The 72089-nt window shown below is 36.7% G+C and overlaps 3 protein-coding genes across 7 annotated transcripts; all 3 read right to left on the bottom strand.

Moving 5' to 3' along the window:
• Positions 1–18867: 18867 nt before the first annotated feature.
• LOC104228734 (uncharacterized) lies at positions 18868–27962 on the bottom strand. 3 transcript variants are annotated; one of them, XR_711393.2, is made up of 7 exons: positions 27416–27962; positions 24896–25073; positions 22213–22310; positions 19867–20095; positions 19637–19764; positions 19378–19463; positions 19240–19283 (listed from the first exon to the last, which is right to left on the bottom strand). XR_711393.2 is itself a non-coding variant. In XM_009781260.2 (6 exons), exons 1-6 carry the CDS (start codon positions 27605–27607, stop codon positions 19230–19232), a joined length of 705 nt encoding a protein of 234 aa, XP_009779562.1. In that variant the 5' UTR covers positions 27608–27962; the 3' UTR covers positions 18868–19229. The 3 variants fall into 3 exon arrangements, 1 of the variants encoding a protein (XP_009779562.1); XR_011407528.1 differs by having other exon boundaries at positions 19999–20095; XM_009781260.2 differs by lacking the exon at positions 19637–19764 and having other exon boundaries at positions 18868–19283; positions 19999–20095.
• A 27446-nt stretch (positions 27963–55408) lies between these two features.
• LOC104239275 (zeatin O-glucosyltransferase-like) lies at positions 55409–56910 on the bottom strand. Its single transcript, XM_009793870.2, has one exon. It carries the CDS (start codon positions 56908–56910, stop codon positions 55456–55458), a length of 1455 nt encoding a protein of 484 aa, XP_009792172.1. The 3' UTR covers positions 55409–55455.
• Positions 56911–58003: 1093 nt separating this feature from the next.
• On the bottom strand, positions 58004–67063 carry LOC104239276 (probable polygalacturonase). 3 transcript variants are annotated; one of them, XM_009793874.2, is made up of 9 exons: positions 66857–67063; positions 66695–66741; positions 66489–66582; positions 64798–64899; positions 63099–64042; positions 61795–61915; positions 59876–60050; positions 59373–59443; positions 58004–58932 (listed from the first exon to the last, which is right to left on the bottom strand). In XM_009793874.2, the coding sequence occupies exons 5-9, from the start codon at positions 63573–63575 to the stop codon at positions 58301–58303; spliced, it is 1476 nt and encodes a 491-aa protein (XP_009792176.1). In that variant the 5' UTR covers positions 63576–64042; positions 64798–64899; positions 66489–66582; positions 66695–66741; positions 66857–67063; the 3' UTR covers positions 58004–58300. The 3 variants fall into 3 exon arrangements, with proteins under 3 accessions (XP_009792176.1, XP_009792175.1, XP_009792174.1); XM_009793873.2 differs by having other exon boundaries at positions 66517–66582; XM_009793872.2 differs by lacking the exon at positions 66489–66582.
• Between the last annotated feature and the right edge of the window lie 5026 nt (positions 67064–72089).

Raw genomic sequence — 72089 nt, 5'->3', positions numbered from 1 at the left:
ATTTATTAAGGTGATTTTAACAAAAATGACTGACTCAAAAATATTTTTACAGAGGGGATCAAGTTTTGAACACGGCCTTTAAACACTTCGGGGATGAAGATTTTAAGGCTGTGTGGGTCTACTGGGTAAAAATGCTAAATAAGACCCAAAGGTGGCTATTTAGACAAAGTCAGCCTTCCGGCGTTCCTTTCGGGAACATTCGGCTATTTATGACAAAACAACGTCACCCGATTTATTTACGATTCTTTAAAATTTGACACATTTTTTATTTATTTATTGATTTTGGCTATTTTAGCAAAAATGGGGTTGAACCCGACGAGGGTTGCCTACGTATCTCACACCCGGTGAGAATCAAACCGGCGTAGTTCGGGATATCATGAATAGAGAAAATCAAATAAACCTAGAAATCAAGAATAAGTATTTTTATTATTTTTTGAAAAAAGATAAAGACTAAAGAAAAAATATATTTTTTTTGGCAATATTTGGACTATTAGTCTGAATTTATAAAAGGGGTACTACAAAAGAAACAACACATTTTTTGAATTATGAATTTTCCATTTTTTTTACTTTTAAAATAAATACCTTTTCTTTTTTTGATTTTGAAAGTGATAAAAGAAAATTTTTATATTTTTTTTTTAATAACTCTCAATAAACAAGACAGTTTTTTTTTTTTAGAAAAATTCCGGCGAGGTTTTGACACTACTTGGACATTGGTTTTATTTTTCAAAAATAAGTAATTATTTCCCCTACGCTGCTATTTTCCCCTCTTTTTTTAAGAACCGGTCGACATGCGGAACCGAAGCAAATAAATGCACCACACAGATAGGAATGCAGCATGATGGTCTTTTTCATTTCAGGTTGCCTGTCCTAGACGGACCCAACCCCTGTGTTGAGTCCCCTAAGTCAAATGCAATATGATGCAAATAAGCGTTCCTACTAGGGATCCGGCATGAAGTCAAGTTATTCTAGGTTCGTAACCTGGGTATTTGTTCTAGACTGTGTACCCGAGCGGACAACTCGAGTCGAGGAGGGGGCTACGTACCGGGGACCCGCGAGATCGTCCGGCTTTGTAACTTGTCCGACCTCTTTCTTATTTCAGGTATTGACACTAACAGAATAGGGAGTCTCGACCAGCGAGCTTCTCCCCGGAGGTAAGAAAAGAAGGGTTTCGGCACAGTTTATATACAGTTCAGATAATATCAAAAGCGGTAAAAGACAACATTTAGCACTTTTATGCAAAACATGTAATAAAGATCAGATAATAAAGCCAAATATAACAATTATTCTAAGCTCGAATTCTTGGACCCTGAACCAGTGGTTCTGGGTTCGTTCCCCAGCAGAGTCGCCAGAGCTGTCACACCTCCTTTTTGCGCGCCCGGCCCCGAAGGGTTAAATGCGCGGGTGGAGTTTTTCCAATTTAAGTGACAATATTCGAAATGGGATTATTTATTTAATTCAGAGTCGCCACTTGGGAAAGGTTTGGCTTTTGGTGTCCCAAGTCACCGGTTTATCTTGAATCCCAAATCGAGGAAATTTTAGACTTTTCCAAATGAAGTCTGCGAACCAGAAATTCTAAGTAAGGAATTCTGTTGACCCGAGGGAAGGTGTTAGGCACCCTCGAATCCCGTGGTTCTAGCACGGTCGCTTAAATTGTTATAATGGCTAAATATCTGATTTAAATACATGTTATGACTTCCGTGCTTTTATTAAGTTTAAACCGCTTTTATCATTGTCACTTATTTTTTATAGAATTGCAACGTCGTGAAAATGGCATCTCGAACCACGTCACAATCAATGCACCCGTGATCGTCGACACATTTGGACTTCGTTGAGATTTGGATTTGGGTCACATCAATGTGCACCCGAATTTAAGAATATGATTTAATTAAGCCGCGCCTAAAGAGTCTAACGCGTTATTATTTTGTAGAAGGCCATGAAATTTATTAAATGGCCTATCCTGAATTCTAAATAATTATCATGGTTATTTATTGAGGGCCCCGCAATTTTGCATCTTTATTTGGCGAGGCTCATCTCTATTTTAGAAAGGATGTCCTAAAGTGGCTACATTTCTAATGCATTTGTCTCTAAAACTAGAAGAAAAGGTACATGCTAATTTAACTATATGCTTTTGCCTAATCCGGATTCTTACCAATTCCTGATTAATTATTTACAAAGTAGAGAAAACACTACTCTTCAATGGAAAATTGCTTTAGTTTGACAGAGGAAATCCGCTTATTCTAATGAAATACGACACTTAATCCGAACAAACATCTTTAGGTCAAAATTAGATTAACTTGCTTAAACAGGGTTAATAGAATTCCTTATTGAAGAATACTACCGATAACATTCAAAACTAATCATGTAAAGGCCTAAAGAAATCGAAAACCGGGCAGTTCAAAACCACATTATTTTAATAGCCATTTGCCCTTACTTATTCAATACATGCTGGAGGAGTGAATTTAATTTTTAACAATCACATTAAATAATTTCACATTCCAAGAGTTCCATTTACATTCTGTATGCCACTAAACGAATCGAGCACCACAGTTCAAATCAACAAGTACAAGCTTAATAATGTATTCTCTATCAGCTATAAACTACAATTTACATAGACTTAACAACATTTATGAAAAGGCAGTCAGTAAACGGGTGATTATAACTCCTTCAAATCTTTCTATTCATGCTTTTTCAATGTTACATTCAGCTACACCAATGTGAGACTTGAGATGTGTACCTGGAAACAAACTGAAAACGCCAAAGAGAAGAGGAAGAAGATAGGGAAATTAGCAACAGCAGGAAACAGAATAGCAGTAGCAGCAGGACAGAAATGCAGCAGCAATAGTGAGCAAAATAGCAGCAGCAAGAACAGGCTCGAGTGCAGAAATGCAACTATGGCCGATAGAAAAACAGTAGCCAAATGACAGCAACACCCAGTGGAGTAGAATCAGAACTCCAGACAGACCAAACCAGTAGTAAACCAATGAAAAACACTCGACTAGTAGACACAACTGGAAACTTCAAAGAATCAGAATTGATTTGGACAAGTTGAACAACTGAAACCCAAATAATAATAAGAGGAAACAGTTTCTGGTTGTTGATTGTACACCTTCTATCTCTTAACCTCTCTCTATCTGTGTTTTCCTAAAATCAGTTCTATCTTTTCTCTTCTATCCTCACAGTGTATGTCCTCTCCTTAATACCAGGTGGTATCCTTTTCTCTTTTGCTCTCTTCTCTGTGTGTGTGTTTTTCTTTTTCAGCTCTCAAGGTCCAGTTTGTATATCTCTCTCTTCTAACCTCTAACTCTCTGGGTCTCCTTTTTTCTCGGATCTCCCCTGTTCTGTATGTCTATATCCCCCTTTATAAGCCTCCAAACTATCTCTTTTAACAGCCTGTTTTTCAGAATATCACAGTACCCCTCCCATGTGCCTTTAACCTTTTCAGATTCCAATTAGTTGTTTAAGTATTAACAAAGCCCATGATATTCCCTGGCAGACTCTCCTTAAGTAATGTTTATTATTTTTGAGGTTAAAGTAGAGTATGGGCAGCAGAATGTAGCTGACAGCATATGCTGTCAAATTATTTAAAACTTAACAAAGACCTTTATGCAGGCCACAGGTCATGCACAAAGCACATGAGGTGCACCAATGCACATGCTGTGCACAAGTGCACATGCCCTCCAATTCAGAACTTAAACCAAACATCCCTTTTACATTACTGATCCAAATCAACAGCTATAAGTAAACAAAACTGGTTCTTAATTGATTCAACAAATGCTTAGCAGAAGTAAGTCGATTTGTTATTGTTCGGACAGTTGAAACTAATTGACGACACATGTCGACTCGACTATATTAGCATTAACATACACAATCGTAGCCAAAAATCAAACATTTAAACAGTATCGATACATGGTTCGAATTATACTGACTAATCAGAAATGCACTAGAGGAGTCAACTAGTCAGTCCAAACTCGGAAATCAGCTACTTGCACAAACAAATACATAATGCCTTATCAGAATAGGAGGGGGGGATTTAGACAAACAACAGAGGTTCAGGCAAAGTGGTTGAAGCACAGTTGATAGAAGTCAAGGCCATAAACAGAAAACGAACAGACCCTTACAACAATCAAACGAACCAAAACAGCTAAGAAAAGAAAGAAACTCACCTTAAACCGCAACAGATCAAAACCTTAACTCGGACTTGGTCAGGCCTTTCTTAAGGCTGAACGGACTTTAAACGAAGTGTTTCTCAGATGAGAAACACTTTGATTAAAGTCCATTAGACCTTAATCTCTTCGGTTGAACCAGTGACGGAGGAACACAAAATTTCCAAAACTCAGATCTGGGATTCATGCTTCCCTGATCAGATTCGGACCAAACCAAGTATGGTTTGGTCACGAGGGGGTCTGGGGAGTGTCTGGTATGAATTTAAGGCAGATCGGTGTAGATTAGGTTCCGACTCGAATCTTCAAATGAAGATTCGAGAAGGTGGGATAGGATTCGAAGTGTGTCGTTGGTAGATTTGGGTTCAGGATGGCATGGGGGTTCAATGGTGTTCAGGTGGAGGTCACCGGCGTTCATGCCGCCGGGTTTCTGGTGAAGGTGTGCAGGGGCGGCTAGGGTTTGAAGGGAAGGGTTTGTGGAGACGAAGGCTGGGGTTCGGATAGGGGGGGCAGGGTAGGATTATGGGCTTATATAGTTAGTGGGTGGATGGATCTCGACCGTTAGATCAATTTAGATCTACGGTCTGGATCTGATGGTAAAGTGGGACGGTGTCGTTTCAAGTGTTGAGGGTTTGGGTTCGGTCCAGGTGTAAACGGGTCGGGTTCCTCAGTGGGTTGTGGGGAAGTGATCTTGGCCGTTGATCAATCTGAGATCAACGGCCCAGATCACACTGGACTAAAACGTCGTCGTTTGGACGTCCTGGGTATCAGGTGGTGTTGGACCGGGCAGGCCTGGGTTTTGGGCTGTTTGTTTGGGCCAATTTTAACAAATTGGCCCAAATCCGGAAGGGAAGGGACCTTTTCTTATTATTTTTTTTTCTTTTTCTTTTATTATAAAAATACAAAAATAAGTAAAATCAAATTAAAAATAAACACCTAGTACAATTATTTGCACACACATTAAAATAATTCAAAACAGGTAAAATTAAACAAAACAAAATCACGGACAAAAATGCTTGTTTATGCTTTTCTATTTAAACCGTGTTACGGTTCAGATTATGCATGACACGTACACACATTTTTTTTGAATTTTGTTTTAATAAAGTAAATAAATAAAAACGGGCCAAAGTCACAAATAAATCAATAAAGTGCCGCACAGAAATCCAAAAATTGTACAGCAGGACCAATTTTATTCTTTTGGAGCGACTGTCGCGCAAAAACAAAAATCACGTGCTCACAGTGGAGAGTCTTTCTTTCTTCTTGATTTGTCGCTTTGTCCAATTTCCAGAAATGATAACATGTGTAACTTACAGGATAACATGTTTGAGAGAGAAAAGAAGAAGAAGAGGAAAAGAAGAGGAGGAAGAAAGGAGCGCATAGGTCGCAGAATTTGAAGTTGTCAATACTAGGGTATAGGTTAAATAATTTTAAAAATATGGTTATAGGTTAGATGAGGGCGACTAAATAGGGCGTCCCATGTAATTTTTACCACAAAACTGGTTAACTGGCCAGCCACTCTAATACTTTAGTGGCTGATGGGTTGGACGAGTTTGGGCCATAAATTGTCAAAATTCTGAGGCCCTTTTGGTATTGGCAAAACTAGCTGGGTTAGCTACTTTTTGGACTGGCAACTAGAAGTTAGCCAGCTTCTCAAATGTATTACCAAAATAGCTACTGATCCGACTAAATTAATGTTTTTATCCCTAACTAACGCACTGAACAACTTCACACTAACACACGAAACAACTATTAAATTTGTACAAAAATTTGAAGTTTTTACAAGTAAAACTCCAATAAAATATGTTGGAGTTCGAATTTCAAAAACAATTCTTGGTATTTAAACCTTTATTAGTTAAAACTCCAAAAATAATTCCTAATGTTTAAACCCTCACAAGTTAAAACTCCAGAAAAGATTAGAGAAGTTTAAACCATTTTCAGTTCAAACTCTAGAAATAATTTTTGGAGTTTGATTTTACTGTCCTAAAATTTTTATAACACCTGATGAGAGCATATCAATCAATGCGGCAAAGCAGTTGATTGTTTCAATCTTGCATTTGTGCTGTCCAAGTCGTTTCTCATGTGCAACTTCAAAACCATTGAACTTGCTTCCCAATTTTCAGAGTAAATTTCATCTTACCCCTCAATATTCTATGGTAGGAAAACAGTACCTCCTCAACTTTTGAAAGGGAAAATCCTCTTTGATCCAAAAGCCAACAAAAAAATGGAATAGCCAGGAATTTATAAAATGTCATTTTTATCCATTGTTGGGAGAAAACTTTAAGAATTAAGACAATACTGTATTGGTCAAAATCTGACTGTCACGGCCGAATTGATCAACGTCTCGCCTAAGTGACCAGATAGTAAGAGATAACGTAGCCCATTCTACTTCCCATTCCCGACACCCGTTGAGTCAGAAGGAGCAATTTTTAAAAGGACGACCAGAGCACACTAGATGCGAAAAAGCGTCGGACCCAGTAAATGGCAAGGGGGACTTGACTATATATAGTAGGGGAAAACCTTCGATTAGGAGAGGCTCCTCCCCCCTTTCTCTCTCCCAAGCTATCTTTTTGTAATCTTGATAGGAAAGAATTAATCTACAGAAGAACACATAAAGCTATCTCCCCCATCGATTGATGGGAGTCACAATGTTGAACTTCAATAAGATCAATTTTATTTCTTTCATCCTATGTATTATCTACATTATCAACTCTTTGATCTGGAATTTATTATGTCTGACTGAGATTTACCCCTTTATTTTCTTTGATTAATTTGTTCAAAAAGGTTCCAATATTTTTTGAGTCAAACAATTTGGCGCCGTCTGTGGGGATTTCTTAGTGAAGTTTCCTAGTCTCTCCCAGATCAAAGACAAGAAATACGATCACCCACCGAAAAGAGCGCGAAGGAAAAATCCAACCCATGCAGGTCAAAAGCGCAGCACGGTAGGGGGAGGAGAGCCGAGTAGAATCACCAAATTTAGAAATCTTCACCCCATCAACCATCGAATTGCCAAACATGACGAACAACGTTACCAACCTGTTCTCCCTCATCGGACCACCGGGTGGGGGCAAGGAAAGTATCATTTTAACTCACCTTCTACTCTTTGCTCAAGAAGGAACACAAAGGCCACGCTAACGAGCGAGTAAAGAAACATCTCAATTAAAGAACGAAAAACTACTGCAAAACAACCGAAATACCGCCCGCCGGTAACACCTCCAAGCCAGAAGGCAGAAGTCACACAAAGGAAACTACAATGTGTGCGCAGAACAAACCTAAGCGAAATAGCAACGTTCATATTCTCCAATGTCGCACCCTCTGATGCAAGAAATGACAAACGAACTAGGACTCTCCCAGAAAATGTCTGGCTCTCCAAAAACTAGAACGACGACGGATTATAATTTCGATAAGTTCGAAATAACACCCTTTAAGGCCAAGGGCCTTCGCCAAGAAGAAGAGTTCGATCTCGATCGAACGACGACGGGTTACTATTTCGATAAGTTCGAAATAACACCCTTTAAGGCAAAGGGCCTTCGCCAAGAAGAAGAGTTCGACCTCGATAGAACGATGACGGGTTACTATTTCGATAAGTTCGAAATAACACCCTTTAAGGCCAAGGGTCTTCGCCAATAAGAAGAGTTCGACCTCGAATGAATGACGACGGGTTACTATTTTGATAAGTTCGAAATAACACCCTTTAAGGCCAAGGGCCTTCGCCAAGAAGAAGAGTTCGAAATTGATCGAACGACGACGGGTTACTATTTCGATAAGTTAGAAATAACACCCTTTAAGGCCAAGGGCCTTCGCCAAGAAGAAGAGTTCGACCTCGATCGAACGACGACGGGTTACTATTTAGATAAGTTCGAAATAACACCATTTAAGGCCAAGGGCCTTCGCCAAGAAGAAGAGTTCAACCTCGATCAAACGACGACGGGTTACTATTTCGATAAGTTCGAAATAACACCCTTTAAGGCCAACGGCCTTCGCCAAGAAGAAAAGTTCGACCTCGATCGAACGACAACAAGTTACTATTTCGATAAGTTCGAAATAACACCCTTTAAGGCCAAAGGCCTTCGCCAAGAAGAAGAGTTCGACCTCGATCGAACAATGATGGGTTACTATTTTGATAAGTTTGAAATAACACCCTTTAAGTCCAAGGGCCTTCACCAAGAAGAAGAGTTCGACCTCGATCAAACAACGACGGGTTACAATTTCGATAAGTACGAAATAACACCCTTTAAGGCCAAGGGCCTTCACCAAGAAGAAGAGTTCAACCTCGATCGAACGACGACGGGTTACTATTTCGATAAGTTCGAAATAACACCCTTTAAGGCCAAGGGCATTCTCCAAGAAGAAGAATTTGACCTTGATCGAACGATGACGGGTTACTATTTCGATAAGTACGAAATAACACCCTTTAAAGCCAAGGGCCTTCACCAAGAAGAAGAGTTCGACCTCGATCAAACGACGACGAGTTACAATTTCGATAAGTTTGAAATAACACCCTTTAAGGCCAAGGGCCTTCGCCAAGAAGAAGAGTTCGACCTCGATCGAACGACGACGGGTTACTATTTAGATAAGTTCGAAATAACACCATTTAAGGCCAAGGGCCTTCGCCAAGAAGAAGAGTTCAACCTCGATCGAACGACGACGGGTTACTATTTCGATAAGTTCGAAATAACACCCTTTAAGGCCAACGGCCTTCACCAAGAAGAAAAGTTCGACCTCGATCGAACGACAACAAGTTACTATTTCGATAAGTTCGAAATAACACCCTTTAAAGCCAAAGGCCTTCGCCAAGAAGAAGAGTTCGACCTCGATCGAACAATGATGGGTTACTATTTTGATAAGTTTAAAATAACACCCTTTAAGGCCAAGGGCCTTCACCAAGAAGAAGAGTTCGACCTCGATCAAACAACGACGGGTTACCATTTCGATAAGTACGAAATAACACCCTTTAAGGCCAAGGGCCTTCACCAAGAAGAAGTGTTCAACCTCGATCGAACGACGACGGGTTACTATTTCGATAAGTTCGAAATAACACCCTTTAAGGCCAAGGGCATTCTCCAAGAAGAAGAATTTGACCTCGATCGAACGATGACGGGTTACTATTTCGATAAGTACGAAATAACACCCTTTAAAGCCAAGGGCCTTCACCAAGAAGAAGAGTTCGACCTCGATCGAACGACGACGAGTTACAATTTCGATAAGTTTGAAATAACACCCTTTAAGGCCAAGGGCCTTCGCCAAGAAGAAGAGTTCGACCTCGATCGAACGACGACGGGTTACTATTTCGATAAGTTCGAAATAACACCCTTTAAGGACAAGGGCCTTCGCCAAGAAGAAGAGTTTGACCTCGATCGAACGACGATGGGTTACTATTTAGATAAGTTCAAAATAATACCCTTTAAGGCCAAGGGCCTTCACCAAGAAGAAGAGTCCGACCTCGATCGAACGATGACGGGTTACTATTTCGATAAGTTCGAAATAACACCCTTTAAGGCCAAGGGCCTTCGCCAAGAAGAAGAGTTCGGCCTCGATCGAACGACGTCAGGTTACTATTTTGATAAGTTCGAAATAATACCCTTTAAGGCTAAGGGCCTTCGCCAAGAAGAAGAGTTCGGCCTCGATCGAACGATGACGAGTTACTATTTCGATTAGTTTGAAATAACACCCTTTAAGGCCAAGGGCCTTCACCAAGAAGAAGAGTCTGACCTCGATCGAACGATGATGGGTTACTATTTTGATAAGTTCGAAATAACACCCTTTAAGGCCAAGGGCCTTCGCCAAGAAGAAGAGTTCGAAATTGATCGAACGACGACGGGTTACTATTTCGATAAGTTAGAAATAACACCCTTTAAGGCCAAGGGCCTTCGCCAAGAAGAAGAGTTCGACCTCGATCGAACGACGACGGGTTACTATTTAGATAAGTTCGAAATAACACCATTTAAGGCCAAGGGCCTTCGCCAAGAAGAAGAGTTCAACCTCGATCAAACGACGACGGGTTACTATTTCGATAAGTTCGAAATAACACCCTTTAAGGCCAACGGCCTTCGCCAAGAAGAAAAGTTCGACCTCGATCGAACGACAACAAGTTACTATTTCGATAAGTTCGAAATAACACCCTTTAAGGCCAAAGGCCTTCGCCAAGAAGAAGAGTTCGACCTCGATCGAACAATGATGGGTTACTATTTTGATAAGTTTGAAATAACACCCTTTAAGTCCAAGGGCCTTCACCAAGAAGAAGAGTTCGACCTCGATCAAACAACGACGGGTTACAATTTCGATAAGTACGAAATAACACCCTTTAAAGCCAAGGGCCTTCACCAAGAAGAAGAGTTCAACCTCGATCGAACGACGACGGGTTACTATTTCGATAAGTTCGAAATAACACCCTTTAAGGCCAAGGGCATTCTCCAAGAAGAAGAATTTGACCTTGATCGAACGATGACGGGTTACTATTTCGATAAGTACGAAATAACACCCTTTAAAGCCAAGGGCCTTCACCAAGAAGAAGAGTTCGACCTCGATCAAACGACGACGAGTTACAATTTCGATAAGTTTGAAATAACACCCTTTAAGGCCAAGGGCCTTCGCCAAGAAGAAGAGTTCGACCTCGATCGAACGACGACGGGTTACTATTTAGATAAGTTCGAAATAACACCATTTAAGGCCAAGGGCCTTCGCCAAGAAGAAGAGTTCAACCTCGATCGAACGACGACGGGTTACTATTTCGATAAGTTCGAAATAACACCCTTTAAGGCCAACGGCCTTCACCAAGAAGAAAAGTTCGACCTCGATCGAACGACAACAAGTTACTATTTCGATAAGTTCGAAATAACACCCTTTAAAGCCAAAGGCCTTCGCCAAGAAGAAGAGTTCGACCTCGATCGAACAATGATGGGTTACTATTTTGATAAGTTTAAAATAACACCCTTTAAGGCCAAGGGCCTTCACCAAGAAGAAGAGTTCGACCTCGATCAAACAACGACGGGTTACCATTTCGATAAGTACGAAATAACACCCTTTAAGGCCAAGGGCCTTCACCAAGAAGAAGTGTTCAACCTCGATCGAACGACGACGGGTTACTATTTCGATAAGTTCGAAATAACACCCTTTAAGGCCAAGGGCATTCTCCAAGAAGAAGAATTTGACCTCGATCGAACGATGACGGGTTACTATTTCGATAAGTACGAAATAACACCCTTTAAAGCCAAGGGCCTTCACCAAGAAGAAGAGTTCGACCTCGATCGAACGACGACGAGTTACAATTTCGATAAGTTTGAAATAACACCCTTTAAGGCCAAGGGCCTTCGCCAAGAAGAAGAGTTCGACCTCGATCGAACGACGACGGTTTACTATTTCGATAAGTTCGAAATAACACCCTTTAAGGACAAGGGCCTTCGCCAAGAAGAAGAGTTTGACCTCGATCGAACGACGATGGGTTACTATTTAGATAAGTTCAAAATAATACCCTTTAAGGCCAAGGGCCTTCACCAAGAAGAAGAGTCCGACCTCGATCGAACGATGACGGGTTACTATTTCGATAAGTTCGAAATAACACCCTTTAAGGCCAAGGGCCTTCGCCAAGAAGAAGAGTTCGGCCTCGATCGAACGACGTCAGGTTACTATTTTGATAAGTTCGAAATAATACCCTTTAATGCTAAGGGCCTTCGCCAAGAAGAAGAGTTCGGCCTCGATCGAACGATGACGAGTTACTATTTCGATTAGTTTGAAATAACACCCTTTAAGGCCAAGGGCCTTCACCAAGAAGAAGAGTCTGACCTCGATCGAACGATGATGGGTTACTATTTCGATAAGTTCGAAATAACACCCTATAAGGCCAAGGGCCTTCGCCAAGAAGAAGAGTTCAACCTCGATCGAACGATGATGGGTTACTACTTCGATAAGTTCGAAATAACACCCTTTAAGGCCAAGGGCCTTCGCCAAGAAGAAGAGTTCGACCTCGATCGAAAGACGACGAGTTACTATTTAGATAAGTTCAAAATAATACCCTTTAAGGCCAAGGGCCTTCTCCAAGAAGAAGAATTCGACCTTGATCGAACGACGATGGGTTACTATTTCGATAAGTATGAAATAACACCCTTTAAGGCCAAGGGCCTTTTCCAAAAAGAAAAGTTCGACCTCGATCGAACAACGACGGATTACTATTTCGATAAGTTTGAAATAACACCCTTTAAGGCCAAGGGCCTTCGCCAAAAAAAGAGTTTGACCTCGATCAAACGACGACGAGTTACTATTTTGATAGGTTTGAAATTACACCCTTTAAGGCCAAGGGCCTTCGCCAAAATGAAGAGTTCGACCTCGATCGAACGACGACGGGTTACTATTTCGATAAGTTCGAAATTACACCCTTTAAGGCTAAGGGACTTTGCCAAAAAGAAGAGTTCGACCTCGATCGAACGACGACGGGTTACTATTTCGATTAGTTTGAAATAACACCCTTTAAGGCCAAGGGCCTTTACCAAAGAGAAAGTGCAAAAGGACCGGGACTCGCCGTGTGGGAATATATCTCGCACCGAAATCACGTAAAACGAAAACAAAGGAAGAATACAAGACAAATAACAACGAAAAATCCTGCTTTATACAAAGCCTCCATGCAAACGGTCGCGGATTACATAACACCCAAGTCAACAATACAACAAAAAAACAACAAAAAAAAGATAGGAACAACAACAATCGACTACGAACGAAATATGGGAAAGAAAACAACAGATGGAAAACAGATCAATATCACTATCACTCTACTCTGCATCATCATCACCACCCTCTCCACTTCCATCTCCGGGAAGTTCTCCTTCGGCGTTCGTGCCCCCATTGGCTTCTGGCGTCGCCCCGTCATAACCGCAATTGATGCGAGCCTCCCGTGCTCTCACCCGGGCCTCTTTATATGCAAACTTAGTCACATTACCCGCCTCCCAAAAACTCTTGTATATATCCCACTGGGCTTCGGCGTAAACCCAAAGCTCGTGCATGCAGCAGGGAATGTCGGTAGAGGAAGATTCGATCTGAGCTAACAGTCGCTCATTTTCTGCCTCCAGTTCTGCGACTCGATCTCCCAGAACCAATGCCTCTTGGTCAATCTCACTAATGCGCTCCTCAAGACTTGCCTCCATAAGGGTGGTCGTCGCTCTCTCCGACTCCTACTCGGACTGGAGGATGCGGATGGTGTTCTCTAGGGCCGCCGCCCTCGCCGAAGCCGCGGACCAGGCACTCTCGATGCTCTCCAACCCAACAACCTTGTTCTTCAATCCAGTCAATTTCCCCATCTATTCTGCGCTCAGTGCCTCGACTCTGATCAAGTTCCGATCTATCTCTGACTTCATTGACCTCAATTTCTACTGCAGATGCTCACACTCTGCGGCAACTCCCTTGCCCAACTCGAGTTCCTCGTCCTTTATTCGAAGTTGCTCCTCAAGCACACTCTTGCTGCGGATAGCCTACATTAATTCCTGGTCCCTTTTCTCCAACTCCTCACCAAGAGCCCGACTACCGGGTTTTTCCTTCAACCGCTCATGCATCTCGCGATACTTATTGCGGTAGCGACGATATTTCTCCAACATCTTCAAGAAAATCTTGGCCCGAATGTTGGCCCTGCGAATGCTCTCCACTTCCACCATATACGTCTGAAAAATGAAAAGATAGGTTAGAATCATATCATCAAGAAAGACGGGGGAAAAGCGGATGTAAGCGTAACATACCCTTAAGCCCATAGTGGTCAACTCGTCCATCAAGTCAACATCGGGAACGGTCCGAAGGGCCGCATTCTCGGATGCGGAGCATAGCATATTGAACTGCGGCACTAGGTCCTCTGTGTCCCCTAAGAGATTGACATCCGAAGGGATCTCAAGAATACGGGTTAAGCCTCCTGCACGAACCACCGAGTGAGTAAGACCCTCCTCAAACATCCTGACATCATCAGGGTCGAGGTCCGATTCGGACTCATAGTCGTCGACCACCACGGCGTTTCCTCTTTCAGCAGCTGAAGAGGAAGCACGACCCAATGTGGAGGACGAGAGTACGTCCGAAACTACAACGACGATCCCAAAAATCTGACCTTCCACCACGATAGGTTGTTGACCACCGACAACGGTGGGAATCTCTGATTGAGTTGAGACGACGTCCGGTTCTGTCCCAATGGGGGAAGCCACAACAACCCCCCTCCAGATCCTGTCAAAGGAGAGTCGTCTAGATGAATCACTGTTGGGGGCATTGTCTCGAACTTCACTTGTCGTCTTTTTGATGGCCCCTCTTCTTACCCAATAGGCGACCGCCGGGCGAACGGCACGGGTCAGAACATTGGCCTGAGAAGCGGCCCTCGCAGGAGTAACCACGGCCGCAGACTCAACTGAAGCATCCCTCGACGAAGGTCGGGTAGTAGGTACCGCGATAGGGCGAGCAGATGAGGCTGGCTGCCAGAAAGCTAACGGAGGAGCCCTCACTGACACCAACGAACAACACGTGAGGAATTAAATACACAGAGGGAAAAGAGAAAAATTGTGAATAGAAACAACATCTTACTAGAAAGAGGCTTGCGCCCACACTTGTCATAGAAATCCGCCCACATGCGGACCCCCGCCGTATGAGGGAGAATAGAGCTCACCTACTCGCGGATATTTTCGACAGGTGGAGGGGCAATTTCTCATCTGCAAAAACATAACAAGGTTCAGTACTGTAACAAAAAACGGTCGGATATATCTCCGACTAAAATCATGAGACTTACGTGCAAAGTTCCACTTCTCAGGGAACCCTGTCGGATCCTCCACAATGTGTTCAGTCCGCACATAGAAATAATTCTCATAAAAATGATGGTTAGTCCTGTCGTCCATCTTCATCACCAAACTCTTTGACCCCCGAGGATGCATGTGAAGCGTCGTGCCGCGAATAAGCTGAGGGGCGAAGATACTAAGCAGGTGGTCCAAGGTGATCTCATGACCAGCGAGTTCCGAAAACTTTAGCAACATAAGGAACAACTTGTACAAGTACGACGAAAGTTGGGCAGGGCGTACCTCATAAAAACGGCAGAAGTCCACCACCAGGAGAGGGATAGGAAGTGTGTACCCAATAAAGAAGGGGTAAGCGTAAAATACACAGTACCCAGGACGGTCAAAATTAACTATGTCATTTCCCTCCGCCGGTTGCATGTTGACATAGCCGTGGATCCCCCACCTGGTTTTCAACTCTGCAATGTCTTCTTCTCTCATAACAGAAGGGACAGGCTCCAGCTTCGCCCGGCGCGACTGCTGAAGTCGGTCAATTCTCTCCCAGGGCGAGGTAAAATCTCAACTATCGACGGGACCTCCTTGTCTTCCACTGCATCTACCCCTCCAGTGGCCTGAGCAGCACTTTCCGATGCCGGAATCGTGATGGGGAGATCGGTGCGAGAGGAATCACCAGCCATTTTGTCCAGAAGATACGGCAAAAATACAACGGAGAGAAAGGATGAAAATTCTTAGTTAACAAAAGGGCAAATGAAAACTTGGAATGTCAGGAAGAAAGTATATCTGTAGAATTCTTTCGAGTAAAAGGTAAAGAAGTGTGTCAATCGAATGATAAGTTCTTTCTATTTATAAGATACATAGATCCCCCGAGCACGAAATCCAAGAGTTACCAATTGAACCTGATAGGGCACGAAACATTTCAGTTCCCTAGGAACGTGTGTCATAATGGCGATAACCACGAAATAACGCTTCGATGTTGAACTATGTTTCGGTTCTGAAACAGCCGCAATGGTTCACGGGTATCAAGAGAACGCCGCCACCATGCCTAAACCCCAAGTAATGTAACTAAGGAACGAGAAGTCAGATTTCGCTCGAATTCATAGCAATCATGATCCGTTTGCCGGCCCGACGGAGGACGATCCCGACAGACGGAGGAACTAACTGTATTGGTCAAAATCTGACCGTCACGGCCGAGTTGATCAACGTCTCTCCTAAGTGACCGGATAGTAAGAGATAACGTAGCTCATTCTACTTCCCATTCCCGACACCCGTCGAGTCAGAAAGAGCAATGTTTAAAACCAGAGCACACTAGATGCGAAAAAGCGTCGGACCCAGTAAATGGCAAGGGGGCCTTGACTATATATAGTAGGGGAAAACCTTCTATTAGAGGAGGCTCCTCCCCCCTTTCTCTCTCCCAAGTTTTCTTTTTGTAATCTTGATAGGAAAGAATTAATCTACAGAAGAACACATAAAGCTATCTCCCCCATCGATTGATGGGAGTCACAATATTGAACTTCAATAAGATCAATTTTATTTCTTTCATCCTATGTATTATCTAAATTATCAACTCTTTGATCTGGAATTTATTATGTCTGACTGAGATTTACCCCTTCATTTTCTCTGATTGATTTGTACAAAAAGGTTCCAATATCTTTTAAGTCAAACAAATACAATTAATTTTTCCTCCAAAATAATTTGTTTAAAAAGTACAGATTGTTATCCCATATAGTATGAAATTATCCTATATGGTATCAATAACTGTATATCATTAGTATTAATCACGGTAGTTTTTCTGCCTTCCTTTATCATTTGCAACACATTTATGCAAGTTGCTTCTCTACCACAACCTAGATTATTTATTTCTTTTCTTATTCTTCCCTTACCTATACGATTTGTAGGCATTGTATAACTCAGTGGTGTACAAATCGAACCAGAAAATCGCACCAAATTGAAAAGTCAAATCAAATCGATTAAAAAATCCGACTAGATTTTGTTTAGTATTGAGTAAAAAAATCCGAACCAAACCGATATATAAATAAATAATTTATATATATACTTTTAAAACTTTACATAGAATTTTCTTTACAAAAATTCTAGAAATATTTGGGATTCTCTTATAGGATGTAATATTTAATAGAATATGAAGTACACTATTTTTATTAACCTTAAGTAATGAGTTATATGATCATTTTCTTATCAAGTGCAACTGAAATCCGTCAATCTCTTTGTTCTTCAATGTTCATATGTCAAGATTTATAAAAATCTTATACTATCTTTTTTCGAATTTGAAGTGGTATTTCGACAATCTAAAATTAAATAGAACATATCATTAAACATGTATCATAATGATTTTATATTTAATTAGTAAATTCGTTTAACCTTAAAAGTATACATCAAACGAAAATATATTGTCAGACGACTAAAAAAATAACTATCATGTGTTATTAATAAAATTCTCCCACAAAATTATTTTAATAGATCATATATTCGTCAATTTTTTCAATTTTTACTAAACATATATTTATAAAAAAAAATTAACAAAGTAAGATTGAAATAATATTCATGTAACAATATACCCGAAAACCCGAAAAATCCGACAAAATCGAACCAATCCAAACCGATATAATTGGTTTGGTTTTAGTAAAAACATAATCAACCCGGTCCATGTACACCCCTAGTTGCCACAATTACCACTTCTTATATCCTAACAAAACACCACAAGACCAAATAATATCCATATAAAAGCATGAATATATTCATAAAGAGCAAAAATAGATTTGTTTACCTTCAGGGAGCAAAAGCCAAAGGAAAAACTTCTTGAATGAATACCAGATTTTAAAGAAACTTTAGCCTTGGCAGCATCTAACAATTATTAGTGTAATAATTCATATTTTTAAAGATATTTCTTTTTACATGAAAAAAAATTAATTCTTTTATAATTCTTTGAATTAAGTATTAGTGAATTCCAAGATTGTGTCATTAGCGTAAAATCAGAATTTTTTGAAGATGCTTCTCTTTGAAGGAAGAAATTAATCATATTGTTGTAATATTTAAAGTTTCTCTACGTCGGGGATAATAATGACATTTACAAATCCCGACATAAATTTTTTTATTTCATTTTTGTTGACTTTTGAGTCAAAGGGGGTTCGTCTCTTTCTCAAAAGGTGAGGGAGGTATTGTTTCCCAATCCTGCGAGGTTTACCGTTCCCATTCAAAAAGTGTAGGGATATCATTTCATTTCTCAACCCTAAAAGATTAAATGGATAAAGTGAAATTTACTCCAATTCTGACAACAAACTTTAAAATTCTTGCGAAGCAATTTTACCTTAATTTTCCTTAACAGGAATAACATATAACCGATAATTCTAAAAAATTCTATCCTGCGTTATTTTTTATTGGTTATTTTAATGGCTTTTTAAATACTCTACTAACTAATAACCTTTAGAACATGAAACAAAGACGAAGACCACATTTAAAATATAAACTTAGCAGACCAGAGATGAGCACAAAGAGCAAATATTAATACTAATTTTCATGTCATAAAGAAAGAAACTGCATCACATCTCCGAACACTGATCCACTTCGTTTAGAGAAATCTGAAGAAGTTACTTAGCTTTTTTTTAGGTCACGGGTCGCATTTTGATCAAATCTTATGGCACCAAAAGGGACAGGAAGGGTAAGAGAGAGGAGAGTTGCGTACTGAAAAGAGGATTAGAGAGACGAAGTTTGCACCAAAATGGAGTTACAAGCTCTCCGTCTATGGTAGATGAGTTTGAATTTTTTTGTCTGAAGAGGAAACAAGGACGAGTGGCGATGCTAGTGAATATAGTGTTAAATATAAAATTTACTACTAGTGATTCTTAATAAGAAATTACTTTATCACCATCAGCAAGACATGAGTTTTTCTATAAAGAATTCACATCCCCTCGCATAAATTCCCGACTCAACTTCAGCATATAAGAGAAAGGCACTGCAAAAGGAGGCAACTCACATGGGGCAGCCATAGTTTAATTCTATAAAGATTATTTGATCACACTAAACACTGGAGCGAGTTTTCATCGTTTGTTCAATTAGACAAATTTATGAATACATTCAAATATCTCACACAATTACGCTTCCATTCGACAATCTTATTGCCGAGAAAGTCCAAGCTCTAATGGCCATAAAAGGCAGGAGAAAAGAACTATCATCAACTGAAACATAAAGCACTACATAAGTTGAATAGGAGCATCTCTATTCAATGACTTTGCCACTTTTTCCCTCCTTTTCCAAATGGTCATAGAAATAGATCCACAATATCTTACCATTGATCCATAATCACATGATTTGACGCTCACTTGTGCAATACACTCTTCTTTGGTAACTTTGGTTTCTTCGGAGACACATTCTGCCAAAACATTCAACAAGAAATATATAGTGAAATGTCCACTTTTAGAATGTATAATCGTATGTGGGCCTGATCATTTAGAAAGTATGATTACCTTTTGTTTTTCCAAAGCTTCATAATCAATCCTGTCTTGCCACTTACTCTTTCGAAGTTGAACTGGCCGGTTTCCAACATATTTCCCTGAAATTATTGTACCTTGTCAACTCAGGAATTCAAGCAAAAATATGATATCCAGTCAAACAACTAAAACAACTTCAAACAGCAGTGACCAGTCTTCATTTTACAAAGCCTAAGAGGAACCACACTGCTCAACTCCTTTCACTAAAGTATCCGTATCTCATTTTTTCCTTTACCTAATTCGATTTCAAAAGCACCATCCTTCTAGTTGTTGTGCTGCTGGATCATCCAGCTAGACTTCTGGCGCTGGGGGAGAAGGGGGTTGAAATAACACACTCTCCCAAGCAAGGCAGGATCTTTTGACCTTATGACATCACACAAGGGAAAGAAAGAAACCCATATAAAGCATCAACAAACGGCATAACAAGGAAAATGTCAGATCCAAATGAAAGTAATCTTCTCATACCATTCCGGTCTGGTGATTTACAAAAGGAAAAAGCTAACCATCCAACAGTCAAAGACCCTTACACAATGAATATGCTTGTAGCAGAAGCACAATAAGAAACTATGCCTGCATATACATGAAACGAACACTTACCATTCATTTCTTTGAGTGCTGTGACAAGGTCTGAAGGGTTGGAGAAACTTACAAACCCATAGCCCTTGGTCTTACCAGTCCGCTTGTCTCTCACAACCTGTCATCATTACAATGTAGAAATCCTTAAGTTTTACAGGATCTTATAACTTACAATATTCAAATAGACAATAAAGCACTACACAACAAAAGCAGAAAAAGATAGTATACTTAATATTGGACAGAAAAGGGATCTGTAGAAGAGGCAGAATAACCAATTCAAGGTTGCATTATAGGATTGTGTAGCTGAGTATTTTAGAATAGTGACTGGACTTGAGAGATTGGAAGCCGCCATGTATTGCTATTGCTTCCAAGCATAATAAAGCAAAGTCAGAAGAGAAGGCTAATTGGAGCCAGGTGAAGAGTGACATGAATATAAGAAGAGGAGAGAAGGCCATGACATCCAAGTATAATATAGCAAAGTTGGAAAAGAAGGCTATTTTGGAGCCCGGTGGACATGGACATGAAGAAGAGAAAGTCTGGGATTACCATTTTGAATACTAGGAATAAGGACCCCCCTCCATTTGATCAAAGTACCAAAGAAGCAACAACAACTTCATCGAATAGCAAACACCATAGAGGTCCAATTACAATTCAGGATATATATATATCTGCATGTAATTCACCTAACAAAACTCTAGAAGTTGACTTTTAAGACAACTAGGACCAAAGTAAAGCTAGGGTAGCACTAAAATGAATTTATCTAAGCCCTAAAAAAAGAAACTTTGCTGAAGCACCAAATACCCTTGATTCAATGAATTTGAAAGATATCTTAAACCTAGAAGCAACTTATAAAACCATTAATAACACATAAACTAGACCCCAAACTATTAAACATATACGTCAGCTTCAAATACATTTAAAAAAAAAAAGATCGCCTCTTTCCCATTTGCATCCTACATAGATACCTTTTCTCTTCTTATTCAAGGCAAGGGTGGTGATGGAGGAACTACCACAGAAACGACAACTTCAGCACAATGCTGCGTGAAACATAACCTTCACTACAGTGGCATGCTTAAGGCAGTAACAAATTAAGTTTAACATGATATGTCGAAGGGAAGAAGTAAGACATCACCACCTACACTCCACTGACTATTCATCTGATGTTTAGCGTCCTGAAAAGAAATATGGGTATAAAATCTTTGCTTTTGAGTGCATTCATTGCTCTGAGGGATTGGTTGTTATGACTAAATAAGGAAGAATTGAGATCGAGTGCGACTGATGTGAGTATCCCTCTGACTATGCTCTGTGTTTTTTTCATTAGATTAAAGTATTTGCAAACCTGCGCCATCTATACGAAACAGAAAAGGCAATAAGCAAATCCAATGAATAGATAGTCACGGGGCCCAGCAGTAGTGATAACTGAATCAGTCCTATGGACAGTTCCAAACCTGGAGCTGACATTCAAATTGAAAATCAAGGTGGGGTCTCAGATCCTTCAAGATATTCTAAGAATTGAACATACCATAGATCCACACTTGTTTATACCCAAGTGCTTGGGACATAGATCACCACCAATACAATCTCCTTGTACGGATGCTCACCAACCTAGATAACTCACCATTTCAGACATTCAAAAGCTGAAAGTACACTTCGTTTAGTGCAAATATACATGTGTCATGGGCATGACAACAAAACTGTGAACACACCAGTTTACACGAAAAACAGAAAAAGAGACAGTCACAATTTCTTTTTTGAAAGAGAAAATCACTTTATACGTACACGTCAAGGCTCAAGCAATATAAGTTTGGTTCCTTTCTTCATCACATATTTCAGTAATACTATCCGCTTCCTTTTAGTTTTCAACCTTTAAAAGCTACTGGACTTTGCACCAGAGGCACAGATACGTAAAGAGAACGCTTTTAAGAATAATCTGTTTGCAGAATAAATGTTCTTTCTAAATAGTTAATGGAGCCCTCCTCCACCCAAGAGACCAACAAAGGCTTTTTTGCTGTATAGCAACATAAGAATTCCTAGCCTTTCCCAAATCTTCTCATTTTTTCTTTTAATTAATCAATACTTTTCCCAACTTCATAAATGTTTAGGATATGGAAATATGAGATATAAAAGAAAGTAAAGTTCTAGAGACAAAGACCCCAGCCCCTTCACGACAGAACACAAGTTCATCCATGACAATTAAAAGTATAGAGAAAACATGAGTGCTTCAAGACAACTTACCCTGGCCATGTTAAATGAAGGAAATCTTGAAAATGCTTTTAATAAAACATCATCATTCACCTCATTCCCAAGGTTACCACAGAATATACGGTAATCATCTGCAAGACCCCAATAGTCAACTTAATCATTCAACTGTAATAGACTGACCACTAGTTCCCGAAAATTTAAAAAAAAAACATATATGATAAGTTACACAAAATTAAAAAGAAAAAAATACAACCTCAAACTTGATAATGCAGAAATGATAAGATATGTATGAACAGCGAAGTTGAACAACTAAATTCAGCTAGGTAGGTACGATGCATACATAAGAAACCAGCATAAATGTTATTGTATGTAGTACTTTGACTTATCCGGCAGTATTGCGCATGTAGGTAGTTTAAAAGAATAAAGTGCCTTATGGAGATACAAATACAAAATTTTAGGAGACTTGTGTTTGCTTCGTAAGGGATGTAGAACACCTAATCTAGTTTTTAAGTATATTATAGAAAAATAATTTTTTGTGGGGTTCAATTCCAAATGGAAATCACAGTTTAAAGGAGAACTCAGTAGAATAATAGCGACATGAAATGCCAAAAGATTATCTCCAATTAAACTGCACCTTCAACAGTTATTTGAAGGCCATAAAATAAAGAAGAATTAATACGGAGAAGGAAAGAATTCTAATAAGAGAAAGAGCAAGATCTATTAAAGTAGCAAAAACTAAATAGGGAGAAAAATAAAAAATAACATATATTTGATAATAACATATTTATTACCACCGGTACATGATCTAACTTCATCATCGTTAGTGTTGAAACTTCAACTTTCGAAGATTAAACAAACAATGTGTAATAAAATAGAGGACACAAAAAAAAATCAGCATCTATGAAAGAGAAAAATTAACTCTATATATATAAAATTCCATCATGTCATACCATGAAAGGTCAAATGTTAGCATAATTTTTTTTTAACTCATGAGGATAAAGAAAGTTTTTTCCTTTTAACCAAAAACACAAAATTTGGGAGGAAAAAGTAAATGAACACACTCAAACAAGGCTTCTAGCAAAAGTTTCGACGGTTCATATGATCAAGTTTTAACAATACGGAACAATAATTTAGTTCCCCCCAGTTAGGAGCCACGATGAAGTAACAATTAATAAATCTTTCCTCTTCATAATTCCGTCACAAGAATCCTAGTCCACTTTTTAGTATGTTGAATTTAGTAATTCGTACATTAAAATTTAAAAACATAATCTAACTATCCTCTATAAAAAGAAATGGTTAGAAGACGAAGACTGAAAGAAAAAGCTCTGACATTAGCAAAACACTCGCAAAAGTAACAGAAGAGTTGATATTTGTAGATCAGCTTTGTATGTAAGAGATGACAATCAGATATAAGCAAATCAAAAGAAGAATGTTTTTTTATGAAAAAAAAAGTTTCTTTTAATTACAATGGTTTCTCTATACAGTGATTTGAATAGAGAAGATGAAAGTAATTGCAAGGGTTGCAAAGACTGCCGTAGTACAATTCCACTAAGGAGGAGTCGAAAGGGTGCATCAGTACATCTTTATCATTTACTTGGTTCATTGTCAATGTCTATTACACAATTGTCTTCTTATTTACCTAATTTATTGTAGACTTCATACACATATTATCATTTATTGAAAGGTAAATTTACTTTTTGGTACAAAAATAGTATAGGAGTAGGGTTCAAAGGAAGGATAAAATGGCCATCTAATTTTTTATGGATATTTTGGTAATTCAAGTTTAGCTTTAGGACCTTCCTACTTTTAGTAAAATATGATGATTTACGCTTCTTCCAGGTTGTACTTTTAGTGGTTACATATTCATTATGGCAAATTGTTTTGCTTTAAACCAGCTCTAACTACCTAGCCTTTCCCAATTGCAAAAAGAGGAAACATAAGATAAAGGTGATAGCCATGATAGGTGTTACTTAGACTCATGCATTGGCTTACAAGGAAGACCTTCACTTCCTTCAACCAAAAATTTTCCCTCAAACAAAAAGATTATCATGAAGAAGATTAACTCCCTCAAAGAGATTTTTTTTCTTCTCTCTTTTCCTCGCCAAGCAAAATGAAAGCTTTACCTTTTTTCTGTTGGTTTGGATGGGGGGTAGGCATTATTTGAGGACCTCATACACCCCAGTCCTTCCCACTTTCTAAACACTTGCAGTATGTGGCAAAATATTTTTCAATCTCAATTCTGTTAAATTGCATAAATTTTGATCTTTGGACAAGCATCTCCCCTTAATCCAAATATTGTGCTACTAATCTCCAAATATGTCTAGTTTTCAAGGAAATTTGAACCAAAATACAAGATGAAAATTATGTTTTTATTTCCTAAATGATTGCACAGGTGACTAATTCACACTTCCGTAAATTCCAGCTCCCACAATTGCATGGCGGCTAAATAATTCGACATTCATCACTGCTTCCCTAAATTCTAGACCCTACAATTGCATGGTTATCCAGAACATCACAACCGTGACATTTCCTATAAACACTGCCAGAACCCTTCAAACAAGGTTGTACCCAATTCAATTCATGTCAAAAGCTATCCGGGACAACAAGGAAAACAAACTGGAGCAACCGCAGAGCATGAAAAGAATAAACTAAATAGAATCAACTATTCGACGCCAAACCAAATCGGAAGAAAAAATTAAATGGGGCATGAGCTCACTCTCTGGCCAGTCTGCAAGGGTAGGATCTTCCCAAGTCTGCCCTGCCGCCTTTCGAGGCACAGCTTTCTTTTTGGCCTCAGCTTTTTGCTCAATCTCACTGTTTGCAAGCGCAGCTTTCACATTCTCAATTGCTTCAGGCGTAATAGTTTGTGCAACTCTTTGAAATAATTGCTGCGCCTATACATCCACAACAATTAGGCACGTTAGTAACATTATCAAATATCAAATAAATCTTCTTTTTTGAGAGAATAAATTCCAAGCTTAAAACAATATCGATAAAGATGCAGAGAGGCTCTACCTCAAATACGTTTAAGAAGATTCTTTTCCATTTGCTTGTTAATGGGAAGCAGGAACTAAGAAACATTCAATTTTTTTAAGGATTTAAAAGTTATAAACAGTGACTGTGTAAATAATTTTTACACTATCAATCTAATTTAACCTACTATCAGCGGCGGAGCCAAAATATTTACTAAGAGAATTCAAATAAAAAGAAGTAAACACGAAGAAGCCAAAGTAATTAATCATATAGTTTATAACAACTACTACGCCTCAGCCCCAAATAAGTTGGGATCGGCTAGATCACTCCTCACTTTTCATTTAAGTTCCGCTCATGTCATGGTCATACCACATAAATAATAATGAACTCGACATATAGTATATGTACATTAAAAAATTGATACATCTTCGGTGAAGGAATGTCAATTGACTCCTCTTGGACAAGGGTAGCTTCGCCCCCGCTTCACAGGTTATTTACCATTTAGTTTAGGTTAACAACCCATGCTTAAAAAAGTCACATACAGTTACACTGTCATTCTATAGAACTTAAACTCTGTGTAAACATATCATAACATGCATATTTAGGCACAGAGGCGGACCTACACGGGAGCTTGGGGGTCACGGGAACTCGTTAGCCTCGGCAAAAACCCTGTATATATATATTTATATATAGTTGTATATACTTTGGGGACCCCTTAAATATTTTTCTTGGCCCCCTCAATAACCAAACGCTAACTGGAGTGATGGTTTTGTATGTTGTGTGAAGTTTGTCCCTTACTAGAAGACCTGGGTTCGAGACTAGCCTCTTGTAAATTCATTTTTTAGTTGTTTTACTTTCTTCTACTTTTTGTAACAGGAACTATGTACTAGAACTACTTTACAATAGTACTATTTATTAATCAGTAGTCAACTGTTGACTGATTTATATTTTTAAATTTTTCTTTTTTGAATTTAATTATATTGTAATAGTTATACATAATAGTCAACTTTATTATTTTATTCTTCTCCAAAATCCTAGCCTCAAAATCAAAAACCCCAAAAGGCCAAAATCCAAACCTGTCGCTCCTCACTGCAAAATAGAGAAGGGACTACAAACCCTTCTTCCTCAATTCATCGTATTACTTTGAAAAAGTAGCAGACCTCAAATCTCTGGTTACTGCTTATCTTATTTTGAAATTTATTTTTTATTATAAGAGCATGAAAATTGGAGATGGAGGTTATAGGATTTTATTTAGCTTTCAAATTTTTGGTTCAACAATCAACAACAAAGGTATTCTTGGTAAACTCCAAATATATTATCTAAATGATTTTGTTTAGGTTGAGCTCCCATTTTCTCTGAAATTGAGTGGTCTCTTGATTTATGGGCTATATTCTTTTTATGAATTCTAATTTACAATATGTTTAAAAATTAGATAACTCTTTAAAAAGTTTCACTGTCCATAATGCGATTAACTTTTGGAATATAGCGTATAGGTAACATTATTTTTGAACATCACTGTCCATTATTAATGTTATGTTATTTTCGAATATAACTTTATTTAGCATGTTTCTTACGGTGTTGACCTGTTTCTATTCTGTTCTCTGTTCATGTTTCACTTATTCAAGAATTGCTTAAATATTGTAGTATTTGCTTTATTCTTGATAAATTGGGTGTGGTTTCTCTATTAATATTGTGTTTTCTTGTATTCGGACTCTTAAATTTATTGGACTCATTATTGAAAGCTTATTTTAAAATTTGTGTTCGAAGGTCAATTAGGATGTCTGATGAAATAGAAGTGTAAGCTCTTCTTAATTTATTTTTGTATTTTGCTTAGCAAGTTTATATTATATAGTGGATTATGCTGCTTATTTACTGGTCTATCCTAGAGTCTATATGTATTCTTTTATTGGCTAATAAAATTTTGGGTAAGTCACTCTAATGGCATGGTGCCCCGTTATATTCAAATCCTGGGTTCGCCTCTATTTAGGCATGCATGCATCTATGTGTGCGTGCACATAAGTCATGTATCTATTGTATATTCATGTGTACACATATGATCACATTTAAGGTTTTTACATACGAGCCACTAATAAATAAAATATTCCTCTCAGAATTTAGCTATGTTTTTTTACCTCCCTATCAAAATCCAAGTCAGTTCATCAAAAGCAAATTCCACAGACGAAATGTACAAATTGAAAATGAAGTCAATATTTATGAGGAAAAAAATCTGAAAACAAAAGCTCCAACTCGTCGGAATGCTTACTTGTTGATATTGAGGTAAAGTGTAAACACCGGGAACAGACACCGGAGCAGAATAGACAGGAGGAGCAGGGCCAATGTAGGGCTGAGATGGTTGTTGTTGGAGATGAAACGGCGTCGGAAAGTATGTGCCGTTTAAGTAATTGTATTGCGAAGAATAAGCGGCTGCGGCCGGCGTTGATGTCACCGTCGACATAGCAATGACCGGTGGACGTAGTTAACACAGAGAGGAGATTTTCCGATCGGTGAATTAAGGTCTGTTTGGGCAATTTTTCAAATGATTATGATTATTCTGATTAAACAATCAGCAATTATAAATAAATAGATGAGTCGCGGATAGTCAGGAGAGTTCTAGAAATATACTTGTGTCCCCGAGAAATCTAGAAATGGAAAAGAGAAGAGAGAACTCTACAAAGTAGAAACACGTGGTAGGTATTTGAGGGGGAAAATGTTGAAGATAGAACTCGTCTCAATTTGGTTCAAATCAAGGATGAAGACAAGAAAGATGGTATCTTGGTTTCTTCAGATGAAAAGAGGAGAAGTTTGGTAACGGATCGATTTGGGGCTAATTCAATGAAACCTAAAGATATTTCATTCAAGTTTGGGCTTCCGGAGCAGGCTTTATCTAAAGAGAAAAGAAAGCCCAATATTTTCTCCTTAATGGGCTGTATCAGCAGAAATCAAAAGAAAAGAGATCCTTCTAGAAGACTAGCTGACTGTATTAGATAATACATACATTTGTCATTTATTTTTGTACAGAATATAATTTAGTTATTCATTAGCCAATTAGAAATAGGACAACTGTATAGGTAGTTATAGAAGAGAATATTCTTTCTGACATTTTCATTTCTATATAAACAAGCATGTACAGTGTAACATCAGCAAGTAAATCTTTTGAATTTCTACAAAAAAAGAAAGAAAAAAATAATATGAATATGGGTGTACATAGGTCTGAGTTGTTTTTACTAGTCTTATGTTTTTAAATTTCGGATTTTTTAATTACCATATCAAATTAATAGTGCCGAATTTTTAAATCTACTAGTTTTATAAATATCTCAGTAATTTTTTAAAATAAATAATACATTAAATATCATATTTGATTTGAGTTATAAAATAAAAGTTAATATTACTCAAACAAGATTAACAAATTGATAAAACATAATAATTTTTTTCAAGAGTAAAATTGTAGAATATCATTATTATTATTAGCTTTCACCAATAACTTTTTTTTCTCAATAATAGAGAGGAAGCCATCGTAGGCAATGTAACAGTAGAATGTTCTAGAGAAAATTTGCGTGATATTTTTCTGTTATGCAAATAAGGAAGAAGACCTTCCTTTTATACAGAGTGCTCCTTAGCTGGACACCTAATAGTCACGTGTCCTCTCATTGTATTGTAACTCCACTTTAACTAACTAACTAACTCTAATTATAATATATTTTCAATATAGATAATAAAGTCCAAGAAGAAAAAATAGTGAATAATCTAATATAGGTACTCACGAAGATCATAAATGTATAAATGATTCAAATAATTGCATTCCTAGAAATATATGCGATCATAATTTAAAAAGGAAATTGTAAGGATCCTTTTTAAGTTTCGCTTTAGGTCACCCGATATTTTGAGCCGTCCCTGAACCTTTTACTCTTTTTACCTTTCGAATAATTTGTAACTTTGATTATATTCTACTATACATAAATAGCCAAAATATACAACCATTGACCTAAACGATAGTCTCTTCGCATAAGGGACCACCTTCTATTTGAAATTTCAACTACGCACAACAAAAGAGTCAGAAAAAAGAACAATAAAGTTTTTTTTTGGTACTAAAGATAAATATTATATATAAGTAAACATGCGTACAGAGTAGATGGTATTGATATTGCACCATATTACAAACCACATTTCTTGTAGTAGCACTAGGCATAGAGCCAAGTAAGTTAGGAGTAATACCAGATATTATATTACAAATACTAGGATTAGAGTTATCCCTACAGAACCCTCCAACACTGCTTGAAGTAAGACTATAGGTGTTCCTTCCATGTACTGTAGTTGTTTGCTCTTGATCATCTTCTACATTCTGTGGAATCAAATGGAACCTTGGCAGTCCTAACTTGTCTTCTTCCAAAATTTGCTCAACAAAAGGTGGTGGGTTGTGCAAGACTTCTACATCATTAGTTCCTTCCAAAAGACTTCCCAAATTTGCTAATTTGTATGCTAACCTATTTTGTTCTCTATACGCATGTGTAAGCTACGGATCATGGAGCATTCCTAGTAAGTGCCTGCAATCACATGATAGATTAGCAAACGGTAGATTATCGTTACATAGTCTTGTAATTACCTCTTTGGCATCAATTTCCACTTGAATTGGTATTAGATTATGAAGCCTAGCCAAAGTAAGTCCCTGTAATAATGCATACATCTCAGTTATAAGTATAGATTGCGATGGAATGTTGCCCCAAAACCCTAGAATCCAGTCTCCATTATGATTCCGAATTATCCACCAATGCCATTCTTATTCAAAGATGATGTATTAGAACCATCCGTGTTTAGCTTATAAATATTAGGCTTTGGAGGTATCCATTTTAAAGGAGTTCTTACATGCCTTTGTATTTTATGAGTAGAAGAAGTAAGATAACAAAATTCAATAGCCTGCTGAGTAGTAAGGTTGACACTGATGTGCTTATGTAAGTGTTCATAAATATTTTTACTTCTAGTGGTCCAGATATTCCAAAGACTTAAAGGTACATAAGTATGTGAATTAATGTTATGAGGGAATTTTTTATCTGTATAATTAATTAATTTAGTAAGCCATTCACGTGGCATATTGAAGTTAGTAAGTGTTTTAACATATCCTCATTCCTAATTCATGCCAATATGCTGCATCATTTTCACACTTGAGAAAAATGTGAGTGGCTGATTCTTCTTCCTTGTGACAATATTGACATGCAGAATTCCAAATAATATTAAGATGATGAAGGAATTGAAAAGTAGGCAATCTATTATGATTTAGAAGCCAAATGAAATATTCAATCTTTAGATGTATTGGAAGCTTCCACATCCAACAGAATGTTGGTACTATATTATGCTTATTATCAAAAGTATTTTCTAGGGCCTTTTACATAGAATTGACCGTGAATTTTTCATTAGGAGTTAAAGCCCAGAAAATGCTATCATTTGTAAAATTATACCTAGAAATGTATTGAGTTGTGATATGTTTTTGGATATCCTTTGATAGATCAAAAGGTAAAAGATCCTATTTCCAACCCTCATTATAAATAGTGTGAATATTCATCTCATTATGCAAGTAAGGTAATGGATTATTAATTAATGAACAAAGAGTCAATCCATTTTTAATCCAACAGTCGTGCCAAAAAATTATATTTTTATCAGTTCCAATATTTCATTTTAAACCAATTTGGCAACTTGTCCAACCTTGTAATATACTACGCCAAGATTTGGAGAAATTCGAAGAAGGAGTTCGATGAACAAATTTATTAATTAAGATGTTAGCCCAAAGTTTTTGAGGAGAATGGAATACTCTCCATGCTAGACTTGCTAGCAAAACAGTATTTTTTTGTCTTAAATTTTGGATTCCTAGACCTCCTATTTCTCGTGAAGTTGTTGTTTTCTTCCATTTTAGAAGATGCATTTTCCTTTTGGTGGCAGTTGTTTCCCACAAAAAATTATGTTGATATTGATCCATTTTTGCATTGCTTTTTTCTTGCTCAATTAATTAGCTAGACAGACTTTAGTGTGCAATAATCAGCCTCTTTGTGTAGATTCTATGGACTATAACTAAGGAGCACTCACAGTGCTCATAAGTTTTTCAAATGACACAAATTTCATAAGATAACCATTTCTAATTAACTTGTCCTAATTATAAGTATCTTAACTTGATTAATCGTATAATGATGATTTTTCTTAGGAAGCATGGAATTTCAATTAAAAAGACAAAAGTTTAAGGGTGTGTTTGGTATAACGGAAAATGTTTTCCAAGAAAATATTTTTTTGGAAAACAAGTAGTAATCTTATGCATTTTTCGGTGTTTGATCAAATTAAGGAAAATAACTTTGACCAGAATTTCCTCTTCGCGAGCGACCAGCCCATCGCGAACGCGATGCTTCCTCAGACTAAACCTTCGCGATCGCGTTACGCCACTCACGAACGCGATGAATAAAAATGCATCAAGTCCAGCTGACCAAATTACTCTACGAGAACGCGGGCTACTCTACGCGAACGCGATGACCAAACATCCAGCCCTCCACGAACGCGTAGACTTCCTCGCGAATGCGAAGTCTTAATTCCCAGACTTCACCAACTAACCCTTCGCGAACGCGAAGGCTATTTCTCTGCAACACTGATCAACAATTTTTTGCAATTCCAAACAACATGCAATGGTCCGATTGACCACCCGAAACTCACCCGAGACCCTCGGGACCTCAACCAAACATGTCAACATATCTCATAACCTCATTCAAACTTATGCCAACCTTCGAAACTCCCAAAACAACATCAAGACACCAAAATCACATCGGATTCAAGCCTAAGAATTTCAAGAACTTTCAAATTACGCTTTTGATCAAAAATCCAACCAAACCACGTCCGAATGACCTGAAATTTTGCACACGCGTCACAAATGACACAACAAAGCTATTGCAACTTCCAAAATTCCATTCCGGTCCATATATCAAAATCTCACCTATCAACCGGAAAATGCCAAAATTTCAATTTCGCCAATTCAAACCTAAACCTTCCACGGACTTCCAAAATGCATTCCGATCACGCTCCTAAATCCCAAATCACCTAACGGAGCTAACCAAATCATAAAAATTCCGATCCGAGATCATATACCAACAAGTCAAATCTTGGTCAAACTTTTCAAATTTCAAGCTTCAAACTGAGAACTGTTCTTCCAAATTCATTTCGATTATCCTGAAAACCAAAACCAACGATTTACATAAGTCATAATCCATCACACAGGGTATTGTCATGCCCGAGAAATGACAAGAAAGGTGCAAAAGCTCAAAACGACCGATCGGGTCGTTACAGCGAGGGGGAGCAGGGTGGGTGGTGACGAGAAAAAAATTAAAAATTGAAAAAAAAAACTTTTGTTAGAGAGGGGGTGGGGTAGGTACGCGTGAGGTGGGAGTGTGGATGGATTGGTGAGGGTGGGGAAGGTTGAAAAGGAGTTTTAGAAAATGTTTTCTCTTATCTTGATAAGGAAAATATTTTCCTCCAATTGGAAGAAAATGAGTTCATAAGGCTAAGCCAACCAAATATGGGAAAATTGAAAAATAAAAAATATTTTTCGGAAAATATTTTTCTTCATATCAAACACACCCCAAAGAATAAAATGTTACTCCACCTAAAATGTCTTTTTGCCTTCACTTACAAATTTAATAGGCTTTCTTGACAGCAAATTAAACATATATAGACACTTCACCCAACCATTTATAATATATATGTATAATCTATATATCTATATAAAGTTGGGCATTAAAAATCTGATGTAGCACTCTCACAATCTAGGATTCTGATTTATCTTATTTCTTAGTTTTTATTTTACCTATTTTTCAAATTGCTGTCATATGTTAAATAGTCCAAAAGTCACCTCCTTAGAGAAAAGATGTAACTGCTGACCGGGGCGGACCTAGAGTACAGAATAAGAATTTTGGGAACCCAGTAACTTTTGCATAGACCATGTATTTATATTAAGAAATTCACCAAATATTTGAAAATATCTAACTGTGAACCCAGTTATTATTGCATATTAATATAAAATTACGGTAGGAACCCATAGGCCTCAAATTCTGGATCCGCCTTTGACTGCTGAAAAACAATGCAACTGCCAACCGTTTTTAGAGTATTTATCATCTCTTATGTTACTTTTTCATTAAGGCTTTTTGTATTCCATGCGTGAACACCTTCCTAAATAAATGTGATCATTATTGATGAACAATACAACTATATCATTATAAACTTTCCAAAAGCAAATCCTCTACCGTTATCTCCTCTGATCCGGGTGATTTGTGACTATATATTTGTGATTATGAGACAAACTCCAGAGGAAAAGAAGAAAAACCAACAAAACATATTGATTAGGTCTCTCATACTTGAGAAACTGAAGAGTGATTATAGTTCATATATGGCAAGGGAATTTCTTCAAGTGACAACGGAAAAAGGGCTGCTGAAAGAGCATTCGATGGTAGGGTATCCAGAAATATAATGAAGCTACAACCAGTAATCAACTTACCTCTTTCCAAGAGATTTCTAATTAAAACTCGATCGAATACCTGCGATAGACATACAAAATATGGTTGTTGAGAGGCTACAAATTCTATTGAAGGAAGCGGGTCTAACCCTTATAACTATTTAAGTTCCCTTCGAATGGGTGAGGTAAATTCATAACTCGCATCACTCTCTAAATTTTGTAATAGAAACCCAGTCGTTTTCCATCTTCAATCACAATATTTGAAGTTCTTCAAAAAATTGTATTGAAGTTTGTTTGAAGAAATTCAATTACTCATTTGGAAGATAACTAAGATAAGGTGGGTTGCTTTGATAGTAAGCACCCTCCACTTCCAACTAAGAGGTTGTGAGTTCGAGTCACCCCAAGAGCAAAGGTGGGAAGTTCTTGGAGGGAAGGATGCCGGGGGTCTATTGGAAACAACCTCTCTACCCCAGGGTAGGGGTAAGGTCTGCGTACACACTACCCTCCTCAAACCCCACTAGTGGGATTATATTGGGTTGTTGTTGTATTTGAAAGATAACTAAGAAGGCATTGGGGAGAGGCTTAAGATATAATGTGCTAATCTAAGAAAATAACAACCAAAGAAAATAATACGCCATAGTAATAGGTTATATATAACTTAAATTTGCTAAAGAAGCATAGTACATGATCACTAATTGAATATTCTGGTTTAAAATGTGGAAACCAATTACTGAAAAAGGTTTTATCCTTTTTATTCTATAAGATAGTAAATTTGTGAATATTTTCATTAGATACAAAAAGAGAATTGTTATTGTGATACCGATAAAATGAGTACGAGACAATAAGAGCTATTGAGAAGAGTTAATTTATAAATATTTTTATTGTCTTTGTTGAAAAACGGGTAGTGTACAAAATAAAGTAGTTAAAAATATTGTTTGTGCTACGGATGATTAATAAATGACATCACCTATATATTTTATAGGTTCAATCTACGTAGTTAGGATTTTGGATGAGTACATGTCTCTGGGAAAACAAAAACAAAGTTGTAAATTAGATAATAATTACTTTTTATTGCTAGGATTTAATCAAATTTGTTTTGGTTCCTTTTATTCCTTAAAGTCTATTCTGTTAATTAATAGGTTTCTTTTTTAATTTTGAATGTTTTGTTTCGAGAACATCATATGTTCTTATTTTATTTAAGTCTAATATTAACTCTTTTTTTTAAATATGAATACATGGTAATTCTTAATAGTGTTATTGATCACGCTTAACTATGCCTTATAAAAAGGACACGCGGACGTTGCAAATATAATCTGAGTATTTAGCTCAGAATCGAACTCACAAGGAATTAACCTATCAATCACTATCGTTAGACTTACTAAATTCTACGGAATCAACTTTCCAAATGTTCTGAATAACAATTGAGGATGTTTCTATTAACTAAGAATGAATGTAAATAAGCAACTGAAAACTAACTATGATAAAGTTGTAAACAATTAAGAGAAGGTTCTAAGGTTATGATTTCTCATATTGGTGGAATCCCTTCCAGTTATGCTTCACATAGATTTGCCTAATCGTTTCTATCAATCATGAGCATTCTTATTACCGTAAATCTCTCCCGAGTAGTCACGATAATTTACTAGACGCACTCTCCCGAGTTACGTTAGCTGATTTTGTTTATTACAGCTCATTTTAGATTGCACCCAAGGCTTCGTTATCCCTAATCCCGCCTTTAAACCCTCAGTTATTAATCCCTCGTATACTTTGGGAGTGGTGTTGTTCAACAATTACCTAAACATGCACTCTCTCGTGAGTCATGCACACTAAATAGGCACAACTAGTTGAGAATCCTATCAATTAACTACAACAAGAACATAGTTGAACAAATAGGGATTAAACTGGGCAAACTATATTAACATAACAAGAAGTTCATCCTTCAATTTGTTCCATCAAAACCATAGACTAAATATTTAGCTACTCATACTAGCGTTCATCATAACAATATTCAAATTCATCACAAATAGTAAAAACAAAAGGAAGAAAGGAAGAATTCGATGTTGAATTATCCTCCTTGCCTCTCCTTGCCTTGAACTAAGCTATGAAAACCTTGATAATGATTCCTTGGGCGAGTTGGACCTTCTATAGGTTAGGTGGATTTACACCCGAACTTTCAAGTTTACCCCTGAAATTTAATTTTCCGAAACTGGGCTAGCGCGGTCGCGCTAGTGGATGCGCTAATGACCACGCATATGGCCCATCATTCTGCCTCGACTTTCTGGACTAGCGCGGTCGCGCTAGTCCAGATTTTCATTTCATCTCTTCTTTCTCTCGTCTTCCCACGTACTCAACTCCTAGGGGCTTTTCTTGCTTCAATTTAGCTCCAACCACAGTTTTAAGTCCTCATACATGCTACTCACTCTTGCAACATGTGAAATTCACAATCAGAGATAATTTATCATCAGATAGCTATATTATAACAGTGAAATATGATCAAACTGAGACATAAACAGTCGCCAAATTATATAAAGTTATTATCTCGAATTAACTGTTTTATTCCTTACATTGTGTTATTATCTTAAAATTAATGTCGCATTTACTCATGCATTAAATGTATTCTCATAAAAGCATGCTTAGATGGCAGAATAATGCATTAACATTAAAAATCGCAAAACTAGCTTTTGAAATCTGTCTCTCAAGGCAAGGCAGAGGAGATGATCCTACTAATGAATTCCTTTTGTTAGCAAATAAGTTTGTAGTATTTCATTTATATCAAATTTCATCTTTTCAATATACTACAAATAATGATTTAAATATTTTTATTTTGTCGAATTAGTAATTTTAAGATGAAATTTACGCAATTCTAAATTAGTTTCAGTTTTTCTTTAATACACTTTGAACTTTTTAGTTAGATTAGTAACATATAGGACTATACATCATATAAGTATTCGGTATAAATTAACCAAGATTATGAATTAACTGAACTGCAAGTTATTGATAAGTATTTTCTTTCTTAAAGTAAATGAGGAATAATATCCAAATTTGCTATTAACTTGCAAATCTTTTTGTAGATTTATTGATATTTTTAAAGATCGCGCGGCGCGGACAAATTTACTAGTATGTGTATAACTATGTATAATTGATATATAATTTATGTATACTGATTAAAAAAAAAGCAAATAATTCAACTGATTATCTGAGTTCATTACTCAAATGGTCACTTAACTATCCCAAATTATCTCCTAAAGTCACTTTACTTTCGTTTGTAACAACAAAGTCACTAAACTATACCTATTGCACTCAGAAGGTCACTCAACTAAATTTATTAAATTTTGGATTGCCAAATACCTATTTTACCCTCTAAATTATGAATTGAAAAGTTAAAAAAAATAATAAAAGTAGATAAATATTTATAATTTAGAGGGTAAAATAGGTATTTGGCAATCCAAAATTTAATAAATCTAGTTGAGTGACCTTCTGAGTGCAATAAACATAGTTCAATGACTTTATTGTTACAAACGAAAGTGTGACTTTAGGAGATAATTTAAGATAGTTGAGTGAGCATTTGAGTAATTGAGGTATAAAAATCATAATTCAACAGCTCAAGTGTAAGAATCATGTCAATCCCCGTAACAAACTTCATTATTATGGTCTATTGCGTAGCAAAGAGTCCAATTAACCCCTCCGAGTGTTTCTTCACAATATATAATTGCTTAAGAAACAGTTATATTTCTCTACATTTCTTGAAAAGTCAAAACCAGGAGGATTAATATTGTGTCTTGTCTAAGTCAAAGGGAACAATTAACTCGATCCATTAACAGAAAAAAGTTGTGGAAACAACCCCGTGGGTGTTGAATCTGTTGCGGAAGCCAAATGTATATAGTGTGAATAAGTCACAACTATTATACCAAAAATTATGACAACCACCAAATAATAAATAAGACAATAAAGCAACAATAAAAGGAACACCAGAATTTACGAGGTTCGGCTAATTTTGCCTACTCCTCGGACACAACCAATATTTTATTCCACTCCAAAAATACAAGTGAAATAATACTAAAGAGAGAAGATACAAATGCCTTAAACAGATGAGAAGGCAAATGAGAGGTGTATTTAAATCCTAAACATTAAGCCTTCTTTTATAGGGGGAAAATCCCCCCAACTTTTGTTTTCCCACCGATGTGGGACAAACATTTTGTCAAATTCAACAAATCTCCACCTTGGCAAAATTCCACATCTTCAATTTTCTCTCAATAACAAATTTGGTTGTGTCTTCATCTTCAATCTTCAGTGTTCCACAATGTTGATCAAATCCAAACAATGTTGAAACTTGATCGCAGTCACCACCTTTGTCAGTATATCAGCAGGATTCTTCGTAGTATGAATTTTCTTCATTGTGACTCCACCTTCTTCTATGATTTCTCGTACAAAATGATACCGAACATCAATGTGCTTCGTCCTTGCATGATAAACTTGGTTCTTCGCTAATTGAATAGCACTTTGACTATCACAAAAAATTGTGATACCTTTTTGTTCAACACCAAGCTCCTTTAGCAATCCTTGAAGCCAAATTGCCTCTTTCACAGCCTCTGTAATAGCCATGTACTCTGCCTCTGTTGTAGACAAAGCAACTGTTGACTGCAAAGTAGACTTCCAACTAACTGGTGCCTTTGCAAAAGTAAACACATAACCAGTAGTTGATCTTCGTTTGTCCAGATCACCCGCAAAATCTGAGTCACAATATCCAACTACAGACTGATTGTCTTCCTGCTCAAAAACTAACCCGACATCTACAGTATTATGAATATACCGTAGAATCCACTTCACAGCTTGCCAATGCTCCTTCCCTGGATTGTGCATATATCTGCTAATAACTCCAACAACTTGTGAAATGTCAGGCCTTGTGCAAACCATTGCATACATCAAGCTACCAACAGCATTTGCGTATGGTACCTTTGACATATACTTTCGTTCAACTTCATCCATTGGCGACATAGTAGTACTTAGCTTAAAATGGGAAGCAAGTGGAGTACTAACTGGCTTAGTCTTGTCATCTATGCCAAAACGTTGAAGTACTCTCTTCAAATATTCCTTTTGAGATAAACAGAGTTTCTTTGAACGTCTATCTCTAATTATCTCCATGCCAAGAATTTTCTTTGCCTCACCCAAATCCTTCATCTCGAACTCCTTCTTCAGTTGAATCTTCAACTTATCAATTTCTTCCAAATTCTTGGAAGCTATCAACATATCATCAACATATAGGAGAAGATATACAAAGGAACCATCTTTAAGCTTGTGCAAATACACACAATGATCGTATTTGCTTCTCTTGTACCCTTGCCGCAACATAAACTCGTCAAATCGCTTGTACCATTGTCTAGAAGATTGTTTCAATCCGTACAACGATTTTTCAAGTTTGCACACCATATTTTCTTTTCCAGCAACTTTGAATCCTTCTGGCTGAGTCATGTAGATTTCCTCCTCCAAGTTTCCATGTAAAAACACAGTTTTTACATCCATCTGAACTAGTTCCAAATCCAATTGTGCTACCAAAGCCAACATAATTCTAATGGAGGAATGTTTTACAACTGGAGAAAACACTTCATTGTAATCAATTCCCTCCTTTTGAGCATATCCTTTGGCCACCAATCTTGCTTTGTAGCGAACATTTACTTGGTTAGGAAATCCTTCTTTCTTTGCAAATACCCATTTGCACCCAATTGCTTTCTTTCCCTTCGGGAGATTGGCCAATCTCCATGTATGATTCTGATGAAGAGACTGTATTTCATCATTCATGGCAATCCTCCACTTATCTTCTTCTGAACTTTGGACAGCATCTTTATAAGTGGTAGGAACATCATCAACTACAATTGAGGTTGCACAAGCAACTGTCTCTATGAGACGAACAGGTTTCGTTATTGTTCTTTTTGGCCTGCTGGTTGTTATTGATTCAAGTTGTTGTTGAGGTTCCTGAGTTGGAATCTCCTCTACTGGCTCTCCTTCTAGAGGGTAATCTTCATTTGTTTCCTCCTCTGCTTCTTGTGTAGGAAAAATAAATTTTCCCTCAAACTCCACCTGCTTAGAAGCACCTTCATTTTGTTTGGTATCTTCTGTTACCTTATTTACCATAGCAGATTCATCAAAGGTAACATCCCTGCTGAATATTACTTTCTTTGTCATAGGACACCATAAGCGATATCCTTTGACTCCAGAAGTAATTCCCATAAAAATAGCCTTCTTTGCCCTTGGATCCAATTTTGACTCCGTCACATGATAATATGCAGTTGAGCCAAACACGTGCAAAGAGTTATAATCTATAGCAGGTTTTCCATACCATTTTTCAAATGGTGTCTTGCCATTAATAGCAGCAGATGGTAAGCGATTAATGAGGTGGCATGCATATGTAATTGCCTCAGCCCAAAATTCTTTGTCCAAGCCAGCATTGGACAACATACACCGTACCTTCTCCAGCAAGGTCTGGTTCATACGTTCTGCCACTCCATTTGTTGTGGTGTATGTCTAACAGTGAAGTGTCGGATGATGCCATCATTTTCACATACCTTATTGAAATGATCATTTTTGTATTCACCTCCATTGTCTGTGCGAATACACTTGATCCTCCTGCCTGTTTGATTCTCCACCATCGTCTTCCATTTGAGAAAAATTCTCAACACTTCATCTTTGCTCTTCATTGTATACACCCATACTCTTCGGGAAAAATCATCAACAAAGGTTACAAAATAGTGCTTCCCACCCAATGAAGGTGTTTTGGAAGGACCCCAAACATCTGAGTGTACATAATCCAAAATGCCTTTAGTATTATGGATCGTTGTACCAAATTTAACCCTTATCTGTTTCCCTTTAACACAATGCTCACAAAACTCCAAGTTGCAAGCCTTTACTCCTTTTAACAATCCTTGATCTGATAGAGTTTTCAAGGATTTTCCTCCAGCATGTCCCAAGCGCATGTGCCATAGCTTGGTTGCTTCTGCCTCTTTGTCGTCACTGGATGTCACTGTCGCTGTCCCAATAACTGTACTGCCACGATAGCGGTACATATTATTATTCTTCCGATTAGCCTTCATTACCACTAGTGCACCGGAGCATACTCTCATCACTCCATTTTCTGCAATGATTTTGAACCCTTTTGATTCTAGGGCTCCCACAGAGATGAGATTCTTCTTCAAATCCGGTACATATCGAACATCTGTTAATGTTCTGATCATTCCATCATGGTTCCTTAATCGTATTGAACCAATGCCATATGAGGTAAGAGGGTTGTTATCCGCTGTGTGGATGACTCCATATTCTCCTTCTTGAAATTCCACAAACCAGTCCCTGTTGGGACACATATGATGGCTACAAGCCGAGTCCATCAACCATATGTCTGATGATGTTGATGACTCTGTTGTAACTAATGAGAAGTCTGAATCATCACAATCAGCTACATTTGAATCCATAATGGCCTTTCCATTATTATATTTGGCCTTATTCTTCAACTTCGGACAGTCTTTCTTCCAGTGCCCTTTTTCTCGACAAAAGGCACATTCATCTTTGCTGGGTCTGGATCTTTGACTTGGATCTTCCCTTCTTTGTCCTCGTTTGATTTTGAGGACGACCCCTCACAAATAGTGCTTCTCCTTCTCCGCCCTTCTGTTTTTCTCGCTTTCTTTGTTCATAGCTGTACAAAGCCGAACAAACTTCTCTAAGAGAAACTTCGTCATTTCCATGGAGTAGAGTAGTTTCAAGGTGCTCGTACTCATCAGGAAGTGACGCCAACAACATCAAGGCCAAGTCACCATCATCATAAGTTGTATCCATATTTTGCAAATCTGTGACCAACTTATTGAAACTGGTGATATGTTCATTCATCGTGGTACCAGGAACATAGGTGAAGTGAAACAGTCTCTTCTTCATGTACAATTTATTTTGACTGTTTTTCTTCAAAAATTTATCCTCCAGTGCTTTCCATAATCTACTTGCAGAAGTTTCCTTTGTGTATGGATATTTCTGCTCTCTAGCAAGGTAGGATCGAATGGTACCGCAAGCAACACGATTGATAATTCTCCAATCTTCTTCTCCAATAGCATCTGGTCTCTTTTCTTCAATAGCAAGATCTAGCCCTTGTTGAAAAAGGACATCTAGAACCTCGCCTTGCCACATCCCAAAATGTCCGGACCCGTCAAATATTTCTACCGCAAATTTCGCATTTGACACAATTCTTGTCATAAGCGAAGATGCCAATGATGACGTATTGTTGACACTTGATGTAGATTCTTCTTGTTTATTGTCTCCCATCTTTGACACAAATATTATTTAATAGCTGACGACACAAATCAAGATTATTTCCTTTCTGGTGTGGAAGATCAGACTAAGCTGCAACCACAGAGCATACTAAGACAGAATCTTGACACAGTTACCAAGATAAATCTTTTCTGATGTGGAAGATCAGACTATGCTGCAACCACAGAGCATACTTAGACAGTACCTTGGCTCTGATACCAATTGTTGCGGAAGCCAAATGTATATAGTGTGAATAAGTCACAACTACTATACCAAAAATTATGACAGCCACCAAATAATAAATAAGACAATAAAGCAACAATAAAAGGAACACCAGAATTTACGAGGTTCGGCTAATTTTGCCTACTCCTCGGACACAACCAATATTTTATTCCACTCCAAAAATACAAGTGAAATAATACTAAAGAGAGAAGATACAAATGTCTTAAACAGATGAGAAGGCAAATGAGAGGTGTATTTAAATCCTAAACATTAAGTCTTCTTTTATAGGGGAAAATCCCCCCAACTTTTGTTTTCCCACCGATGTGGGACAAACATTTTGTCAAATTCAACAAAATCAAAGGTCATTTTGTAATCTTAATTAGTTTTATTTATACTATACTTAACTTATTAAGATTTCAAACGCTATTCTTTGCTCACACCCCATGCCTCTGTCTCTCACCCGACTTCATTTTTCGTTTATAACGGGAAATTGTATTATTCATGTATAAAATGACTTCATGCATAGTGAAGCAAATAAAATAAGCTCGAAACTTCAAATCAATTAATACTATATAAGTATTATATTTTAATCCCAAATAAAATACTAAACTTGCTGTTGGAAGAATTTTTTTTAGTTATCGACAGTATCAGTATATTTGTAGACATATTTTTATGGTGTTGTTTCTGTGAAAATGTTTTACAGTTTGAGACAATATCTATTTTAATGGCTCTTTATCTTTTCCACTTTTTCCTAATTCTACTCAATGTGTTGACTTTTTAAATTATGAAGATTGATGAACCCAAGATGTTCGGTGATATGCCTGAAACAACTTAACTATTTGCTAAGAATTTCTTGTGTTTCTCTTTTGCTATTAGCGAGTAAATTAGGACTGCCTTCAACGATGTAAGCTTGTGCATTCCTGTGAATTGGGGAAATTTTTTCATAATATTTTATACAAAGTAGAAATACTTATTGATGTAAAATTGTGCATTCCTGCCTTAGATGTTCGTAAGTTAACAATTGGTGCTCTAACTTGAAAAGAATATAAGCGATACCAGAAGCTGCAAACATGCTTTCCCATATACGGTAATACCCTCATTCTTACCTTATTTGTTTTTAAACGCCATATTCTATCATCCTTATTCAATTAATGATGTATTTTCTTAAACGGAGAAAAAAGATGTGACATAGAGAGTCGCATTACAAAAGGCTGTATGTAGTTATTCTCTCTGACATTCATATGATGTGCTTTAGAGTTGAACAAAGCCATTAAAAATTCATTGTGTAAGTGAGGAGTTGTAGAATATGCATGTAGATATGTAAAACATAGAGCCCGATCGTGCTGCCTCTTAGGACATTGTATTCTCAAGTGGCCATAACACTTCCAAGGTAAGCACCAATACATGACAAGAATTGAGGTTTTAAAATTTGATTACTTCCAATTAACGAGTTACTATCATGTTTTCTTGATGAGATAATTGGGTAATTGGTAATTGCTAATGTTGTAAACTGCAAAAGGACTCTGGGACTGCAGAATTGGTGTATAATTAAAAGATGAAATTGTTGTTAGACTGACCTAAAGTTTTACCTTTGTTCTCGATATGCGCATACAAAATACTGTCAGATATCAAAGTAGCGCATCTGGAGGGCTGAACCATTTTCGTGCTTTTGTGGATTTGCTTATTCTTTGCAAATGGCATCAAACTAACAAGAATCATCTATAAAGGAAGAATAATAGTTTTCCTCTATTAAGACAATAGAAAACTTCAGTTCTTTCTACAGATCTCACGGATGTTCAGCCTTGATTCGGGAGAGTAGAGATTTTAAGAGAAACGTATAACCTATAATTTTTTAGATTCAGAAACAATGCAAATAATACCAGGAAAGCAAATATTTCATGATACTTCTCAGCATTGTATCGTTAAGGTGTGTTCAATAGAAACATTGAATTGTGTTCGATAGAAACTAAGAAGAATTTTCTGCACTAGAGAGAAAGCTTAAATTTGGAAGCATTGTATTTGATGTGAACTCCTTTGATGTAGCACAGGTAACTGTGCTCATATACCATTCAGCAAGCTGTAGGGTGTTGCTCTTCTGTAATTGAGCCAACAATCTTAAAGTACCTTTCAGTTGTGAATTAAGTTGTCTTTGGTTGCTAAAAAATTTTCCATCTTTGTTTGCTTGTGTTTATGACTCTGAGTGTCTTCTTTCCCTTGGGATTATTGTGAAACTTCATAACTAACATAAGTATTATTTCTCTATATGGATAGGAAAAAATGGACAAGCCTTTGGAGGGATAGAGAACTTTTACTATATTAAAGGATGAAAGGAGTATTTATATTTCTTAAAAAGGAATATTTTTCTCATAAGAGGTGCAGGCTTCCATCACTTATCCCCTTATATTCTTATAGCGTAATGGTTGATCTCTCTCATAACCTTTATTTTTCGCCATTTCAAAAGTCTTGTTTTGGTTGATGCTGCTAATAGTTAGAAAGCTAAATGCAGCTAAATATTTCTTGCAGTGTAACATAAACACTTATTTGTGGGTGCGATCTGCAGCAATTATTTTCAGTTAAATGTTTTTAATGATATCTATTCTTCGTATTACATAACCTTGGTAGATTCTTTTTTTTTGTATTTTGACCTTGTCAACCTAAATATAAAAATCTAACTGAGTTAATTTCGCACTTCAATATAGGCATCTGCTCAGTTGAAAAAAAATGCCAAATATAGTTGTTCGTCTACCTACAATTAACTAGGTGTTTTGAAGTTATCATGACTCATAAGCATGGATGGAACTAATCAATTGAATCTTTTGATGTTCAATGTCTGAAGATATCTCATGTCTTAAAGATTTTGGAGAAATATAATACTATTATAAGGGTTGATGTAACTACTATCAAAAGCCTTGCATTTGAAACTAATTCGGAATCTTTGTTATCCTGGTAATGAAATAGTGAGATGAAAGCTTATTAAAGAGATTGACACTCTTATGAATATATCCTGAGCATTATGCTTGATATCTCCTTTGAAAGGATAGAAAGATCTTCAAAACAATAGTTAATTCCTTTAGTTGCTTTCAAGAGAAACTGTTTAAGCTATGCATTTCATTCATCCATTGCTGATGGAAGTGGTAAAAGTGCATTCACTCGAAAAAGAATGTAAAATAATGTTACATTAGCATCTTAAGATGAATACTTTATACATAGAACTGGGGCATTCTAATCCCTTAAACAAAGAACAACATTTCAAAAAAAAATCACCTCCAAAGAGAGTCACTACCATGTGTCGCATCATGAAAGTGATGAAATTATTCTGATCTCTAAAATTCTTTTGCTGGTGTACAAAGTGAGGAATTTTTTGGGAATTCCTGAAGTCTATTATTGCTTGCCTTTCTATTCAAAGTTTACAAAATTTCATACTTAATTGAAAACTCTAGAGTTATAATATTTAGAATGTTTTTAAAAAAAAAGTCAAACTGATCTTTTCGAGGAAAACCTTGATTACCTGGTGCTTTTTGAAGTCTTTTAGTACCATACTTTTGTGTTTTTCCTTTGTGGCTTACCCTTTGAAAACCCATTCAACCACAGTTCTATTTGTTCTACTACTTCTCTTATGTCTCTTTATTACCTCTTTGCTCGAGCACACACATGTACTGCCTCTCAATTTCTTTGATTGTTCTTCCTACTTCATAATATATAGGAGTATCTTTTTATTTTTTGCACTTTCAGTTCATAGGATATTCATTTCAAATGTATGTAAAAATTCGGCTTCCCATTGATAAGAATTCCCATCATCTCTTCTTCCCTCTTTCGTTCTTGCTCAGTAGCATTTTTTTATGATTGCCTTATCTATCTCCTTGATTTTTGGTTAGTATTATTACTCTTTCAGTCTTTCTGGCTTTGGCTTATTAGTTTTTACTTCCTGCTTTTTTCGCTAATTCTGCTCACACATGGACTTGTGGCTAACTGTTCTTAGTGAATTTGATTTTAGAGATTTGGTCATATTACAATAATGTCAATGTTACAATGATTGCATCATATGCAAATCACATCTTTTTGTACTTGCTAACATCTTCATTTCGGTTCTCTTTTTTCCGTTTTTATTCATCTTGGTCCTGGGATTAAGGATGAGGCATGTGCTAAAATGCAAAATTTTCTAATGAAATTGTTTTGTATATTCAGTTTACTAATGGTTTATGATATGACCATCTATAGCCTCAGCTTTGCATTCACACCAACAGTTTTGCTCATAATTTCTGTGGTTCTTTCGTTTCTTTGTGGCATCAACTTAGTGGAACTTTACATTAAAAAGGTCATACATTCTAAACAGTTCTATTGGTTAAATATGTCTGCCTGTAGGAAAGATTGGTTTTGTCGCCAATATCAGTTATGAATGCTTTATTGTTGACCTTTATTGAACTATAAAATTTCAGAAAGCAGAGTTTTTTGTTTTATCTGTTTCTAATTTTTTGCAGGGTGGAAAAAGTACGACAGAGAATTGTCAGGTTTTCCAAATGTGACTTCTTACATACTAAACATATCTGTTTATGCTTTATATGGAGTATCTCCAAAAATTCTAGCTGCATTTTGGCATACTTATGGTTGCCCTATTGTTTCCTGATTCAGTTGAATCATTTTTATAGTGAATCTACACATAAGTATGGGTTGCTTTAGAAAAGAAGATCCAATTCTAAGTTAAACTAATCTCTTCTATTAAGCAATATGAAGAGTTGTATTATCCAATAGGAAAGTTGCCATTTCTAAACATGTTTCACACCCTATTCTAGGAATCTTCCATTTTATTCTATTCTTTTTTCTTTTTCTTTTTTACTTTCGAAATTTGACTTATCCTTTTTGTTTTCGTTAACTTTATATCAGGCATAACTCTGGTATTCCAGGTTTTAGTCTCTCTTCTACTTGTTCTTTCTACTTTTCCAATTAAAATTTCATAATCTTTGGTGTTTGAAATTTTTTGAATGTCACCCGAAGGAAAATAAATCAACTTTTGTCAATGATATTGGTTTTGAAACTTTATAGTATATTATATAGTTCACCTGCATAACTCTTGCTTCAGATTGTAACTTTCAGCGTGGTGAGGGAATGATCTTCAGGTGTATAATATGGGAGCAGCTTTCTCATATTTCATCCATTGGAAGCCCCAAACCAAATTGTTACTTACAACTTACAACTTACTTCTATTGAAATTTCTTTAGTAATTTCTGGTTCATACTCATTGCCTTTTATGTCTCATCTAATATTCAAATTCAATGTTGTCATGCACGTCGACTTGGAGCTTTTGCATGTGTACATTACGTTCTCATTGTATGTTTTCTTTTGTTCCTTTTGGCTACAGAGATGAAACCTAATCAAATAAACCTCCTCCATTGTAGGCATGAAAATATTTGAAACTCCCATTATTGTAAACCTAAGACCACGACTTATTATTTATCACCATATATTCTTTGATGAGTTTGATTTATCAGTATTGTTACTTATGCAAATTAATTTGATAGAGTTGAATTAGTACTCGACTGGCATTTGGTTGGTTTTTTAATAGAAACATTCTACATTTGCTTCTCTAATGTTGCCATATTTGCAGGTTCTGATACTGAATACTGTTGAAGTTTGGCAAAATGCCAAAGTCCCACATCGGTTGGGAGTTAAGTTTGGGGGGGATTTTCCCCCTATAAAAGAAGGCCTAATGTTTAGGATTGAAACACACCTCTCATTTGTCTTCTCATCTGTTTAAGGCATTGTATCTTCTCTCTTTAGTATTATTTCACTTGTATTTTTGGAGTGAAATAAAATATTGGTTGTGTCCGAGGAGTAGGCAAAATTAGCCGAACCTCGTAAATTCTGGTGTTCCCTTTATTGTTGCTTTATTGTCTTATTTATTATTTGGTGGCTGTCATAATTTTTGGTATAGTAGTTGTGACTTATTCACACTATATACATTTGGCTTCCGCAACAATTGGTATCAGAGCCAAGGTACTGTCTAAGTATGCTCTGTGGTTGCAGCATAGTCTGATCTTCCACATCAGAAAAGATTTATCTTGGTAACTGAGTCAAGGTTCTGTCTGAGTATGCTCTGTGGTTGCAGCTTAGTCTGATCTTCTACACCAGAAAGGAAATAATCTTGATTTGTGTCGTCAGCTATTAAATAATATTTGTGTCAAAGATGGGAGACAATAAACAAGAAGAATCTACATCAAGTGTCAACAATACGTCATCATTGGCATCTTCGCTTATGACAAGAATTGTGTCAAATGCGAAATTTGCGGTAGAAATATTTGACGGGTCCGGACATTTTGGGATGTGGCAAGGCGAGGTTCTAGATGTCCTTTTTCAACAAGGGCTAGATCTTGCTATTGAAGAAAAGAGACCAGATGCTATTGGAGAAGAAGATTGGAGAATTATCAATCGTGTTGCTTGCGGTACCATTCGATCCTACCTTGCTAGAGAGCAGAAATATCCATACACAAAGGAAACTTCTGCAAGTAGATTATGGAAAGCACTGGAGGATAAATTTTTGAAGAAAAACAGTCAAAATAAATTGTACATGAAGAAGAGACTGTTTCACTTCACCTATGTTCCTGGTACCACGATGAATGAACATATCACCAGTTTCAATAAGTTGGTCACAGATTTGCAAAATATGGATACAACTTATGATGATGGTGACTTGGCCTTGATGTTGTTGGCGTCACTTCCTGATGAGTACGAGCACCTTGAAACTACTCTACTCCATGGAAATGACGAAGTTTCTCTCAGAGAAGTTTGTTCGGCTTTGTACAGCTATGAACAAAGAAAGCGAGAAAAACAGAAGGGCGGAGAAGGAGAAGCACTATTTGTGAGGGGTCGTCCTCAAAGTCAAACGAGGACAAAGAAGGGAAGATCCAAGTCAAGATCCAGACCCAGCAAAGATGAATGTGCCTTTTGTCGAGAAAAAGGGCACTGGAAGAAAGACTGTCCGAAGTTGAAGAATAAGGCCAAACATAACAATGGAAAGGCCATTATGGATTCAAATGTAGCTGATTGTGATGATTCAGACTTCTCATTAGTTACAACAGAGTCATCAACATCATCAGACATATGGTTGATGGACTCGGCTTGTAGCCATCATATGTGTCCCAACAGGGACTGGTTTGTGGAATTTCAAGAAGGAGAATATGGAGTCATCCACACAGCGGATAACAACCCTCTTACCTCATATGGCATTGGTTCAATACGATTAAGGAACCATGATGGAATGATCAGAACATTAACAGATGTTCGATATGTACCGGATTTGAAGAAGAATCTCATCTCTGTGGGAGCCCTAGAATCAAAAGGGTTCAAAATCATTGCAGAAAATGGAGTGATGAGAGTATGCTCCGGTGCACTAGTGGTAATGAAGGCTAATCAGAAGAATAATAATATGTACCGCTATCGTGGTAGTACAGTTATTGGGACAGCGACAGTGACATCCAGTGACGACAAAGAGGCAGAAACAACCAAGCTATGACACATGCGCTTGGGACATGCTGGAGGAAAATCCTTGAAAACTCTATCAGATCAAGGATTGTTAAAAGGAGTAAAGGCTTGCAACTTGGAGTTTTGTGAGCATTGTGTCAAAGGGAAACAGACAAGGGTTAAATTTGGTACAGCGATCCATAATACTAAAGGCATTTTGGATTATGTACACTCTGATGTTTGGGGTCCTTCCAAAACACCTTCATTGGGTGGGAAGCACTATTTTGTAACCTTTGTTGATGATTTTTCTCGAAGAGTGTGGGTGTATACAATGAAAAACAAAGATGAAGTGCTGAGAATTTTTCTCAAATGGAAGACGATGGTGGAGAATCAAACAGGCAGGAGGATCAAGTGTATTCGCACAGACAATGGAGGTGAATACAAAAATGATCATTTCAATAAGGTCTGTGAAAATGATGGCATCGTCCGACACTTCACTGTTAGACATACACCACAACAGAATGGAGTGGCAGAACGTATGAACCGGACCTTGCTGGAGAAGGTACGGTGTATGTTGTCCAATGCTGGCTTGGGCAAAGAATTTTGGGCTGAGGCAGTTACATATGCATGCCACCTCATTAATCGCTTACCATCTGCTGCTATTGATGGCAAGACACCATTTGAAAAATGGTATGGAAAGCCTGCTGTAAATTATGACTTTTTGCACGTGTTTGGCTCAACTGCATATTATCATGTGACAGAGTCAAAATTGGATTCAAGGGCAAAGAAAGCTATTTTTATGGGAATTACTTCTGGAGTCAAAGGATATCGCTTATGGTGTCCTATGACAAAGAAAGTAATATTCAGCAGAGATGTTACCTTTGATGAATTTGCTATGGTAAATAAGGTAACAGAAGATACCAAACAAAATGAAGGTGCTTCTAAGCAGGTGGAGTTTGAGGGAAAATTTATTTTTCCTACACAAGAAGCAGAGGAGGAAACAAATGAAGATTACCCTCTGGAAGGAGAGCCAGTAGAGGAGATTCCAACTCAGGAACCTCAACAACAACTTGAATCAATAGCAACCAGCAGGCCAAAAAGAACAATAACGAAACCTGTTCGTCTCATAGAGACGGTTGCTTGTGCAACCTCAATTGTAGCTGATGATGTTCCTACCACTTATAAAGATGCTGTCCAAAGTTCAGAAGAAGATAAGTGGAGGATTGCCATGAATGATGAAATACAGTCCCTTCATCAGAATCATACATGGAGATTGGCCAATCTCCCGAAGGGAAAGAAAGCAATTGGGTGCAAATGGGTATTTGCAAAGAAGGAAGGATTTCCTAACCAAGTAGATGTTCGCTACAAAGCAAGATTGGTGGCCAAAGGATATGCTCAAAAGGAGGGAATTGATTACAATGAAGTGTTTTCTCCAGTTGTAAAACATTCCTCCATTAGAATTATGTTGGCTTTGGTAGCACAATTGGATTTGGAACTAGTTCAGATGGATGTAAAAACTGTGTTTTTACATGGAAACTTGGAGGAGGAAATCTACATGACTCAGCCAGAAGGATTCAAAGTTGCTGGAAAAGAAAATATGGTATGCAAACTTGAAAAATCGTTGTACGGATTGAAACAATCTTCTAGACAATGGTACAAGCGATTTGACGAGTTTATGTTGCGGCAAGGGTACAAGAGAAGCAAATACGATCATTGTGTGTATTTGCGCAAGCTTAAAGATGGTTCCTTTGTATATCTTCTCCTATATGTTGATGATATGTTGATAGCTTCCAAGAATTCGGAAGAAATTGATAAGTTGAAGATTCAACTGAAGAAGGAGTTCGAGATGAAGGATCTGGGTGAGGCAAAGAAAATTCTTGGCATGGAGATAATTAGAGATAGACGTTCAAAGAAACTCTGTTTATCTCAGAAAGAATATTTGAAGAGAGTACTACAACGTTTTGGCATAGATGACAAGACTAAGCCAGTTAGTACTCCACTTGCTCCCCATTTTAAGCTAAGTACTACTATGTCGCCAATGGATGAAGCTGAACGAGAGTATATGTCAAAGGTACCATACGCAAATGTTGTTGGTAGCTTGATGTATGCAATGGTTTGCACAAGGCCTGACATTTCACAAGCTGTTGGAGTTATTAGCAGATATATGCACAATCCAGGGAAGGAGCATTGGCAAGCTGTGAAGTGGATTCTACGGTATATTCATAATACTGTAGATGTCGGGTTAGTTTTTGAGCAGGAAGACAATCAGTCTGTAGTTGGATATTGTGACTCAGATTTTGCGGGTGATCTGGACAAACGAAGATCAACTACTGGTTATGTGTTTACTTTTGCAAAGGCACCAGTTAGTTGGAAGTCTACTTTGCAGTCAACAGTTGCTTTGTCTACAACAGAGGCAGAGTACATGGCTATTACAGAGGCTGTGAAGGAGGCAATTTGGCTTCAAGGATTGCTAAAGGAGCTTGGTGTTGAACAAAAAGGTATCACAATTTTTTGTGATAGTCAAAGTGCTATTCAATTAGCGAAGAACCAAGTTTATCATGCAAGGACGAAGCATATTGATGTTCGGTATCATTTCGTACGAGAAATCATAGAAGAAGGAGGAGTCACAGTGAAGAAAATTCATACTACGGAGAATCCTGCTGATATGCTAACTAAGGTGGTGACTGCGATCAAGTTTCAACATTGTTTGGATTTGATCAACATTGTTGAACACTGAAGATTGAAGATGAAGACACAACCAAAATTTGTTATTGAGAGAGAATTGAAAATGTGGAATTTTGCCAAGGTGGAGATTTGTTGAAGTTTGGCAAAATGCCAAAGTCCCACATTGGTTGGGAGTTAAGTTTGGGGGGGATTTTTCCCCTATAAAAGAAGGCCTAATGTTTAGGATTGAAACACACCTCTCATTTGCCTTCTCATCTGTTTAAGGCATTTGTATCTTCTCTCTTTAGTATTATTTCACTTGTATTTTTGGAGTGGAATAAAATATTGGTTGTGTCCGAGGAGTAGGCAAAATTAGCCGAACCTCGTAAATTCTGGTGTTCCCTTTATTGTTGTTTTACTGTCTTATTTATTATTTGGTGGTTGTCCTAATTTTTGGTATAGCAGTTGTGACTTATTCACACTATATACATTTGGCTTCCGCAACAAATACTACTGTAAATAAAGGCTTATAACAATAGTAGTTAATAGAAATGATACTTTCAAAGGGGTGCATATTCTTTTCTCCAATTTGTAAAAAGTTTAAGCTGAACTATGTACCACAAAATATACCATGTTGCAAATAATTTCATAATCTTTTTGATATGTTATACAACCTTGTTCCTCAATGAGTGTATATAGTAGGGAGGTCAATATTGTGAATGTTTACTCAGCCTGATGGTAAGAGGGGTTGCTCTGATGGTAAGCAACCCCCACTTCCAATCGAGAGGTTGTGAGTTCGAGTCTCCCCAAGAGCAAGGTGGGATGTTCTTGGAGGGAAGGATGTCGGGGATCTATTTGGAAACAGTCTCTTTACCCTAGGGTAGGGGTAAGGTCTGCGTACACACTACCCTCCCCAGACCCCACTAAATGGGATTATACTGGGTTGTTGTTGTTGTTGTTGTTACTCAGCCTGATAGTGTTATAGTATTACGTTCTTTTAAGGTAATCGTACCAAATAATAGAAAAAAAGGATGAAGCTATTATCTTTTCAATTTTCATTGTTGAACTTTTTTATAATCTTATAGTTGTACAAATAACACAAACAACAATATCGGCCATGCGCGGGTGTACGTAGGCCGGGTTGGTTCGGATTATACAATTATCAAACCAATTGTGTTGGGTTATTAAATCTAAAGACCAAATCAAACCAATAAAATTCGGATTTTTCATTCTCGGGTTCTCTCGAATTTTCGGGTTATTCGGGTTTTTTCGGATTTTTTCCCCGGTAAAATTTTCGTAAAACAAAACATATAAAATGTGCTCAAAATATTTCTTTAGTCCTAGTAAGATACAACTATATAAAGTATTTTCCAAAAAAATAATACAAAATACGAGATGTCATGTCATTATCCTAAAATATTCAACAATAAAGACAATAAAATTATGTAATAAAAATATTGCTAATTAAAAAGCCATATTAAAGTGCTAAGTCATGCTAAAATAAGTAGACTAATAAGAGAATATTAATTACATGACTAAACGCTAAAGAAAAAATAAAAATAGGTTATGCATTTTTATCTAAATTATTGTAAAACAAAAAATAGATATTCAATACATTCACGTTCGTAGTATTGAATTGAATGTCTTTTGTTAGTATTAGTATTGATTTGATTTTGATTTGGGCTTTTGTTAGCACTATTTAATTTACTAATGTCTATGGCTATAAAACTTAGTAAATTAAATAAGAACATTCAAAAGTTCTAAGTCCAACCTTGAAATAATACCTCAAAAGATAAAATTATGAAATCTTTTAAGAAATATTTATAAATTACATCACAATAAATATATTTATATATTAAATATATCTAAAATTTCTATATATGTAATGTTGGGTTGGTTTGGTTTCGGTTTGACTTTCTTTAGTTAAAACCAAACCAAACCAATTATGGTCGGTTTTTTTTCCAACACCAAACCAAATCAAACCAAACCATTGTTGAATATTTTTTTCTCGGTTTGACTCGAATTATCGGATTGGTGCGGTTTGTCGGTTTTCTTTGTACACCCCTACGCAAGTGCATAGCACAGGCACATGCCATCTAGTAGATGAATAAGTGAATAAACTTTATAGTATGACAAGTACGTGTGCATATAAGAAATACTAAATTTTGTTTATTCGTACTAAGTATTTAAAATACATATTAATTTTTTTTTTAATAATTTTAGTTTTAACTACTAATATCATAAAGAATAGTTGGTATCTCCGTACTCATGTGAATATAAATAGATTTATGATATGTTCCATTTTTTAAATAACAAAAGAATATGATGAGTTTAGAAAGTATTTTTCTAATAAATATTTTTATAAATAGAAAAAAGGACTTAGCAAAACATGAAATTGATTTTAACAAGTGTTCCTCGCATATTTGGAATGAAATTAAGAGACAGATAGTAAAAATAATATTTAAAAAATAAGAACAAAAGAGAATTACCCAATGTAATTACAAGCATTTCTCACGTTCCATCTGAAAATTGAAGAGTCAAATTGCTACTCCTCAGTTACATTTTATTCCCTGCCTGACCAATTACAAGATGTGGTTCCAAAGAGGCTACAATTTTAAAGAACTTATCTATCAGAGGGTCAAATTTTAAAGAACTTATCTATCAGTGGCTCTAATTTAAAGAACTTATCTATCAGTGGCTCTAATTTAAAGAAGATGTGGTTCCAAAGAGGCTACAATTTTAAAGAACTTATCTATCAGAGGGTCAAATTTTAAAGAACTTATCTATCAGTGGCTCTAATTTAAAGAACTTATCTATCGGAGGCTCTAATTTACAACTTGTTTGGGTGACCGTTACCTATTGTATCGTATCGTATTGTTACTTTAAATACGATATTTGTCTTGGTTGTTACTTAAATTTTATTGTATTGTATCATTAAATTCGTCGTTACATAACGACAAAAGTGTCATTTCATGTAACGACCGATTTGGTGTGGTTGCGTCGTGATCTTGTCTTTTTCTCTCATCTCACTCTTCACTATTATTAAATTATTTTATTTTATCATTTACCCTACTTTTTTATATACTAATAAGTTTACCCCATATCATAATTTTTCTTTATAATATTGCGAATTTATTTTTCATATTGCTGGTGCATGATATCGAGAAATTATAAAAGGATGCATAACAACCATTCAAACAAGCTGTTATCTATCTAGTGATATAAGACATAAAAGATTCAATGTCTTTTTTTGTTGCACCACCATCCATGAACGATGCTTTCACCGCGTCCTTCAGCTCCGCCGCTTTTTGCCTCAAATTTTCACCTTCCGGCGAATCCATCAAAGTCTTTACAGCATTATGAATTGTTTCTGCTTTCACCAACTCATTTCTACGCGCCCAATCTCTAACGTAAATCCCTATTTTCAAACCTTTGGTCAATAACAAAGCGGTCCTCGGGTGGTCTGTATGCAATGGCCATGCAGCAATTGGAACTCCCATTGAAATGCTCTCCATTACAGAGTTCCATCCACAATGGCACAAGTAACCTCCAGTTGACGCGTGTCCTAACACCTCTAGTTGTGGGGCCCATCCCCGCTCTACCATTCCTCTTCCTTCAACTCTTTCCTCATACCCTTCTGGTAAAGCAAAGGTCGTCCGATTGATATTCTCATCAGCAAAGACATTTGCTCTGTCTGCTTCTTTCAGTATCCAAATGAACTTTTGTTGACTTTGTTCAAGACCAAGTGCCAGTTCTCTTATTTGTTCATCAGTAAATGAAGCTGCAGATCCAAATGAAACAAGCATCACTGAGTTTGGTTCTTGTTTGTCCAGCCACTGCAATAGGTGATGACGTGGCAGGGTACTAGTCGTGTCTTTTCTGATATTCTGCTCCATTTCCAAAGGGTTCATAAAAAGACCAAGACCCCATGTTTTCCAATGCTCATCATACGATTTGAAAGCTTGTTGCATCAAATCAAGATATATACCATCAATGGGTTTACAAGTACTGAAAATATTTAGGCCACTATAATTAACTGCGCAACTCATTTGTTTCTCCACGTATTTCACCATTAATGGTGGTGGTGAATCTGATCCAGGTTCCATGGATGCAAGTTCTTGCAATATTTCTGCAACATCAGCTGGCGGCGTGACTGGATCAACATTTAGTTTTGCTTCCAAGATTCTAGAACATACGTCCAGAGCAGAAACAGCATGAAAAAAGTACATTTCGGTATTTGGTATGGCAACAACATCTTGAACTACCCAAGACATGAGAATGTCATGAATGACAACAACTCTCTTGACTTTATCTGCTGCAGACAAATTCTTAACAAGATCTGCCACTGGTTGTCGAAACTCCATAGCAGCGTAGAAAGAGGGTATTAAATTTGAAGGGTAAAAGTCGTTGGTATCAGGAGGAATGTTGTCGAGAGTAGGCATTTGGAACTCAGAGAAATGGAGATTGGGAGTAGTGAGAGGGTCCCAACCATGGGCGCGACTCTGCGCTTGGCGTAAGTGTGTGGCGGAGCCAACGTAGTGAACGGGTATGGTAAAATTAGAAGAAGATAAAATGCGGCGAGCCAGCTCAAGCAATGGCTGCAGATGACCTTGTGCTGGTAATGGAATCATCACAACCACAACGTTATTGTTTGTGGTAGCCATTACTATTAATTAATGGAAAATATTCTAGGAGCTTGGTTAAAATTTCAATAATAACACTACATTAATGATGATTTCTTGTCTAGTTGAGAACTTATTTATAGGCACATGTGCATGGATCCATCGTGCAAGGGGCAAGAACGTGGCAAATTGCATTTGCCACTTTTCAAAAGCATTTTGCCATTATCTTACTATCTCTGTATACTGTACATCCAATAGCAAAAGGCTGTTATTAATTGACGGATTTGGAAAGAGAACAAGGGTTCTTGTCTGATGGGGAGAGAAAAAGAAGGGGAAAAGGAGCAAGTGCTTAAAACGTTTAAAATCTTTGGGTTAAACAAACATATCTCAACCATTCAAAAATTTCGGAATTTGTACGCTATATATAGTATAATACTCTATACATTTTAAAAAGAATGATCTATGAATTCTGCAAATAGTTTTTAAATATTTTGAACGGTTAACTACTATGACTGATATATAGTGGTTTTGATATAGTTTTTAAATATGCAAATTTTATTTTAAAAAATTTATATTCAAACTAATGCTAAAAAATTAGACAATTTGACTCTCATACTCCGAAAAAGTTCAAACAAATATAAAACAGAGGGAATAGTATATATATATATATGTATATATATAATTAGTACTAGTTTTAGGGTGTATAAGCTCCTAAAAATGACGAGTGTTGATTCCATTATGCGAACTTAATAAAAAAAGAAGTCTTCCTTGTAAAAGTTCTCAACTGAAAATAAATAAAAATAAAAATACTTGTATTAACAAAGATTTAACATATAAAAAATTGAAAAATTAAATTTCTCTGTTTATGAATGAAGAGGTTGGCGTTATTGATAAAGGACAATGTGTACGCAGACCTTACCCCAACCCCGATGGGGCAGAGAGGTTGTTTTCGATAGACCCCCTCGGCTCAGGAAGACAGAAATAAAACAAGAAAAGACAATTAATGACAGCAGAAATCATAAAAACAGTAATAGAAGCATAAAAACCATAAAATAGATGACATGCAATAACAATAACAATAACCAATAATTAAGCCCCGGGGCTATGATAAATATAAAGCATAGAGGCCAAGCTATTCTAGCATTGAGAGTAAATTTGTATTCAATTGGTCAATAGAAATGTGTGTAAAAAACTTTCGTAACGTACAAAAATGTAGCTCAGTCTAGTCTGAAGAAAAGTGAGACTGAAAACTACAGTAAAAAGAATAGAGTTTCACCAGTTTCCTAATTGGCGTGGTATATGCATGATATGTCACGTCACCTAAAACTCTAAACCCAGAATATGACTATTTTCAAGTTTCAAGTTATAAAAGTTCATATTTTGAATTTTGCTAAAGTATATCTCGTATAAAATGACCAAAGGAACAATAAGTCTAATGAATTGAACACTGAAATGTGGATTCATTCTTCAACTGCGAACAGGGTGCAGGGAAAATACTGCAGCTAGAGCCAGAGATAAATTCACAGTTCCACCTCATAGTTGGGGCTAGCCCGAATATACTGACGTTTTCCATGTGTATGTCCAAAAATGGTGCTTCCTCAATGCCCTCTAGCAAGGGCGGTCTCTTTGATTCCAGACTGACCACGTTACTGATACGAATGCCTCTTACTTTAGGTACTGCTTTCGGATCCCATCTCTCATCGGGGTGGTCATTCGCTCCCCTGCTAAACCTAATCGGCACTTTCACTCGTTCCATTCTCATGTTGTTTATCGTAATGTTGGTAATGTATCCGCCTCTTCCTCTATCAGTTTTAATTCGCACGCCAGCTGCCGAATCTCTAACGTATAAGTCTTCTATGATGACATTAGAAACGCCTCCAGACATCTCACTGCCAATACCAACTCCTGAACATGTTGGAGTTGTGCCTGTCACTCTCCTTACAATGATGTTTGAGCTTGGACGGGCCATTTTCATGCCGTACTGGTCCCAACCACTTTTCACTGCTACAAGGTCATCACCACTTTCGATGTAACAATCTTCGATGCACACATTCACGCTGGAGTCTGCTAACAAAACAATTATGCGAATAAAAGAAAAGTTGTTAATAGTCTTAATCATACAATCTCGCATAAGTAATAAAATAGAGTGGACAGCTTTGTACGCCTGAGATACAGTGGCGGAGCCACATGTACTCAAGGGATGTCAACTGACACCCCTTCGTCAAAACATTATATTGTGTTGCTAGGTAATTTTTTATGCATATATACTACATATTTACACCTCTTGACTTCTTCAAGGGTTTAATTCTTTATATTTTGACGAAAATACTTGCTCCACCACTACTGAGATAGATGGGGAAATGGAAAAAGAGGTAATTGCTCCTCCCTCCATTCTAGTTTAGCTTTATATTAGAATTACAGGAGATAAACTACAATATAGAATTTCAAGATCATTATTCTTTCTCCTAGTGGCAAATTTCAAGTATTACATACAGAGGATATACCTGGGTCTATGCCATCTGTGTTAGGGGCATTCCAAGGAGCCAAAATAGTCATATTTCTGATTACAATATTCCTGAAGAAAATGCAACATCAAGTGTCACTTTACCAGCTAACATGGGATAGTTTGGTGATAAAAGTAGTTATCGTGAGGAAAGCAAATGAAAGGAGGAGAGAGCATATTTATTCAACAAAGTTTTACGATTGAACTCTACATCTTTAAAGATTCTTTCTTGCCCTCAACATTCAAGACTAGCAAGAAATATTACTTTGGCAACAACGGATCCTTTAAATATACTGGTTAATTATAGACGTCTAGTTATTTGATTGATTAATTGAATCGTAATATCAACTTTTCGGAAAAATACTATGCAATAATGAGTAGCAATTTCCATGAGTAAAATAATTACTTCTTCGTTCATTAGCTTCCTAAAGACCGGGAACCAAACAAGTAGAGGCAAGCAGTGTCATAAAAAATTGATAGAGCAATTATCAAGAGAGCAGGGACCTGCAATAGACAGGATGAATTGTCCAAAACGGGGAGTTGAGGAATGTAAGATTATGGATCAGGATGTTCTGGGAGTTAATCAGCTCGACGAGATGGCCTCTGGTGTGGACCAGTGTTCTATTCCACCAAAGCTCCCACCACATCTTTCCCTGGCCATCTACAGTCCCATTTTCCCCTGAAATTAAGCTGAAAAATTTGAAGATGCAGACAGAGAAGCAGTCACACTAGAATTTCATTATTATTTGAAAGAAAATGGGGGAATAGCGGGAAACAATGATCATCGAGATGAACTTATCAAAAGGAAAAGAAAGGAATGATCACTGAGATAAATATAACCACAAGGCATATAATATTGCAGACTCATCAGAGTCCATATTTTAAGTAGACTAATAGAACGCTTACTTCTAGAACTATATGAGCATGCTCACATATTATGATACAGGTGTAGTGGTCAAAAAGTTTAGCTACCATTTTTTACGAGGCAATAGTACTTAATATTCAATTTATATTCTTAGTAGTAGAAAGGTCATTGTTTGCAAGTGTGTATACAAAGCCCTCATATGCAAGAAATGATTGAAAGCAAACCTTCTCTAGTGAAATTCTAAATCTGACTAAATAGAGTAATTCCTGAATCTGGATTATCCCCTAAACAAATCTTTTGACAAATATTTTAGACATTTAAATGCAATGATTAAGATGGAGTACTCTTGTAGCCTTTGTGTTGGATCTTTAACCTGTGCACTTATCCAGCAAAGGACCTTCAGCATTTATTAACGCATATGACGCGTTGTTTATCGGCAAATCTGAGTATATATATTCTTCAATGGCAATACTCAATCTTTAAAAGTGTGATCAAAGTAATTTCCAACTTTTGAAGTCACATGTCAGCAGCTCTAACACAGGGAGGAAGGGGAGGAGAGGATGAAAAGGGGAGAGTGTGTGTCTTTGTGTATGTGTATAGAGAGAGAGATCCAAATTGAAAACGTGGATAATAATCATCTTGGCGTCTATTTTCCTTAGTTATCCCCCATTCCATTCTACTCCTTTGTATTCTCATTTACTAATTCTGAGTATCTGCTTCAACACTAAATCCTCAGGTAACATAGTCTATTAACTAATTACATGTTAGAATAGCAGCTCCAATGTAACAACCCAGTAGGAACTAGAGTTAGGTTCTACATTCTGTCACCATCACATGCATAAAAACCAAAATGCAACAAATCTTATCAATCCAACGTATTAGATCTTACAGACATCATATTCAAGGAACTTCAACATTAGAATAGAATTCCACCTTTTGTTATGGTCCCTCCTAACATAGAGGCGGAGCCAGGATTTGAAGCTTATGAGTTCGGAATTCTAAGTGTTTTAAGTTATTGGGTTCCAAATTAACTATTTGTACATATTCAATGGATTTCTTAAGATAAATATAGGGTTTGGACCAAAGTTACTAGATTCAGCTGAACCCATAACCTAAAGGCTAGCTCCGCCCCTGTCCTAACATGATTAGTTTAGCACACCATTAACCGAACAGACCTTCCTATAGATGTGTATGTAGCCTATAGTGTCGTCAGAAAGAAAATTAACGCTAAGCATTTCCAGCTGCCAAATGAATACTTCAAATCTAGTACCCTAGCAGATATTTCAATTAAAGGACATCAGTAAACTAAGCAAGCAACAGCTCACCCTCACTGCAGATTTTACTTTTTATTTTTCTGTCAATAAAGACAAGCACTAAAATCTTTCTAAAAGGCACGAAAACAAACAGTTAGCATATTAATGCTGAACATCCTGGTGCTTTTAATCAATACATATTTTGTCATTACGCTATCCTTTATAAGTTTTAAGTGCAACTACCAAGTTGTCACTTACTTGGCAAGAACAATAATGACTTCTGACCATATGGGGTAAGAAATTACCTGTAATTACAACATTGGTGAGACCATTTCCATGAATGAGGCTAATATGTCTCGCTCCCAGTCTTTCTCTCCCTCTTCCATATGAAGGCAGAGCATTGATTAATGGCCATTCCTTTGGATCCTTTTAACAAAGAGAAAAGAAATTCAGAATTTTGTGATATGAAATTATACAAGAATAGCACAGTAACTTTAGCCTTCCCAAAGAAAAAAAAGAGTAGTGAAAATAAACAAGTGTTTGGACTGGAATGCCATGTGAGACAAAGTAATACCTTGGACCCTAAAACAAAACAAAGGAAGGACTGCCCTTAGTCATCAGGGGATAAAATAATACGACTTCTTGGTGTAGTAACTGGATCTAGGCCAGCACTTGGGGATTCAGATCCAAAAACAACAAACCCAGTGTAATCCCACAAGTGGGGTCGGGGGAGAGTAGTGTGTGCGCAGACCTTACCCCTATCTTTAACAAGGCAGAGAGGTTGTTTCTGGTAGACCCTCGGCTCAGGAAAGATAAAGAGAAGGGGCAATGACAAGCAAACCAATCGGAAAACCAACCGATAAACATCTATTTAATTGATTCAAATGTGGCCAGATAATTTCTTTGTTAATCCCAATATAATTTGCTCTATAGAGAATCCAACCCCTTCTTCTACAGTCTTAAGGTAATAGTTACATCTTTATGTCATAAAGTTATTTTCTTCCCTGTATGTTCTTTGTCATTTTTCTCACCCCATTATAGTACTGAAATTCACCATCTTTTATCCCAATAAATTTAAAGAAAGTAGCAACAAAAAAAAAAGAATGCAGAGAATATCCCTCCAACCAATTTCTGGCTGCGGATAGCAGAAAACACCAAGATTCCCCTTTCCCACCCCAAAAGATAGTTAAAAGTCCACCATCAAGCAGTGGAGTAATATTTTCTACTATATGATTTATATAATAGGAGCAGTAGTGATAGATGAGTAAACTGAAGATGTACTGAACATATAAAAAGTAAAACTTTGAGCTATTTATTAGAGCACAGCACAACATGGATGCACAGATTAATAACAGATACCTCCCTCTGTCCCATAAACACTATTACCATTTGGGAAGTAAAACAGGTTTTTTCTTTGATTACCATTTTCTCAAACTCTTTTCAAATATTTCGAATCATTATATGAGTAAATTCAAATATGTAAATTTTAATCTAAATTTTCTTTTTAAAGTACTCTGGAGTTTTGATCCAGGCACTCCGTAGTGAATGGGAAAAAATAAAGAGAAGATTGAGGAATATTAAAAGAGACTAGTAGAAGTAGAAGAATGACCTGAGAGCCCAAGATGACAGCGCCTTGCTCGAGGAAGAGGGTGAAATTGCTAGTGAGATTGAAACTTCCCGTAAGCCACCTGCCTTTTGGAACAACCAGCTGGGACCCACCACTGTCCGTGAAACGCGCCATAAATTCCATGGCCCGTCGAAACGCCTCCGTGTTTGAGGTTTTTCCATCCCCTATCCCGCCGAAAACCCTGATCGACTTCACTACTTTCCTTGCTGGCACCTGCTTGAAGAAGTCAGAGCAGCTGCTGCTTATCTGAGGGCCGGGCCGAGAGCCCGAGATTAATCCAAAATCCAAGGGGATCAACAAGCTGATTGAATATTCCCTGTTGATCTGTAGGAGGCTAATTAGAGCGATAACTGTGAATAGAAGCAGCACAGATACCCATGAAGGCCTTCGTAAGTTTCCCTTGATTCTGTTGATCAATATCTGGTTTTGTCCTTCCATACTTTCTCTGCATGTAGACATAATCTATGTCTACATGCAGAGAAAAAGAGAAAAAAACACTCCTATCACAAACAGAGAGACAGATTCCTACTAGGTTTCTTTGATTTGAGTCAACAAACTGGGCTATTCATTCATGCATGAAAAATTTGTAGAGAATAAGGGGGTTCGAGGGTGGTTGGGGTTTTGTCTTTGTCTTATTGATGAAATTTTAGAGTATAGTTTGGAGGATGGTGGCATTTCACCCAAAGTGCGTAATACTATGTTCCCCTGCTTATCTCATAAAATTTTCAAGTACATGAAAAGAAAAAAAAAAGAAACACCGACGAAAATTTCTTCAATCACCACTTATCTAAATAATAGTCAAAGCAATTGGTCACAAATTCCTAAATTAGTTATTGAATTGTTGCCTTCAATTCCATTGCTATCTTCCTCACACTTTTGAATGGGTTACGTAGCAAGAATGAGAGATCAATCCCACTATTCACATCCTGAAGAGAAATTCAAAAGCAAAGGGTAAACTACTGAAATAATGTACCACAGATACTAATTAAGACAGAAAGAAAAAGCACCCGAAAATCACCACGAAAGTCACCACGAAAGTCACCATGAGAGCTCGAGATAACTATAATAATAAAGAACAGGAAGCAATGCATACTTAAATTTTTCACATGATGAAAAAAGATCCAAATTACACGAATTCTCACAAATATGAAAAAAGGAACGACAAATGCTTACACCTGCAACGACTCTTCAACATCTTGATTCCAGAAGATCATTACGAAATTGTATGAAAATCTCAAACGGCACACAAAACTCCTGGCTCTGTATGATTCCTCTATCGATTCACATGCCTTTCAATATCGACTCCTTAACATAAATTTTAGTCTAAGAAAATACCTTAAATGTAACAAATAAAGATGCAGCAACTGGAACTCAGAAAAGATGTCTCATAGGAAGTTGTATCTTTGATATAAATACACTTTCAATGAAGTTCCCTTCATGTAACTCACAAAAGGTGCAAAAAATAGTGCAGCCGTTGTTTATCTTCGAGCAGCAATAATATTTATCGGGTCATAAAGCACAACCTTTTCTCATCAGGTATTAACTCACTAACATGCTATAAAACACAATCACAAATCAGAAATTTCAACAAATTCACCTTGCAAACCAACAAAGATTGCTCATGTATTAGCACGTTAAATTATAAAACATAAACCTAAAGTAGAAATTTGAATGAACGCACCTCTACAAATCTACAAACACAATATCACTGGTTTTTCCTTTTGTTTGGTGTAAAGGAAGGCTTCCCACAGTCTAATATCTTGTAGAGCTCATTAAATACAACCTATACAAATGAAAGTGTAGCAAGATATGAAATAAAAGCAAAACATCAAAGCAAGAGAATTTCAATTGGGCACGATAAGGATACCAATTAAGCGCCATCTTTTTTAAGTGGATAAATTACCAATTAGACATCATAAAAAGGATGAAAATAAAGATAAGAGATCACACGACAGACTTTTCGTAAGTTCATTTGCATAGTCCTTTTTTTTTTGGTAAAAGAGAATCTTATAAAAGATGGTTACCAAGGAAGTGCATGATCAAGAAACATCCTGGTAAGCAAAAAGTTAGAAGGATCTACAGATAGAGAGAAGTAACCACATCAATCAGTAAAGATAAAATAGCCGAATATTCATAAGATCTTTGGACTCTGCTGTATATGGACGACCTGTTATCCATGAAAAAGGACTCATCTAAAACTGCCAAAAAATTTCAACCGGCAGGCCAAGATCTTCTAAACATGTTTTCCCTAAATTACCTGTCCATTCACATTCTAAGTGACGAAACAAACACAAATATCAGAACTCCATAATAACTCATAGGCTCTCTAAAAAATATTAACAGTCTTGATCCCATCACGGCTTGCCTCAAAACTGCCAATCGGTCCTAATTGCTTTGGATCTCTTCATTTTGGAGAAAAGAATCAAAATAAGTGGAGTTGTTTTTAAGCACTCTTGGACTAAAGCAACAAAGAAAAATTATTTTTTCTGGAATTCAACTTTCAAAGGCCCTTTTCCTGTATTAAAAAAGAAAGCTATAGTTTTGACTTTTGAAAAAGAATAACCATAGTACAATTCATGTTCTTAACAACACTCTTGACTCTTATCATCAGGGGTGCACGCAGGACTTTTCGTAAGCAATGTCAATATTTATTGAAGAGCGGAGAATAAATAATATTAATTGCTCCCTCCGTCTCAAATTATCTGCCGTGATTTCTAAAAATAGTTATCTCAAAGTATTTGTAATTTTAAAAGTTCAAGACTAAATTAATTATCTTTTTCCTATTCTACCCTTAATATTAATTGTTCTTGAAGACTACAAATACCTCAATTATGAGTAAATATTAAATGAAGAGATATTATATCTTAAGAGATAAATAAGGGTAAAACAGTCAAAAACCACTCCTATTTAATATTTTCTTAAGGGGCGTGTAAAAGAGAAATACGACAGATAATTAGGGAGTATCACAGTACCTAACAAGAAATAGCCTTATCCATTGGTTTTGTTGAGTTTTAAGTTAGAAGAGGTCGTGAGTTCAATTCTACCTATATACAATTTTTGACAATAGAAGTTCTCTCAAATATTTGCCAAAAAAAGGATCTGGTTGAGGTTCGAACCTCTTAGAGCAAAATTAGGAACTTAACCGGTGTGCCAAGCCACAGTATATGGCAAGTGGTGCCATTTCCTTTATCTTATTATTTCCGTACCATATTACTATATACATCTCGGATAATTTTCCGACGAAGCGGTGTCACGTGACACTGCTTCGTTCCACGTGCATCCGCCCCTACTTATCATGCATCCATTACAAATTATTAAAACGACGATTTCAAGTGCTAATAACGGGGTTCTAAATTTAATATTTATACATACTTAATAAATTTCTTAACACAAAATGTACCGTTTGAGCAAAAGCTAATGGGCCGAACCCGTAGCCGGCTTCTAGCTCCCCCTTGGTATGTTGTTTCTTACAAAATAAACACAAATTATAAAGAAGAAACAATTATAAAATCACAAAAGAAAATTGACTAAATTCAGTGATAAGAACGTAGAAACAATGAGCAAATAATATCCATTACCTGGTGATGTCGCAGAAGAAGAACCTGAACTTGGAGCAGAGCAACAACTGGAGACAAAAAAACGAAGAATCAAATTGAATTATACTCTGACAAATAGGGAGAATGTTATACCAAAAATTAACACCAACAATTATCCCAATTATATAATAAAGAGAAATTTACCACTTTTGAAGATCGTTTTCGTTATTAAAACAAAAAATCAAAAGAGAAGAAAAGAAAGGAACTTTTTTGCAACTAATGGATTTCCGCCTGGTCCCAGATTACTGATGACCTGATTTAGGATCCGCAAAAGACGGAGAAAAATGAGTGAAAGAAGGAAGAAAGGAAGGCAACTTTAGAGTTTTCTTTTAACACGACATATAAACGTCTTTTGTGATTTGTTTAACTGAACCAAACGACCCCTTAAAGTGACTTTTGAGTTTTTATTTTATTTTGTATTTTGTATAACCGAACTGATGAATTAGTAATTTTAAAATGCCAACAAAAATAAGGAAATAAATAAATAGTCATTCTAGTATCGGATATTAGATACTTGTCGTTACTCCGCGCTTCGTATGGCTGTTCTTTTGCCAATAGATTTTATTTATGATATGAAATATTATTATTATTATTATAGTTAAAAGTAGTGATATTGAAAATATTATTCAAACGATAATATTTTAGGCTCCGTTTGTCCATAATTTTTTTTTAAAAGTGTATTTTTTCTTGAAAACTGCAATATTTTTTCAAGTAAAATACACTTTTAAAAAAAAATTTAAATTTCAAATACTATTTTTCAACTTAACTCCAAACACTATTTTTTTTCAAAATTTACAATTTTTATGTCTGAACGCCTACTTAGTATCATGAAGATGAAATTAACTATTTTCCTGTCATATAGTTTCGTATTCATTTTGCAATATTCTCATGCAAACAATCCCTCTAAGCGCTCTACCTAGCGGCGGAAGCAAGACTTTTATCAAAGGATTCAAAAAAATAAACAATATAAACTCATGAAAAAAATTAAGGGGATTCAACAATTAATATTTATACATATTTTTTTTTAATTTTATACACACAGTGTAATTTTTTAGTAAAAGGCCTCAGCTATGCTCCGCCCATGGCTCTAGTTGCATTCAAATGCCTGTTTTTCATCGAGATTCTCATTGAATTCGATGATCTTGTGCCAGACGGATGCACATGGTAATAAGCGGCGTCATCCGATATTGCTTTGCCGGAAAAAATATATTAAATATCTATACTAATATTCTACAAAAATAAAATAATATATAATTAATGACACCGCTTTCTTGCAAAGAGAGCTTCTTGATCCACTAGTCAAGCTCATATTTTAGCTTGTAAAGGTCGTAGGTTCAAGAATGGGTATGTATATTTTGTTTTTCGAACTAAGGAGAATTGAGCACACTTCCCTTTATAATAATATTCTACCAAACTATTGGGTCAAGATCATTTAACTTGTGGTAAAATAATATTAAATATTATTTATGTAAATACTATACAAAAAGTTTTTTCTGATCTTGCGCCGAAGAATTTCTTTCTCCAACTAACATTAAATTTACTGGACTTAATAGAGTATCACATGCTCGACAGATATACAATTGTAGAGCATTCGAACTTTATTCTTATTGTCTAACTTTAAATATCACATGATATCACATGCCCATGCTGCAAACTTTCACTTGTCAATACCATAATAGTATTTAAATTCTTTAGTCTCTTCCTCACATTCATTAGTCGTCGTATAAAAACCCATTGCTTCAGCTTCCCTTCGGCAATGACTCGTCCGACAACTCTGTTAAGTATGTATTTTTGTGTTGAATGCATCGATTTGGATTGTAATTTATAAGCTCTTTCTTTTCCCATTATAAAACCATTAAAATCCTTTTTAGGATTTCCACTGCTTCAAATCAAAACAAAAAAACGACAACTACGTCCTGAAGAATATATGATAAAAAAGCAACATTTACAAAAGAGCGGAGAACTTGTGGAATTGTTCTTTGAAATGATCAAAGAGAAAGTGTGTTGGTAGATAAATTAAGTACCGGTTGAATTTAACTTCATACATTAATGGGGAACATAACCTTCATCTGCAACTTGAACCTTAGAACATGTTTGGAAAACCACTAAAAAAATTAGATTTGAGTGTAATTAGGTAATAACACAATTTGACATATTTATCTGACCAAGAGTATGAAATTGGGTTTAATTGATATTACACTCTCCAATTCTCAAGGGAAAGGTGTGAATTGATGAAAATTACATTGTTTAATTACAAGGTAATGTAACTTTTCTAACCTTTTTTATTTTTCCTTCTCAACAACAATAAATCCAGTATAATCTCACAAGTGTAGTCTGAGAAGGACATGGTGTACGCAGATCTTACCCCTACCTTGAAGGTAGAGAGGCTGTTTTCGAAAGACCCCCAACTCAAGAAAAGATAAAAAGAAAGCTATAGCAACAACAAGATATTAAGAAACAAGCTTAATGAACAACATGTAGTTGAAGAGATTTACCAATAATAAAATACACGGCTAACTACTAATCCTACTGGAACGGGAAAGACACACATATGACTACCTACTAACATTCTACCCTACTTCTCAACCTCCACACCTTTCTATCAAGGAGCATGTTCTTAGTGAGCTGGAGCAACGCTAAATACTGCCTAATCACCTCTCCCCAATATTTCTTTGGCCTACCTCTACCTCTCTTTAGACCCACCGAGTTCAACCACTCGCACCTCCTCACTGAGGCATCTGTGCTTCTCCTCTTCACATGTCCAAACCATCTTATCCTCGCTTCCCGCATATTGTCTTCCATCGAGGCTACTCCAAACCTGTCCTGAATATCTTCATCTAATATTATTAATCCTGGTATGCCCACACATCCATCTCAACATCTCTAATTCTGCTACTTTATCTTCTGGACATAAGAGTTCTTGAATGGCTAACACTCTGCTCCATACGACATGGTTGGTCTAACAACTACTCTGTATACCCTTAAGTTTAGGTGGTATATTCTTATCCCATAAAACACCATATGCGAGTTTCTATTTCACCCACCCCGCTCCAATACGATGTGTGACATCCTCATCTATTTCCTTATTTTCATGATTAATAGACCCAAGATATTTAAAATTATCTCTCTTAGAGATGACTTGTATATCAAGCTTGAAAGTACAATAGGGGGATGAGTGAATTGTCGATTTTTCTTCTTTATATTCTAAGTAGTTGACTGGTTTACCAATTAGTCGACTAGAGATAAGAACATAATAAAAATAAGACAGAAATAAAGTGTAGGAATTAACGATACCAGGATTTTTATACTGGTTCAGATTTAATGTGAATCCCACGTCCAGTCCTTTTGGTTTGCAAGGCTGCTCTCTTTCAGTATTTGAAGTTTCTCAATTACAAGATGGTTGATGTAGCTTTACACCAACAGCTTAGTCACTATGTCACTTCTCTCTTCTTTATACAATACCTCACCAGTGTTTATCTCTTTTTCTTCTCTCATTAATTACTCAAAAAATCTAAAGAGAACTATAATGCTTGTTCGGAGTAGAATAAAAAGAGTGATAGTGGTTCGTTTAAAGTTTGTCTGCTTCAAGCCTGGAACAAATGTATATATACTTCGTGAGGCCTTCTTGACTCTTGATTGACGTGAATCTTGAGAGATTACAAACCCAAGGGAGTTGATCCTTGAAAGGAATTTTGAGAAATTACAAAAAACCAATGACACTTCAAGCTGGCATTTGCTGAAACTGTCACCCCATCAATTTTGTCATGTACTTACTTAAAGGCTTTGACTGCGTTTTCTGCTAGCTTGAGAATTTTGACCCTTATCTTTGAAACATCGGACCCTGTCTCTTTGGAGATGGCATGAATGTCCCCAACGGTTGATTAAGTTACAACAAGAAGGTCCTTGATGATGGTCAACTTATTATCAATAGCAGTCAATTTTTATACAAGATCAGGATCATTTACACTATGATGGGAACCAGAGGCTTTTACCTTTGAATCAGACTGAACATTCTTGATTTCTTCCTTTCGTTTCTTTACCCAAGAACCCTTAACACGCACATACCCCATACTGACAAAGGCTCTAGAGTTGTAGGATTTAAAAACAGAGATAAAAGGGTATTCTAAGATAGAGATATTGTGGGCTTCCAACAGAAGGGTGATAACCATACCATAAGGTAGATTGGTGGGGTCATCAGCACTTTCAACCATAAAATTTATGACCCATGAGGACAATTTGACCTTAATCTTGGTCACTAGACAGTAGCCAAGAAAGGTGTTTCGTTAAGAGAAGGTTGAAAAAGGGTAGTTGCAACAACGTGGGCCAGAACTCGGGTTTCGAAACCAACATCACCGGGACCTAACTGGTTAGGGAGGAAATTAGATGGACACTCAGTTATACAAGGCTTTGCTTGATCAAAAGAAATTTCAAAATCTTTAGGCCAGGTATTTTTGAAAAGCATTGGAAAACCAGAGCACTTACACTGAAAAATTGAGTCAAACATGGCACAATCAAGGACAATGCGTTTTCCTAGAACTAGGGATTCTAACTTATCAGGCTTGCTAGAATGAAGATTGGCATAGAACATCCTCACTAAAGGTTCATAGACTTTGGGAGGGATAAAGAGAGGATTTTGACCATCCTTGAAAAACAAACAGATCCTTTACCTTACAATTAAGGGCCTCCATGTCGTCAAGATCGATTACTTTGCCATGGGCAGTGGGATTTTCTTTGAGAGCAACAATGAAATCTCTATTTGGAGTATCCCAAAAATTGAGGTATGACTCCAAAAAACCCGACAGGTCTACCTTGGATTTCTTAGGGGTAAAACATTCAGGGGGTCTTCCATGGGCCTTTTTCCAAAATATTTTTCTCTTATTCGGTGAGAGTGGTCAGATGGTTCTGCCTGAGAAGAGGCAAACCCTTCAGAGTGGTCAGACCCTACGTCTACTTGTTCTAGAGGTTGAGAAGAGAGTTTTCCTTTAGAACGAGTACTTTTTGTTATGAAGGCAAAGGGATTCTTGGACTGTTTTGCCATTGAAGGAATTTTGGAGAAGGGTTTATGAGCGATAAGAACAATGAAGAAGAGGGAAGATGGTTCAGAGGGTTAAAAATAAAAGGTTTGGCGGTTGAGTACATGAAAGAAAAGGGTGTCAATGAAAGGACATGATGATTGATTTTCCTTTCTTGAAAGTCGCGACTAATGGGAAAAGAGAGGGAAATCGGAGGCGCTCAATTAATGCGTACTTGTAGAAGAAAAGAAAACTAAAAACATTAGATGCACAAGAATTAAAATTAACACATAAGTCTTAATATTTATGATCAAGTGAAGTAATGCCAAGTAGTTCTCTTAAAGACCAGAATCAATCTTCAAGTA

The sequence above is a fragment of the Nicotiana sylvestris genome, chromosome 5, assembly GCF_000393655.2.
Source record: "Nicotiana sylvestris chromosome 5, ASM39365v2, whole genome shotgun sequence".
In the NCBI taxonomy this organism is placed as follows: Eukaryota; Viridiplantae; Streptophyta; class Magnoliopsida; order Solanales; family Solanaceae; genus Nicotiana; species Nicotiana sylvestris.
Note: the sequence above shows the minus strand (reverse complement) of the source record. Positions and strands in the feature narration are given on the sequence as shown.

Excerpts from the sequence above, each read along its gene's own strand:
- LOC104239276 (XM_009793874.2), bottom strand. The coding sequence starts at position 63,575 with ATGTCTACATGCAGAGAAAGTATGGAAGGACAAAACCAGATATTGATC. Across the intron at positions 59,444-59,875 it reads ATTCATCCTGTCTATTGCAG|GAATATTGTAATCAGAAATA; the intron begins GTCCCTGCTCTC and ends CATTTTCTTCAG. Across the intron at positions 58,933-59,372 it reads CACAGATGGCATAGACCCAG|ACTCCAGCGTGAATGTGTGC; the intron begins GTATATCCTCTG and ends TTTTGTTAGCAG.
- LOC104239275 (XM_009793870.2), bottom strand. The coding sequence starts at position 56,910 with ATGGCTACCACAAACAATAACGTTGTGGTTGTGATGATTCCATTACCA.
- LOC104228734 (XM_009781260.2), bottom strand. The coding sequence starts at position 27,607 with ATGTCGACGGTGACATCAACGCCGGCCGCAGCCGCTTATTCTTCGCAA. Across the intron at positions 22,311-24,895 it reads CCTTGCAGACTGGCCAGAGA|ATGATTACCGTATATTCTGT; the intron begins GTGAGCTCATGC and ends GGGGTCTTGCAG. Across the intron at positions 20,096-22,212 it reads CTTCATTTAACATGGCCAGG|GTTGTGAGAGACAAGCGGAC; the intron begins GTAAGTTGTCTT and ends TAATGATGACAG.